The following is a 69,368-nucleotide window of genomic DNA, read 5'->3' as shown; positions in this document are numbered from 1 at the left end:
TAGGAGCATTGGGGTTCCTGTATAGGCAGCTTGGACAAGCAAGTAGAAGTCACGTTATGCAGATGGGTGGCTACATGACCTTGTTGGAGGTAGTTAGTTATTTTCAAAAATATTGCTATACGAACAATGATTTAGATATCTCTCGCACATTAATTGCATGTACTTATTCATCAAATACGTGAAAAAATTAGATATCTCTCGCACATTATACACAGACAATTTACTTAAAAAATTGAAATGAGAGACAAAGAGTTATAGAGAAAGAGAGACATGTTCAAACTTAAAGAGATTTGCTAGAGAGAGAGAGAGAGAGGATACAGATACATGCATACACATTGATAGACTTTGTACTTTTTATAATTGGGACATTAATTCTGACACGGATACGGACACGTTAAACTTGCAATGTACACATGGATTCTGAATTACTAAATATATGAATTATGTGTACTAAAATGCAGGCATGGATTCAAGAGCATTTTCCTATGTTCTAGCACGCCATAAATGCAAACTACACGGAGGACCTACCACGAGCAGCACACTGAATTTCATAATTATATGTTCAATGTAATGAATAATCAAATTAAACACTGCACAAGGGCAAATGAGTTATTTGACAGTTTTTTATATCATACACCCATTTTATCTTGGGAAATTTTCAAAATAGCACCTGAACTTTGCACCAAATGTCACAGAGACACCTGAACTTAAGTTTATTTCAATTAAACACATGTACTAACAAAATTCCTAAATTTAGACACCTGAACTTAAGTTTATTTCAATTAAACACCTGTACTAACAAAATCCCTAAATTTAGACCCCCGTCGTTATATTTCGTCCTAAAAATTGCTGACATGACATCTCCAACCCGTTTAAGTTGCCCCATTGCACATGTTTCCAACAAGAGACGATGCACCCAAGCGAAACCCATAGGCAAACTTCATTGTCCCCTATTGAAAATAGTGCAATGGGGCAACTTAAACAGGTTGAAGATACCATATATATCAACAATTTTTGGGACGAAATATAACGGCGGGGGTCTAAATTTAGGGATTTTGTTAGTACAGGTGTTTAATTGAAATAAACTTAAATTCATGTGTCTAAATTTAGGAATTTTGTTAATACAGGTGTTTAATTGAAATAAACTTAAGTTCATGTGCCTCTGTGACATTTGGTGCAAAGTTCAGGTGCCACTTTGAAATTTTCCCTTTTATCTTTCATCCAAACCAAATATTATTTTATCCCCCTTCTCTAATACATCATCCAAACCATCTACTTTTTAATACACCCTCTATAAATGTCACATCAATGTGGGTCCCCTTTTCTTAATTAATACCCCTACTATCTTATCCCCCTTCATATATAATACACCCAAAACTCATACCGCATCCAATTGGGCCCTTGAATTCTTATTAATTGCACACTAAACTCTTTCCACTCGGAGTGGGAAACGCTTTTTTTTTGAAACACAAAATATATTTACTCCCTCCGTCCACATTCTTTTGTTCATTCTGGGAGTATGTGCAATCTATAATGTTTTAGGTTATTTTGAAAACATCATTTAAAAGAGCTCATTGAGATCTATCAAACAAGATCCATATTGCATATAATCCATATTACCAATTAAAAGTTATAATTAGTTTTTTAGCCGGTTAGGATAGGACGAGGAATAATAGAATGTTGATGGAGGGAGTAATAATCTCTGAAATTGTTACAAAGATTAATAGGAGTAAGAAATTATGGCATCAAATTCCTAACTCGAGACCCAAATGATCTACGACGCTAAGAATAATTCTATAGAAATCCGAGACTCATTCTCCAAGTTTGGCAAGAAACCATACACGGAAAACCCATTGGGACAAAGTCCGCACCCAGAGTGGGAAACGTTGTATGCAGCTGGTGCACTAGAGCGTGTAGTACGGCACGTGAACCATTGATCTCGTCAATCAATAGTTGCGATGTATTTTTGAATTTTGACCGGTAAAAAATACTCTATTATTTACTGATCAAAAGTAACTGTTGATTGACGAGATCGACGGTCGTTAGTAGCTTTACAGGTGCACTACAGTATCCCGATCCTTTCACACTCTCAAAAAATTATGGCAGAAACACATACGAAGAGGGGGAAAGCTTTCACTCCAGCTTTAGATAAAGCGATTTGCAATGCGTACATATGCACTAGCCAAGATCCGGTTATTGGTAACTCACAATCACAATCTCTATTTTTGGAGTTGTATTCTAGATAAATACATTGCCAACATGGGTGATAGTTCTCGAACTGTTAGTTCTATACATTCTCGTTGGAGAGATATCCAAAAAATTTGCGCCAAATATTTGGAATAATTACCAGCCAAAAATATCTTTTAGTTGAAAGTTTAAATCAAAGTGACCAAATACATGCTGATAGGTTAAGAATTCTATTTTGATGCCACATAATTCTAGAGGTGGTAATCTCAATCCATATTTTGTAACCCGCCCAAATCCGCCCACTTATAATCCAACCCGCCCATATTATATAATGGGTTGATATGGGTTCAACCCATATCAATCCATATTTATATAGATTTAGGTTTGTTGAAAATTGGTTCAATATGGGTTGAACTTAAAAGACCCAAAATGGCTTGTTTTAGATTTTGTCAATGGTACGACTTGGGGTTGCAAACAAACCGAGCCGTTCGCGAGCGACTCGTTAGTGGCTCATTCAAGCTTGGCTCGGAAGTTAAACGAACAAGCTCGAGCAGATTTTTTCAGCTCGTTTTGTAAACGAGCTGAGCTCAAGCTAGGATAAGCTCGGCTCGAGTCGGCTCGCGAGCTGGGATATATACACTTAAGTTTAGGATTTTTATTGTTATTTCATAATTTGTTCTTTTCGTTTTCAGTCAACCAAGGGAGACGACAGCACACGCACACCAGCATACCACCCCTCCATACCTCCATAGGAAAATGAAAAATATATACCTTCACAATCAGAATATTTTTGGTTGTATTAGGCAGGGCCGGCCCCGGGGTACGCCCTGCAAGCCTGTCGGCTTGGGCAACCCAAAAAAAAAAATTCCATGTATGTATATATATATATATATATATATATATATATTTGGACCCAAACATAATGTAAAGGATTGTGTTGGTTTATTGGCTGGTAGGGAATGCTTAAGTTTCCTCTGTTGTGCCTGCGCATAGGTTCAAGTCTAGTCCGCGTCCAGCAATGCTGTTTCATTTTTCCTCCTTTTAAATTTCACTCTCTCTCTCCCCTCCCCTTTTCGTTCACTGCACCCACCCTTCTCTCTATTTTTTTTAAAAAATATTTATCCTTTTAAATTTCACTCTCTCTCCCTCTCTCTCCTCCCCTTTTCGTTCACTGCACCCACTCTTCTCTCTATTTTTTTTAAAAATATTTATGATTGGTTCAGAAGAGAAAGGCCATTTGTTGTTGGTGTACATTTTTTAGGAGATACTTCTTCTACATCAACAATTAGGGTGTATTCCACTTACTAAAATAAGTATTTATTTTTAAATTAAAGGTGATTTATTGTGAGAGAATGACCTATCTCATAAACAGAAAATAAGTACTTAAAAAATAAGAACCTTAACGGAACGTGACAAACTCCTCCAAAAAAAAAAGCAAAAACAACTACTCGCATTCGCATACTCACATAGTGATGCATGCAAATATGAAAAATATACATGTATATGTATATACTATATACACAGAACTCAACAATTTAAAAAACTTCAATGAAAAAATTAACCATTTTTAAAGTTGGGTTTGTATTTTTTCAAGTTGGTTCATAATATTTCTTTTTTCAATTTATCATTAAATATAGAACAATGACCAAAATAAGACAATAAAAAAATGAAAGTTAAAATAAATAGAAAACCATTATTTATTTCTTTGAATCGAATCATGCTAAATCATAAAGTACCATAACCCGAATTCCATTCTAATTTTAATTTTTTGATAGAATTCAAACTAAAAGCACATTGTGACTTTGATTTTTTTGCCTCGTATTTTTTTTAAAATTTTTTATGACTGAATAATAAGCGGGCAACCAAGCTTGAAGTCGGGTTTGAGCAACCCAAACGTCGGGGCCGGCACTAGTATTAGGGCTATGCGAGGATATATATACATATTTTTCGTTGGTCCATTGAGGCTCGTGAACAAGCTCGAGTTCGAATCAAGCCAAGGCCCGCTCGGCTCGAGCTTAACTCGTTAAGTTTTCACTGAGCTTGAGCTCGTGTTCGTTAAAAACTTAATAAACAAGTTTGAACATAGTAAAACTCGGCTCAGCTCGGTTCGTTTGCAGCCCTAGGTACGAGTAAGGCGGCATGTAATTATTTCCTTTCTATATCGCTATTGTTTCCTTTATACATTTCAATGGATTGTTGCAAGAGAATAAGTTCTTTACACCGCCGGTGTAAACATTTGTTTCCTTCAAATTAATTGCATCGCGACAAGTGTCAAAACAGTGGTCCCAATTAATAAAATATGGCGACGTGAAGCAATGCAATTGATTTGGAGGAAACAAATGTTACACCGGTGGTGTAAATAATTTATTCTCTTGTTGCAAATCAGGAAATAAATCCACTAAACTCTAGCGATAACCCATAAAAAAACTTCACAGGTTTTAAAAGGTGTAATTTTTTTTTTATCCAAACTCATAATTTTTTAAAAAAGACAAAAAATAAATCAAAGAGCGGTCTTTTTTACATTTTTTTGTCTTTTTCAAAAAAATTTAAGTTTCGATCATTTTTTTTTACTTTTTTAGTTTCTCTCGTCTATAAGAATCAATAAGTCATAAAAGTTTGATGCAAAATTAACAAATACGAAAAAATTTAAATGAAGACAAAAAAAAAATCACTAACTACTTTTTAATCCAAAAGCACCCTCAATCTAGTCCCATTCTTGCATTTCACTAAAACTGATAGTAATTCATTTTGTATGTTGTGGAGGGGCCCAAGGTAATACAACTGAAGTTCTGATCTATATCATTGCTGTTTGTTTTTTTTCTTTTTTGATCGGCCCATTGTTATTTGTAATCCGTATTGCTCTTTGAAGCATCTACAAAGTGGACTCATATTCAACCCATACCGGGGGAAGATAAAGGAGAAGGAAAAGAGGGAAGGGGAGAGAAAAGGAGGAAGGGAAAAATAAATTTAAATAAAAAAGAGGGTCGGGTTGGGCGGGTTTGGGTTTGGCTTGACCAATATTCGACCCAACCCGTTTCAAACCGTTTACTATTTGACCCATATTTGACCCGTGACCCATTTCAACTCGCTCAAACCCGCCTATTTGCCACCTCTACATAATTCCTTACTCCTATTAATTTTTGTAACAATTTAAGAGTTTTTTTTTTTTTGTGTTTCAAAAAAAAAAAAAGGTTAAGAATTCTATTTTACTTTGTTAATTAATTATATGCGCTACATTTTGCATATATTTTTATTTAATTTATATATTGCTATCCAACGGGTTGAACAGGCACATAGACTATACTATCAAGCACATGGAGAAGGCTTTGCATTTGAACGTTGTTGGGCCATATTGCAAAGATCCCAAGATAATACAGTATCAAGTGGCTCTCGATATCCAACAGTTGCTACTAGTTCAACTGGCAACTACGAAAACCAACATTGTTGGGCCATTGCCATTTTTTTGGCCGAATGACACTAATTTATGGAAAGACGGCGAGCCGTTAGTTAGTTATTAACGTATTAATTTCTCATCAACCTCCCACTAATGAATATTGACAAAAGAAAAATACAAACTATATAATAACCGATTTCAGTTTTTGAATCTCAGAAGGGTGTTGGCTCCACAACACTGTGTAGTATGTGTGGAATCAATACCCTTGTAAGAGTGGGACACCGTATGTGTGGAGCCAACACCTTTGCGACTTTGTGAGTGTGGGTGTATATGGGTGTGGTTCTAACATTCTTGAGCCAAATAAACTATATTTACTGCAATTTCTTCGGTACAAAACATGGCTAAATGTCATTTAGGGCTATTAAATGAACCAAACAGCTCGAGCTTGCCTTGAGCTCAACTCGACTTTTGGCTTGTTCAAATTCGTTTATTAGAAATATAAGCTAAGCTCAACCATGTTTTTTCATTTATTTATGAATTCAAGCAAGCTCTAGCATATAGGTGTTTGGCTCGATAGGCTTGTGAACAAAGGATTATTCTGTAAATACGAAAAATATTGGAGTAGATGAATAAATATATTCTTAAAATATGAGATATGAATCTGCATTTCATATAGATATTTCACTAGTTTTACAATATTATTGCATCTTATCATTATTTATTTATTGATTGTGAATCATAGAACTTAATCTTATTCTTTAGTGATAGTTAGGAGACGATTAAGAGTTTCTTCTTCTTCTTTATTTTGCTTAAGATGATTTTAAGACAAGGTTGACTTTAAGGGTATTTAATTAATTTGATGAATGGTAGTTAGTAACTAAATTTTATGTTTATAAATATTTTGGGTCTAGATTAATGATGCTAGTTCTTCTTTATGGCTTTAAATTATTTCATTTCATTTTACAACTTAATGAGCTTAAGCTTAAACTCAAGCTTGAAAAGCTTGAAACTTCACCAAATTAAGCTCACTCGAGATTGACTTGTATATTTTATAAGCCAAACCAAGACAAGAGACAAGACAAGCTTATCACGAACACAAATTTCAAGCTCGAGCCAAGCTTGAACAATGTTGTGCTTGGCGTGTTTGGCTCGATTAGCAACACTAATGTCATCCTTTCTACCTTTCTAAAATTAATAAACAAAGCCCCTCAAAATGGAAAATTCTGTTTGCACCCCAAATTTTTTTTTCTCAATACTTAACCTTCGTATGCTAATTTACCATTTTCTCCTTTATTTTCTTTGTACCCACGTCAGCCCCCTTTCATCCTTTCTTCTCCAAGCCCGTCTCCTACTCCACCATCTCTTACATTCCTCCTCCTCAACCTATTCATTTTCCACCACAACTAGCTCACTTCCCATCTTCTTCGACAATTATTAATTCTTTCTCCTTAAGGGCCCGATTGGATGCAGCCATATTTGCCCTCCACAACTTATTCGCCTAGATAAGGAGCTAATTAATAGTTTTCACCTCCTTTGGCAACCATTTCTTCCCCCTCCATAGCTCATCTCCCCTAATTATTTCTCTCCTCTTATCCGGCTAAGGGGGCATAAACAAGGCCGGCCCAAGGGTTTTTAGTGCCCAAGGCCAATAAAAAAAATGTGCCATTAAAGAGTTAATACTTAACAATTTTTACAGCAACAATCACAATACAAGAAAGCCAAACGAATATAAAGTTCTACTAATCAATACATACGAACACAAAATACAAAGTTTCCAAATATGCAAATACATATTATCTCAAGAATGCATGAGTGTCACTTGAATATTACTCGTCTTGCATTTCTAGAAGCAAAACTATCAATTAAATTTGTATAATCCACCTCTTTCACCAAGTCATTTTCAATTTAACAACATAAGTACAAATCCAAGCACCACCAGCCAGGGCTCTGCATAAGAAGAGAATAAGACTCCGCAATGTGTAGAATACTAGTAGTATATATTGGCCCTGCATTTCAATTTTCAATAAGCTTAAACATAAATCAAGTGGAGAATAAAAAAAGCCCTAATATCCCTATCACTACAGAAAGTCTGAGCTTCCTGGCCAAAAATTCCGATCGGAATCCCGACGCCCCGCCGGGAACATTCCGGCCACCGGAAGGCCGATCCGATCCGTCCAAAAATTTTAAAAAAAAAAATTGAGTGGGCCTGTGCGAGAATAAATAGCATCAAACATGTGTAGATGACCGATCCAAACAATCCATTTTTGTGTTTGGATCGGCCAAAAATGGAGTGTTTGGATTGGCCAAAAATGGAATGCTTGGATCGGCCATCTACACATGTCGGATGCCGTTTATTTCCACACAAGCCCACTCGGTTTTTTTTTTTAGAATTTTTGGACGGCTCGGATCGGCCGTCCGGTGGCCGGAGTGTGCTTGGCGGGACGTCGGGATTTCTCCGATCGGGAACTGTAGCGCCACTCCTATCACTACTCAATTGAACTTAGAAATAAAAAAAAGCCTATAAAATTATTAATTAAAGAAAAACTCACTTCTCATAAGCAATATTAAATTACGGACTTCAATATTTAAGCAATATAAAATCACCAACAGACCAAATGTTGTCTGTTGAAAGCTCCGAACTTTCGAAGAAATACGATTCGTCGATGGCGAAAGGCCCAAGAATATACCGCTCAAATGCTTAAACTTATGTGGTCCTGCAGCTCCTGTTTAAACTAATAAACTTATGTCAGTTATGTGGTCCTGATTTGGCAGTGTAAATTTTTTCAAAAGCCCTAACATTTTTTAAAAGTTAAAACCCCTAAGGCCCTAATCGAAACCAGTCAACCATGAACCACGCATTCCTCATTTCCTCCTCCAAGGTATTGGGCATTTGGGCCTAGCTTCTTCTCCAACCTCCGGCACCCAGAAATCTCCGGCCTCTGGCACCCACTCTGTGTGCATATTTAAGAGAGAGAGCGAGGGGGGGGGGGAGACTGCCAGACTGGGAGAGCCAGAGAGGTACCTGTTCGTATCATTCGTCGCCGAAGCCGGTGTTCGATTCTACGGTTTGGGTTCTCCACTTCTCCTTGTGATTCAAGGGGATGCCGAATCGTTCTTGTTCTTCTTTTCTTCGTTTTGTTTTTTGTTTTTGTTTGGGCAAAACGTTAAATGTGAGAGGTGAGAAAAGCTGAGAAGTGTTTTAATTAAATGGACCGTTTGGATCACTTATTTGCAAAAATGCCACCGTGTGTTTTTTGGGCCCCGTTGGATTTGTGTGGGCAACTGGGCCGCTGGTGGTTTGAATTTAGAATGGCCCTTTTTTTCTTTCTTTTGAGCCCAAAAACTCAAGCCCAAATAGCAAAATTAGTAGAGCCCAAAAAGACTTCTACTCAAGCCCAAATAGCAAAATTAGTAAAGTGCCTCTAAAATTTAGCCTTTTTGAGATGCTTAAGGCCCAGGTCTCTTGGGCCTTAGGGTTGGGTCAGATGGGCAGGTTTTGAGGTGGGGAAGTTTAATTTGGGACAATCCACCTTGTTTTTGACGATTCTGCCGCTCCTCATCCACCCTCTTCATCTCCCTCATCATCATCACACACACACACAGTCACACACATGCACACGAAATCTGAAAAAATCGAAAATAAAGAGAGAGAGAGAGAGAAGAGAAGAGAGATACTAGAGGAAGATGAGTACCCTAATGACGGCAACGAGCCGTCGACGATCGTGAAACCCAGTTATTTCAGAGGCGTCGTCGTTCGGCCATGAGGGCGTGTTTGATTGCAGATTTCATTTTGGAGGGATTCGTAATGAGGTGGGATTAGGATTGGGATTAAGAATGAGGTGGGATTATTAATGAGGGGATCATTCATTCATATTTGTTTTGCACCGGATTAGGATTGGGATTGGGATTGAGAATGAAGTGAGATTGTAAATAACATGTTTATTTTTGCTAGGATTAGGATTGAGATTGGGATTGAGATGGATTTTTGAACTAGTCTTGCTCAATCTCATGGGGATAGAATTAGTAGTAACACCCCCCCATGATTTTGCTAATACCCCCATTTTGGGGGATTAACAATCCTATGGGATAACTAATCCCCATCCACAAATGCCAACCAAACAAAGAATTAACAATCCTATCACCTTCTCAATCCCAATCCCTCCCTCCAAGAGGGTTATCAAACACGCCTTGAGTGTTCAAAGCTCTCCCTTGAAAAGAGAGGAGTAATTTTTAAGGGGTTTCTATGAATTTGAGCCTGTTTTAGAGTTTTGCTTGTGTGGTACACACAAGTTGCACCGAATTTCTATGTGCTCCACTCAACATAATAAAACACAATAAAAAATAATTTTTATTTTTTAATCGGTATTACTATTATTAGCTCATTGGGCTGATGATAAACACATTAGAAGATAAGAAAAATATATATTTCTGTGTACTTTTTATACCCTTTAATATACATTCACACACTCATTATTGTCAGCCCATTAGACTGATTTTAGAATTTTCTTTTTTTAATTATTACATTAATCAAATTGTTAGTATACTTTGTTATTAGTATAACTTTATTGTGAAAAAGTAATTAAATTTGTTTAAAGATAAAATGAATTATTTTATCCAAAAAATAGGCACATAATGTAACATTTTTAAATTTCATAATTTTTTAAAAATAACAAAAATATAATGAAGCACTTAAAAAAAATGAACTATTAATATTTTAAATAAGTGGGTGTCATATTTATAAAAAATAAGCATGGATATAAAAAACACACAATAAAAAACGAAATTTTAATATTTAATATTAGTAAAACTAATAATTATGGCTTAAATGCGAAAAAATAATTATATTTGCATTTACATATATAATATAATACATTATTAAGTTTGAGATTGAATAAAGGCAAATTCGTTATTCAACACCTTTTTACATTATCTATCATTCCTTATCCTTCCATGTTATTGTTCATCTAAACTAAATACTATTTAATCTCCCTCCATAAAAGTCACATCAATGTGAATCTGCCCTCTATACTCATAACTAAACGGAAATTCTAGGACCACACCCACTTGCACTGTGTGGGGCCCATACACTTGTGTGTGTGGGTGTGCAAGTGGGTGTGAAGGTAGCACAACTCCTAACTAAATTCTCTCCATAAATAATTCCCTAAAAATTCTACCCACATCCAATTGGACTTGCAACCTTTGCCGGTCTATTTCCCATCTCATCGTAGCTAGGTGAGAACCCCCATTAAAATGTCCCACATCGGTGGAAAAGGAGAAATGAAATTCGTAAATACGGAAACATGATTGGTTACCAGTCAACCTTTCAAGCCAAAATTGTGCAAATAATTTGCTAAACAAGAGGAGCCTTTATTAGGCAATCCACAGTGGTATAATCAAAAGTAAATTATTTTTAAAGTTAACAATGTTAGTGCAAAAGATGGGCTCATAATGGTATAATCAAACTTAGCAACATCCTTAGAAATAATCAAATTTTAGGCTTTGGATAACCAAAACTAGCAAACTTTTTCAATAATCAAAATTTGTGGACTCCACGCCACATAAGTTAATTAGTTCCAAAACTTGTATACACTCGTATTTCAATTGATATTTTTTTCTTCTCTTCTTCACATACTCTATATCTTCTTCACTTCACCCACAAACTATTTCTTTCTTTCCCTCAAATAGTGAATCTTATATTTCTCGATCATCTATAATTCAACCAATCATCGCCAGATTAAAGTATTTCACTTTTCTTTTCCATTTTTATTTTTTTTCCCAAAAAAAAAATTCATAATAGGAAGGCAGAAAGACACTGATTTTTCTCCAAAATTAAAAGAGGGAATCGATCAATATATTTTTGCCAAAAAAAAAACGTAAATGAAAGGAAATGAATGGCAGGAAATAGAGAGGGAAAGAGAGGGAAATTGTAATGGACCCTTATTTTGGTTATGAACTAGAAGTGACCATTGTGAAGCTCAACATTGTTAAATTTAGCAACTTTTTAAGTGAATAATCAAAAATTGATGTCTCACTTTTGGCTATCATTTTTTAATTATACCATTGTGGATGGCCTTAGCATTGGATGCTCCAGTAAAGACAATATTTGGAACTTTGCTATAGTCACTGATCAAATCTATACCGATCTTATTTTATTTTTTAAAAAATGAATGCTTGCTACAGTGGCCGATCAAACCTATACTGATTAAAAAACTTGAATGTTTTGCTACAGTGATCGATCAAACCTATATACCGATTAAAAAAATGAATGCTTTGCTGCTGTCACCGATCAAACTCACACCGATATTAATTAAGAAAAAAAAGAGTGGGCTCGTAAAAAATCAGTTTCATCAAGTATAGATGCTTGATCTAATTTTCTCAATTTTTATTGATTACAGGATTTGGGTTCCAAACAGATGATCTGAGCTATTCAATAATTTAAAAAAAAAAAACCATGTAGGCCCGTGAAAAATTTGTTTAATTCGGTATGTGTAGGTATTCGATTCAATTTTTCATTTTTTATTCGGATTACAAGACTATTGAACAATTCGGATCATTTGTGCGGGATCTAGAATGGGCCCCGCGAACCCGGAGGGTGTGCTAGGGACAACATGCATGTTGGGTTGATCCAAAATGGATCAGATTGTATGTTGGCCAAACAAATCTCAGCTGCCCATTATTATTTGACTGAGATGCAAATCTGAGCTATTTATTGCTAAACATGAACGACCCAGATTTCCCCATACGCATATTGTCCCCTTAAAGCACCCCAATTCGGGCCCCGCACGTCCGTCGGTGGCGGCGAATCTGGGTTTGGCCTGTGGTTATGGGTTTTCCGGTATATCAATTATTCTAGTACCACGACCAAATACACATTCAAATACAACCCCCCACACACAAATGTGTGGTTTTCATATACACTGCACACACTCTAGTATGCGTGGGGTCTGTATGTGTGGGTGTGTATATTTGGGTTTGGTGGTAGAACTACTCTTCGGTGTATTTATAAACTCGTACCCATTTGTACGACGATTTTTTTGGTAACCCAAAGAACCAACGTCTACGCTGTACGTCTGAGGAGACGGAGTCAGAGGGCGAGAGAGAGAGAGAGAGAGAGAGAGAGAGAGGAGTAGGCAGAAGGGATGAAGTTCGCCGTGAAGGCATGGAGCAAGGGAAGAGCAAGGGCAGGTGTTATACAGTTTGTTGTTGGCAGCAGCAGCAGAAGCAACTCGCCCTTACACCCAACGGAAATAGAAATAGAGACACCGGCTCTCCTCCTCTCCACTCGCAAAGGGTTACCATTTTTCATCTCCCCTGACCTCCTTCCCTCCCTCCCTTCTCCTGATTCCCACCTCCTCCAGTTTAGCCCCCTTCACTTGTAAGTATCTTTTAACTCCTCCTCTCTCTCTCTCTCTCTCTCTCTCTCTCTCTCTACTGTTTTAGTTTACCTGGAGAGTTATTTAGCTCTTGCCAAGTGGTGGGGTTTGCTCCAGCTTTAATTTAGTGGACTCTCGGATTGGTCTAGGTGCGCATAAGCTGAACTAGATACATGGGTGATGAAAAAAATAAAGTGCACACCAGATGTTTGTTGTTTGACTTGTTTTCGAAAAAATGGTTTTAGAACACAGATATTTGGCTTGTTCAAAACCATGGATGAGATATTTTTTCCCACGTTATGGTGCTCCTACTTCTGCGTTTGCATTGTGTTAAAGCATCCAATTCAAAATCAATTGGCAATGAGTGGAGTGACCATCCGTGTTGGTGGTTAAAATTAATCGAAGTGGGACGAGCTCTAACGTTGCCCCCAACGTGTGAGGTGAGGGAAACAAAGGATCCTATAACATTGGGATCACAATAAAACAAGGTGGACTTATGGCACAAACAAATCAATCAAGAGAGTCTTGTCCAAATGCCTCTTAAAGCCTAGCTCAGATATCATGCTCAGGCGTCCAACTCAAAACCAATTGGCAATGAGTGGAGAGGACGTCGAGGCTCATATACTAGTGTTGGAGATTATACTCACATTGCAAGTAATTATATGAGTACTTATCCCATTCCAGTGGAGAGAATCATTTGTTGATACAGAATCTTACCATTTTTGTTCCGCGATAGGAAATTGAAGTTGGTCATCATCCTGTATACTAGCAGATTTATAAACCTTCATAAATGCGTTTTTTTCCTCTCTTTCTTGGTCATTTTATGTAAACTAATCATCCTAAACTGTCATAATTGGCTAGATCATGATTGTGTCATTATTTGACCTGCAGCTTAGAGGGCATTACCCCAGAAACAATTTCAGCTATCGGAGGGCTGCACGAGATGGTTGGTTTGCATGAATATGGATTTGCAGCTGTTCCAAGGGATTCTATTGTATGTATTCCTCATTGTGATGGCACAAACAAGTTGGGAGCATCTTTTGAAACGCCCTTTGGTCGCATATTGGTAATTAATTATTCTGATTTTTTCGTGATTCTTTAATTTTTCTTTCTTTGTTCCTTTTTTTTTTTTTTTTGTGGTTAGAAATAATTTTCTTGGTTTTTTTTTTTTTGAAATGCCTGCAGATAAAACCTTCAGAGTACATGAAATTTATTTCTTCTATGAAGCCAAATTCATGGACCACTTTAGCTGATGAAGTGCCTGCATGGGTTTCTGAGAAGAGGAACAAAACCTCAGTAGACCGAACTGTAAGGTGGCTTGATGATTGCATTGCATTAAGCTCGGTAAACTCTCCCGATTAAACTAGTTTCATTTTTTAAAATATATGTTGTAGCAAAATGCATTCACTGTGTCTGAATGAGGTAAACCATTTAATGATATGGAAATGTGCTACAGCAACATGTTCAAAAATAATTATAAAACATGATATGGCAGTGTGACTTAAAGAGGCCAACTATGAAACGTGATAGACGTAAAGAGGCCAAATGTCAGATGATTTATGAACTATGTTCTTATGCAGTAAAACCTGTTAGTTGTCTTGATTAGTTAACATGGTCCGTGTACTAATTACTCCAATATGTAGAAAGGTGGGAATATTTTTGGTGCCATTGTCGGAGGCTCTAGTGTGGAAGAACGGCGGCGAAGTGCTCAGGAAGTAGCTAAGCGAAATGTATCAGGTGATTCCACCCTAAGAAAATTCTTCTTTATTTGTCTAAGCAAAAGAATTATATTCCCAGTTCATACCTAATAAAATTCTTCTTTACCCTGAGGATTGTAACAACTCATTTCTATGGGATAAATGATGTTGTTATCCCTCCATGTGATTCCACACACACTCACCAATCCCCCCCCCCACCGCTGCTGAAGCTTCACTATCCATATTTGCTCTTGTAAACTGTTTTTATGCTTGCCCCTTAAATGGAGCAGTGACACTCACTAACCATTTCAGGTGAATGAAGTAGAGGTTTGGTCCTCTACTGGTCTGACAGGTTTTAGGAGTTGCATTTATACACCCATTCGTTTGCAATACATTTGATTTATCCCCCTCAAAAATTGTATTAGTGCCCCTAGTATTTAGAATTTATCAAATTAATCACTCTTCTAGGTCTAAGATACTAGGAAAGTTTCTCCTTAATTTGCTTAATTTTCGCTCTAAAGAATAACTCTCTGTGTCTTACTTCGTTATCAGTGGTCAGTCTTGGGTTGTTCAAGAAATTTAGGACTTCTAGTCGTAATTTCTTCAAATTAATGTGTTAATTGCATGTGAAAATTAGTGTTTTTCAACCTAGTTAGAAAACTCATTCTAAAGTCTATGAAACTTGGACTGAATATAATATTCTGCTTGATTATGAAGACTATTTTCAAATTTCTGATTAATAAGTGCCACTGTGTTGATTTTCTGGATCTTCCATTGTTGTGATTAGTTACATCATGCTACCTCGTTATGCAGATTTCAAAACGTGTGAATCAGTGTTGTACTACTTCTTTTCGCAACTTCAATTTGGAACTGATAGATCAAACCATGGCTACTAGCTCATCTGTTGTCATTTTATTTTTCTCTTCTGAGTTGAAACCAATAGTCTTTGAAGTTTGAAGCTAAGGAATGTTTCTTGGATATGGCTAATGCTTCTCATTTCATGGGATTAGTAATTCTGGTCTTCAACCGAAATCTTATATTGCATGGAAGGATATGCTTGTCAGATCGAAGTATGTGCCTTTTCATTCGGTGCTAGTAGTGGAAGAGATAAAATTTAAGTTTTATGGTGTTCAATATAGTTATTGGGTAGGTGCTACATTTTTGAAGCGGGAGTAAGATTGCCCATGTTGGAGTGCTTGGGACCTTGACTAACAGAGGAAGGTGAAATGGGAACCCTACTGCGACATGGGAGAAAGATTACCGGTTTTGCTTTTTTTGAAGTTCTCTTCCTTGTCAATATCACTTGTGTATATGAATTGATTTACCAATTACATGTTTCATAAAATTTGTGAATCTCAATCTGAAGGATTTCATCACACATTGCAAAACATAAATTCAGTGTTCAATAATCAAATAGAGCATGAGTGTAAAGGTGTGATGACCAAAATGTTGTTTTATAGTGGTTCAGTAGCTTCAGCTATTTGCCTATTTCCAATGTGTTAGTGGATTATTTTTTTTTGGCTCTACTCCAGTTTGTGAACCAAATGTCTCACTTGGCAACTCCAGAAACATTTGAGGCCCGGAACCCCAACCATCCAACGGGATTTGAAATACCAAGGCTCGAAGAACTCTGGGTCATAGAACCCACCCATTACCTAGCACAAACAGAGGATAGCTCCCATGAGCCTTCAAACAAGTCTGTAGGTGAAACACGTCTATAAGTGTATGAAGACAAAGTGTGTGCCTCAATGCTACACCATAAATCCGTTAGGAGTATATATAGTTGAAGTCGTGGAAGTCTGGCTAGGTCCTTGAGTTGTAGCTGTGCCCTTCAACGGAGGTTTCCTAAAACTCACGATCTCACTCTCACAATGTGAAGAAACCTCATTGAAGGGAGAATCAGGAGTTGAGGAAAGGAGTACGAACACTTCAGATCTCTCACTCATCAGCATTGACCTTTGGAAGGCCTTTCGGGTAATAAGTATTTATAGCTCAAGCACAAAGTGCATGTAACTACGATAAAGTTTGTGAATTCTGACCACGTTGGTAGACCAAAGTTTTCATTGCCGACGAAGCAAGTTGGTCAACCGCAATTCCAAGGCTGGTGTGCCCTTTCATGCACACCACCAATAGTCTAAGGCTCTAAGCTCTCTTGAGCATGCCTCCATGGCCAATCTCCTTGTCCCACAACTCTCCAATGACGAGCGAGTCACTTCCGTGTATGGTTTTGCCAATCTTTTTGCCACAGTTGAAGCTTTCACTCTGTGATTCAAAGTGCCAATTGTGATGCCCTGACCCAAATTAAACAAATTTTACCTTGAAGCAGCTATAATTAGTATGTGAATGTGTAGAGAACTAAAAATAATGTGCAGTTGTCCACCCATACCTATTTTTTAGCCTCACCTTAGACTATGTTGCATACATTAGATAGAAAGTGTTTTTAAATGGATTCTTATACAAATTGGTTGAGTCACTCTAAACACATGTGACTTTGTAAACCCACAATCTGTGTGTGACTTTGTAAAGTTTTATATTGATCCCTGATTGTATAGAAGTATATCTTGTGTGTGCGCAATTAATGCAGTGCATGTGTGTGTCAACTTTCAAGTGTAAAGCCAAGCGATAAGTAAGCAAGCAAATTTGTGAGGCATTTGTCAGATAAAGAAAGGTCAAAAATTGTTGGTTGGAATTGATTGAAGAGAGAGCATTTTTGGAGCCTCTTGTATTCGTATATGTACATGTAGACTGAGTGAGCGCGTGAAATTGATATTACAAGTAAAGAATAGGGTCCAAAGGAGTCAGTTAATTTTTCTTACCTTTTTATTTGACATGAAATGTAAGTACGCATTGTGGTAGTGTCCTAATTGATTGGGACTTAAGGCTCGGTTTCATTTGGGAGTTTGGTTTACTCTATGGGAGTGTTTATATAGTTGTAGTTGGGTTTCTAGAGAGAGAGAAAGAACGTGGGCTTTATTGTGTGGAGGTTACCTTGAGCTAGTTGAGATCATAAAACAGATTTTAATGATTGGCCTCTTTATGACTGCAATTCAGGGTAATCATCGAATGAGATTGGTATGAATTTTGGGTTGCCCTGTTCGGATCGCAAATGAGTGGTCTTGGACTCTTGCTTGCTAAATAGTTTTAATAAATGGTCCCATGGCATGGGGTGTCTAAACGTAAAGTGAGGTACACTTCATCTGCCATCTTACAAATTACCTCTTTTGTGTGAGTAAATAAAGATTAGCATTGACAATCCCGGGTAAGTGAACTAATAATCAATTTTCTTGTTAATTACACTTATGATACGATTTATTTATGGGAAATTTATAGAAATGGTCCTCCTAGTTTCACCCGAGTCTCATTTTTATCCTTCAAGTATCAATTGCAACTCTTTTGACCTTTAAGTTTGGTTTTCGTACCAAGTTGGTCCAATTGATAACGTTTGTCAGCCAGCCAGCCAAACTGGACGGAAAAAATCAGATTGAGGGCAGACGTTATCAATTAGACCAACTTGGTACAAACTGCAACGTCCAAACTGCCATCAATCTGATTTTTTCCATCCAGTTTGGCTAACAGAAATTATCAATTGGATCAATTTGGTACGAAAACCAAACTTGAAGGTCAAAAGAGTTGTAATTGATACTTGGAGGACGAAAATAAGACTTGGATGAAACTAGGATGACCATTTATATAAATTTCCCTTCATTTATCACGATTAGCACTTGTTAATTGGTTAATTTCTAGAGAGGATTAGAAATGATAGACATATGAACTCATGCGATTTATGCTCAAGATCATGACATCATACAAAACACAATGGTAAAAAGCTTCCAGCAGAGCTAGTTAATGTTTTCCTATTTCATGCTCTACTGCAAACAGCCCAATGCATCAACTCAAGTATAACACGCTTAAGGACGTAATGCATATCGGCATATGGGGTAGGACTTGGTTTATTACACGTTCAGTCAGCTACAGGTTCTCAAAATATGCACAGTGTTCAATGCAGGTTACTGGATTGGTGGGTTTGGGCTTGGTGAGAGCATGGACGATCGCTCTCCTCTCCTTAATGCTGTTACGGTATAGCTGTCTTTTATCCATCCATTCTTGTGGTTGTGTTGAATTATTTTTGGACGGGGAAGTAAGCATTGTATTGCATACCCTTTGTCCTTGCTGTGCAATACAACGCCTTTTCACAAAAGTTTGAGAAGCTGTGCAAATCGTTGAATAATTTGATGTTCAGGTAACATAGAAGCATACATTCTTTAAGACGAGAAAAGAATTGCTACAATTGACAGGCAGAGCTGAGTATAAAAGCTCTACATAGAAGACAATGTTCAGAAACTTAATTTTCAAGTAGATTGAAGGTTAGGACCATATCCTGCTGACTCCAGTTGTTATACTCCCTCCGTCCCATTTTGATAGTCCCATTTGGGGATCTAACTTTCTAAGGTAGCATAATGATTACATCAAAAAGTATTTAACTTTCCAATTATGCCCTATCAAATAGCGATTTGATAGGCGTAGGTAGTAGTACTTCAATTTAAACATAAGGGTGCTAATCGAATTTTAACAAGTTTCGATGGTTAATTTTGGAAAGTGGACATTTATTTTGGGACATCCCAAGATGGAATATGGGACTATCAAAATGGGACGGAGGGAATATGTGGGTTCGGAATCAGATGTTCGTGATGTTTAATATTGAAGCCATGCATCTACCATCCACATATGAATCAGGGAGTGATAAGCTAAATGCTCGGCGTGGGTAAAGGGCGCTAATTCAAATGATTTATTGAAAATCCTAAAGACTAGTATAGGAGTTCATTTTAAGTTTTCCAACATACAGAAGAATCTGTTTCGTAAAGATTGGTCATTCTTTGATGAAGATTAGTAGTTGCGTAGTAGATTATTTGCGATGAAAAATACTTGAGCAGTCACTGAATGCTCATTGGCGCTGTCAAAATCACGTAAATTTAACTTAGATAATTATTCTTATCCTTGGGTATGTTATCTTATTTGATCTTGCTAATTAGTGTTCTCTCCTAAAACTCGGAATACATACAATATTCTTATGTTTTGTGTAGAGTTTCTATAATGTTATTGTGGAATGGAAATAAATTATGTTTAAAAACAAAAATGCTTGTTGCAGGATTGTTTACCGGAGCAAAAGCCACGGCAGATTTGTGGCCTTGGACTTCCAGGTATCAGGCTTACTTTTGTTAGTCTTTGAGGTTGTGATGGGATTTGTTATTGCTGAAGGCTTGATTTCCTGGTGACAATCTTCAAATGCTTGGAAAATTTTTGTTGTTGGGCTAGCGTCTCACGGACCAACTCGTGCAAATGTTTGATGTTTGATGTCTGATTTAGTATTTTTGGTTGGTTCTAGTGGTAATAATTTTCTTACTGTAAATCTCTGTGCATGAACCAGCTAAATTGTACATGGTTCTAGTCTTCTAATAGATGTTCATCCTTAGATATTATATTGTCTAATCATGTAAAATTGGTTTTCTTTTGTTGCTAAATTCAATTGTTCTTTTTTTTTTTTTTTTGCTCTAGTGGAGGTCTTGCAGGGAATCGACTCTGGAGTCGACCTCTTTGACGCCTCGTACACAGCTTAACTCAGCACGATGGTATCACGAGTTTTTCTTTCTTTCTTCTTTCTTGCTAAAGTTCAGATACTTTGGGATTTCCTTGTAGGTATATTTACAATCTTACAACCGGAGGCTTTGCACTTACGTTTCCATTGGAAAGAATTGTGCAAAATGTTTCAGACTCTCAGCTAAGCAACAAGGGAAGTGATGGAACAAAGATTAATCTGAACGACGCGGTTTACAGGTAGATATCCTCTCATAGTTTTGAAATCTGATTGGAACCTGAACTGAAATTTACTTTCATGTGGAGACGGGAAGAAGGCATTCTAGATATTACTTTGTCAATCATCAGTGATACCTAAATTTCAAAGGCTTCTGATGTCTTACGAATTGATAAGAATCAACTCATTCAAACTTGAGGTTGGTGGGAAGGAATTGATAGAAGTTCATAAGAAAACAAAATTCGATGAGGCTTCAGTATTGGACTTAAAACGGCATATAGGAACACAAGAGTTTGACGCAGTATATTTTACTACTAGTAGTTCAATTTATGGATGTCCAGTTGTGTGTAGGGGGTTGTGACTTGTGAGGTGTCTTAGACTATATAGGTGGTTAGGCTCTTTGGTCGGTAGATTTATCCTGAACACAGAATTGTTGAGGCTCTTTTTGTCCCTTTTGAGAGTTCCTCTCTCTCTCTCTCTCTCTCTCTCTCTCTCTCTCTCCTGTCAATCTATCTTGTGATATTGGTTGCACCAAAGTCTCTTACCCTCAATCTCACAAACTCTTCCTGAAGTTTCTCTCTCTCTCTCTCTCTCTCTCTCTCTCTCTCTCTCTCTCTCTCTCTCTCTCTCTCTCCTATATTCAAATTCCTAGTAGTTGAACTGCAAAGGTGTATTTATAATATTTTTCGTGTGCAAGCATCGGGTACCACTTTGGGAGTCTAAGTAAGTGAATCCGAAAATAAACTACCTTCTATGCGTTCCAGGGTCGATCATCAGCCTGAGCAATATTTTTATCCACTGAAACAAGCTTTATTTGCATTCTCCGCTCAAGCATCAGAACTGCTCTGCTCAAACAACCGTGTCTCTGGACTTGGTTTGGTCAAGCTCAAGCCTACTTATGTGGTTGCTCAAGCAACGTACTAGAAAGCTATTCCTTTTTGATATTGATTGCACCAGAGTCTCTTACCCTCAATCTCACAAACTCTTCCTAAAGTTATTTTTCTCTCTCCTATATTCAAATTCCTAGTATTTGAACTGCAAAGGTGTATTTATAATCTTTTTCGTGTGCAGGCATCGGGTTACCACTTTGGGAGTCTAAGCGAAACCGAAAATAAAACTAAATTCTCGCGTCTTAAGCTTTCATAGGTCCTCAGGACTTCTCAAAGAAAAACTCACCCTATTCCTATCTAAGAAAGCAACTCCTGACTTGAGGAAGGAAGGACTCTACCACTCGGTCAGCGGAGAACCAGAATGATACCTGCATATCCTCTGATTAGGAGAAACATGAGTTTATCTATCCGGATAGGCCCTTACCTATGATGGGCCGCTTAGTGCCATAAATGGTTCTATTTTCCTTGGGTTAGCCCTATCAATAGACTTGAGGAGATCGCTTTGGCTGATTATCCTTGCTCCAGCCTCCTCGCTCAAGTAGCTCACTCAGAACTCAAAGTCTTGAAAGAGAAAGGAGCTCCAGTTCTTCCCGATGGCCCACTCTTCCAACTCCTTATATTGAACAGAGCGAACGAAGGACAAGGAAATAGATTGGAAAGAAAAGAAAAGGGAGTACGAGGCCAAGTCAAAGTGCTGGACATCTCCCGGACATAAAAGAAAGTAGTTCACAATTCCAAAAGAGGATGGCAGCTATCACATACGGTAGGAGACTTTCGACTGTAGGACCCCCTATCCGAGACCGACAGACTTGGGTTATTAAGCCATTGTGCTCTCTTTGGACGTCTTCTTAGCGTAATCACGAACAGCTTAGCTTTTCCTTCAAGGAAAGGACTTTACTTGATCTGGCTAAGAATTCTTACTGTTCGAGAAGGCTTTCTAAAACCAAGTCCCAAAGTGCTTGCTTTCACCCGGGTCAAGGTCAATCCGATCTCCGTCTGGCAGTAGGTTGCCAAAGAAGTCAGTGAGAGCCCGGAAAGGTGGAGATAAATGTATTTCGTTGTCTGGATGTCATCCTATTCCTGTAACTGGGTTTTAGTAAGTAGAGTAGTAGTTGTTGGATCCTAGCGCGTGAGACGAGAGGAGAGTTGTTTCATGATAAGGAGAGTTGCTTGGTTTCGGCCTTCTTTTCTTGTTTTGTTGCCTCCTCTGCTATGGTCGACGTTATTCATAGCTTGATTGCGTTCATTCGTAGGGACAAAGAAAAGAAAGCGTAATTCAATTCAGAATAACTTCTTGTATACTCCGCGAAGATAAGCAATTCTTCTTCACCCCGTATGATCGCCTTCCTTGGGTGAATTCGAACCTCGTACGCTTGTGTCGGGCTCTGATGTTTTAAGGGAAAGAGATCTCCCTGACCATGCATGCTCTAGTAAGCGATTGAATCCAAAATGGAATGGGCATTGGAATCTTCCTCCTAGCCGCAGAATGGCCGGACAGTGTCTTGTCTAATGCAAGAGATTGCCCTCTATGAACTCGCGAAACTCCACTCCCTCTTGAAGACAGGATCCTTTTCTCTCTCAGCCTGGATGGAAAGATGGAAACTACAAAAGAGCCTGGAACCTCATTAGGCAGACACCTTTCCACAGGGTGGATCATCAGCCTGAGCAATATTTTTAGGAATTGATATTCGCGCTCCCAAAATTACTGATGGTGCTCCACTTTGTTCATGAAGTTACTAGTAACTTCACGTTATAAGTGGAGCGCCATCAGTAATTTTGGGAGCGCGAATATCAATTTCCTATTTTTATCCACTGAAACAAGCTCTATAGGCATTCTCCGCTCAAGCATCAAAACTGCTCTGCTCAAACAACCGTGTCTCTGGACTTGGTTTGGTCAAGCTCAAGCCTACTTATGTGGTTGCTCAATCAACTTACTAGAATTCAAAACTTTCGATCATGCTCTCCACATCTCCTCCTTTGGAATAACAATTGAAAGAAAGCTATTCCTTTGATCTATACGCATTAAGAGCATATGCATATTCTGTTGTCATGTCCTGCCATATCATTTCGGTTTTTGATGCAATCATTGCATTGGCATGTTCGTATTGTGATACCTTCTCCGTGTCTGTATTTGTGTATTTGCTTCTTGGGCAGCTCTTGTGATATCTTTTGTATTCTTCTCTTTGGATTTGCCAACTTGATCACCATACAGTTAAAAATATTCTTTTCATTGGGTCTGTCGGGAACAAACACCAGCGTAGCGCAAGAGAATCACAATGTTATTCTGAGTTGATACAGCAAACCCTTCTCTGACTTCTTATGACTACTTGATTTTGGGAACTCTTAAATTTTCTTTCCTAGCTTAACCTAGTAATTGCATTTGAGTTTGTTTCTTCTTGTCTCTCTCGGATATCTAAATCCTGGTTTTATCTCCTTTGTTTGTTTGTGTTTTTTGACAGGAAAGATAATTCCCCTATCGTCGATGGCTGTAGGTGTTACTCCTGTCAGAATCATACAAAAGCTTACATTAGTCACCTGCTCAACGTTAATGAAATGTTGGCTCTGATTCTGCTAGAAATGTACAAAGTTCTTCAGCACCCCTTTATTGTCATGGTACTTTTTGTAAAATTTCATCTGATATTTACCTTTTATCTTACAGCCACAATACCCACCACTATCTGGGGTTCTTTCGTGCAATTAGAGAAGCGATTAAGGGGGGAAAGTTTGAGGAATTCCGGCACCATTTCATTGAAGATAGTCGCGACCATATTTTTGCAGCAGCTCTTAGTGCATGAGTTGTATTCATTTTTTTCGCGATAGCACCTCGAAGAGGTCAAGCCATGTTGGAGCCCAAGGTAGAAGAAAACGGGAAAGAGTGTATCCTACGGCTTATGTTTACTAATTCATTTGGGCCACCCCAAACTAATTTCCGCTTTGAATCGATGTTATGTGACGATTATTTTTGGAATTTGTTGATGCATTTGGCAGTATGACACGGGGATAATTTTGAATCCGATCCTGTAATGGTTATTGTTTTATGGTTTTGGTAACGAAATCCTGCATTAGTGGATCTCGGATTTGTTGAGAGAACACAAGGTGAAATATTGTACTTTGACATGTATCCTTTTATTGATGTAACAGTAGTTACAATAATAGTTACAGTACAAACAAGTGGATTTATGACAAAAATGTTAAGAATGGACATTTTTAACTCTGCTTTTGGCCATTCAAACTCTACTTTTAGGCTCTGATAAGTGGAGTGAATGTGATTTCCATTTAGCTTGTACTTTATATTATTTTGTTAGTTTTTTTTTTTCTTTTATGTTCCTTCCACGAAGACAAGATCCCTAAAACAAACTAAAATATTGGATTTTATGCCTGAGGAAGGAAAATATTATGGATGCAGGTATCACTGCCAAATGGTTTTATCAATTTTATGTTTTGATTTGTATTTGCAGAGGAAGATACGAAATCAAGATTTTAAATATCTTTTCTATTTTGGTTGGTTAAGGTAGATCTACGATTCTATATCTATCCATCTAGTATCTATTTAGTTCTAGTAAGAAACAGAAGTCTATGCTTTGTTTGTCTAGCCTTTTTTCCTAAAATCCCTCGTTAAAAAATTAATCATGTGTATCTATCTATCGATTGATCGATCTATATATGCTCCGTATAAAAGACTGTCAACGCTTTTGCATTGATGAGCAAATTGAGAAAAACGCTTAGTTAGTTGACTTCTACTGTCCAAAATGTCCTTAGTTTGTTGATTTTAAGGTACAGAGACAACAAATAAGATAAGAGAGAAGAGAAAAGCAAAAGGTCGATACAAGTAGTTGATTTATTTTACTTTTTTTTTTTAAATTTCAAAACTGGGGTACATTGTCAAATACAATTGCCTCGTTTAAATAACAAAGAATTTATTTGATCCTCTTACTAGCTACCAAATCAATCAAGATATTTTTGCGCGAATGATATGCATCAAGCGGACCTTTTATGATGATTTATTTGGATCTTTGGCATTGTTTCAAAGTGACAAATATCATGAAACATGAATAACAAACATGATCTTAAACTTAAAGTCGTCTAGTTTACAAAATGAAAGATAATTTAATATTCACATGCTTATCGATGTCAGATAAATCTTTTCTTTTTTTTTTTTTGTTTTTGTTTCTATAGGTGTTCTTTTAATAGTTTATATGAGATGAACAATTCTGATCATATTTGTAACAATTTTTTATGTCTGGAGGGAAGCTAAGACCTAACCTTGCGGCTCAATTTGAATTGGAGTGTGCATGACACGAACTAATTAAAAATGTGATTTTTAATGACACATGTAACTTAGAATTACATTTTAGAAAATAAATGAATGGTTCTTAGACGTTCATTCTCTATAAAAGGAACATTCCTCAGTTTACGTGGTGTGTTGAATAAAGCTTGTATTCCTTTCTAGAGGTGTTTGGAAGGAACGAAACAAAGGGTAAAAAGACCACACACACACACCAAAAAGAGAGAGGAGGAGAATGGGAGCCGGAATGCTGGTTTCACTAATGGTCGGCATTGCAATATGCCTTGCTCCGGTGACATATGCAGATGAGGGGATTGGTACATTTTACACGCCCCCTTATGTTAATAAGTGCTTGATTTATAATTTTTAGCATGTATGTTGGTAGATATTATATTCTTGAATAGTGAAGTTGAGTTACGAAATCTCTCAATCAACACTCTATAGTCTAACAAATGTGCCTTTCAAGCCTCCGAACCCCTTATTCTAAGTTCTTAAAATTTTTAATTTTTTGTTTTTCAAAAATTGAGAGAGAGAGAGAGAGAGAGAGAGAGAGAGAGAGTTTTACCCGGGGAGTGAGGAAGTGGGTTGAGACCAAATTAGGGAGTGACAATTTGTAAAAGTCATGGATTGGTGTTTTTCTTTGATGGCAAAAAGTTATATATATATATATATATATATATATATATATATATATATATATATATATATAGAGTTCTTTTCAGGTCCGGACGCCTTACGGTCTGGACCGTCCGGACCTCGCATTTCCCGATCGAATTTTGATGATCCGAGCCGCTCAAAGTGATCAGAATGTGATTTTAAGGGTACCCGCGAGAAATCAGCAAAAAAAATGATCGGGAAGGGTTTGATCCGAACAGTTTTTAATTGAACGGTTCAGTAAAAAACTGCTCGGATCAAGCCCTTCCCGATCATTTTTTTTGCTGATTTCTCCCGCGTACCCTTAAAATCACGTTCTGAACACATTGAACGGCTCGGATCATCGCAGATCGATCGGAAAAGGGAAAATTCGGACCATAAGAAAATCCGGGTGAGTGAACCTGAAAATTAGTGTGTGTCTATATATATATAATTCTTTCCATAAAATATTAAATTTTTGCATGTGCCCATGAAAAAAAACTTGGGCTCTTCTAGCCAAAACCACATGCCACCTTCCCTCTCCACCATTCATGATCAAGACAAGACCTTACATAGCAATTGCACATGCCTCTCAATCAGAGCATTACACTCCCTCACACCCCACCATCATTTCTTGGTTAAAAATCACTTCCTTCATAGCCTATATATCTTTCTCCTCCACCTTAGACACTTGTCTAGCATGCAAAATATCACCTTCTTCCTCACTCTTTTCCTTGATGGGACCTTACCCTGACCTATACAATTGAAAATTTGCAGAGAAAACCCATGCCTACACTTCTCTAAAAGTACATCATTTCAATCACATGCTTCTTACGACCAAAGCCAATACTTGGCATTCATAAGCCATGCAAAAGCCTTCTTCTCCGAGTAAAGCTACAGTTCCCGACCAGGGAATCTCGATTGGAATCCCGACGCCTTGCCGGGCCCACTCTGGCCACCGGACGGCTGATCCGAGCCGTCCAAAAATTCTAAAAAAAAAATCCGAGTGGGCCTAAGCGAGAATCAACGGCATCCGACGTGTTTAGGTGGCCGATCCGAGCACTCCATTTTGTGTATATATATGTATATATACACAAAAAATGGATTGCATTTGGTTGGAAACCTAAGGTCAGGATAAGAAACGTCTTCATATGACCAAGCACTTGGAAGGTCAAGGCTGAGAATCTGTAGATGGTTGCCTTGGTTCCACTTTTCTTTAATTTTCCATTGTAATATTGAATCATACAGGTGCTGCAAAGTGGAATTGGTGTCTTTTTTAGATAAAAAGTTTTGGGTTTTTAGCAGGATTATAGGTTCAGCACATTCGAAATCATCGTTTTAATATCTTCTCAATATTCCTGTTTTTTTCCATAAGATTAACTGAAAAGGTAACAGAAATAAAATTAAATGAAACGGTTGGTGAATTTCCAAGCATTGCACTAATACAAGGGAAGAAAAAAAGGAAAATAGGAGAAATACATCTAGCACATAATATGGCCAAAACAAGAGTAAGTTCCCAAAAAAAAAAAAAAAAGCTATCCTCCACCAAATTCCAATTGTATGAATAAGCAAATCACTATACGTATTTCACAAAAATATAGCAAGCAGAACACGACATCACAATACTAGAGATACATCCCAACGAGGTTGGCACCTATCCTAGCGCCAAGGAGCACAAAAGGTTGATAAGTAATCAACCAAAGCAAAAATAGCAAAACAGAACCCCACACCATAGAACCAAACTTAGTTCCATGACACAGATTAAGGTGATATCGTCCAAAAATTAGAAAAAGAAAAGACATGATCTGATGTTTAGCCACCAAATGTAACAAAAGGATCCAATGGAGCCCAGGTCTAACATGATTTCCCCCAGAAAAATGCTTAGCCCTCCAAATACTGGGAGTTGGTAAGCAAGAAAATTTGATTTTTGCAGCAACCTTTGAGTAACCTTCACAGCCACTACATACTATGAATGGAACCTCCACAATCAGCAAAACGCTATGCTCCCACCATCATCACATGTTGCAAGTATCGAAAAAGTTTCCAAAAATAAGACATGAAGTTACGCTTTTGCGAAATAAAAAAATTTGTGCATACAAATATTTCGCAACATAATTAAAATTTGTGCATACAAATATTTCGCAACATAATTAGCTAAAGAATCAAGAAGGTTAAGCAAATATTGAATTACCATATTCTCATTAAGTCATCTATTGGTCACTATCAGAATATTGTGTTTCCGCTTCTAAGCCTGTGGAAGCGAATTGACAATTAGTAAAAAATAAGAATATGTATGTCAAGTAAATAAGAACATTTAACACAAGGAAAATTATAATTCACTTACCTTTGTGAGTTTTACTCATCGGATTTGAAGGACAAGTTCTCTTATCATGTCCTAACTTATTGCATAAGTGACACTTTCTTTTCTTCTTGTTTAATACCAACTCAATACCACTTTTCAATCTTCCGGAGTGTATAATAGCATCTTTTTTCTTCACATCTTTTTTCCTACCCTTGGGTTTGTGAGATGTTCGAATCCGAAAGCAATACTTGAGAAGGCTCAGTAGAATGTAAATCATCTTTTTCATGACAAACATTGATTGGAGGCACATACGAAGTAACTTTTAGGAGCTTCTTGGATAGATCATTCATAGCTTCGATGTAAATTGTGTATGCCTCATTTGATGGGGCGTCCAAACAAGCCAATTTAGTAGATTCTTGACACATATGGCCAAGCCTTAATGCCTCGGATTCTTCTTTGCCATCATCATGTACCAATCCTTCGGAATCAATTATTCTGAATTTGTTAGCTTTTTGCCTCCATCGTGGAAGAATAAAATGGTCCGGTATTGCATCAATGTCTAGCCGACAAACACTTTCAAAATGTGCGTACACAATATATCAACAAACTCAAAATTTTGGCATTCACACACACCCTCATATGTTTGCAAATCCAATGTCACTGCGAACTTTTGAACTTCATGATCTTTTGACTTCACTATGAAAGATTGAATTCCATTGGTATTTCTCATTCCCACCTCTTCAACTTTGTAATTGAAGACTCCACTCATTTCACCCTTGAACTTGTTGAAGACATTTCTAATAAAAACTTTTGCCGCATGCTTCAACAAAAATTCATTGTCATTCACCATCCGAAACTTATGTTCGGACTCAAAATCTTTATCATTTTCTCTTTTCACAATCCTCTTCAAGGCTTGGTCATACTTGACTACAAACTCTTTAAGATTTGTCGTCGAAGTAACAAAATCATCATAAAATGAATTGACACCCTCACTATGTCCAGTAGTATTCATACCGGCAAAGAATGTGCCACGATTATAAATGGGTACCCATGACTCACGAATATCATACAATTGTTGAAGCCATTCATTGCTCTCTAACCTAATTTTCTCTATCAATTCCATCCATTTTTTTTTTCAAAATCCTTTTTCCTATATGTTGTCCAAATACATTTTTTCACGTCCTTCTTGAATTTTGATTTCTTGAAGTACACTTGTGACAACTTTTCAACAAATTTCTTCTTGATATGCCAAATACAGAGTCAATGACGAGTGTTAGGGAAGCCTTGGGCAATTGCTCCCTTCATTGCCAAATCGTGGTCAATAATGATAGAAGTTGGAGGACGTCTTCCCATAGCTTCAAGCCATGTCTCAAACAACCATACAAACGTCACCTCTGTCTCATCTTGTAAAAGTGCACATCCAAACTGTATCGACTGGATGTGGTGGTTAACTCCCGTAAATGGTGCGAAAGGCATATCATATTTGTTTGTTTGATAGGTTGTGTCAAATGTAACTACATCACGAAAGTAATGGTACGCCATGCGAGATCGCGAGTCCACCCAAAAAAAATTCATTGCCCTCCCATTTTCACAACCTTGGGTATTACTCGATAGTCGATACTTACCCCGTTTTCACAACCTTGGGTATTAACTCGTTGTTCCTTATGTTGTCTTAAGCCTTTATGCTTCACTCATACAATCATTGCCCCTATTTTGGTTTGTTTTGCTTATTTAGTGTCTAATTCCAAAACAATAGTTAATGCTGTCACAACTGACCCACAAGTGTGTTGCTTTTATGGATGTGTATACCTATGAGGAATTTGAGTCTGCTGAACAACTAGGTATGAGGTGACAACGATGGGATCTGTGTAACTGTGCTTTCACCATAACATTGGTTATTGGTAGAGAGTCAACAATACACTTTTCCTCCAATGGTCTTGATACTGATTGAATCTAGAAAAGGAGTATGTTGGAAATCATAATGAAAGAATTATTCTCATTCATTGTAATTTCAACTTTGTTCTATGTTACTACTTGTAAAATGTGTAGCAACAACCTTTCAAGGGTGCCTTGCACGTTACATAAGGCTCACACATAGGGCTCATGAAGTCTAGAGATTCAAGAGCCTCAGAACTACTAGCTCTCATGTGGAGCCAGTATTCAGTTGTTGTCCATGTGATATGTGAACTATTGAACGCAATGGCTCTATTTCCTCTGGAAACCTATCATCTTTATTGGTATAGCAAGCCGTCCAATTTTTCCCCCTCTTCCTGTGAGCAGAAGTCCCCGTGCATTTGTGTAGGCCTTCTCAAAATATTATACCTCATTCCCCTTCGACCTCTTAAGAAATTCTCTCATTTATAGCTGCTATGAACACCTTGTTTGAAATCTGTAACCTCTATAAAAAAAAAAAAAACCATTTTTGAACCTGAGAGGACCAAACATTGTTGCAGCCCCAGAGCTGCTGTGTTAGATATACATTATGTATTATCTTTGAGAAATATCTGTCATGGTCACTCAGTGGGCTGAATGTTGAGTTAAGCTACTTCTATTGGTATCTAGTTGCCTTTCACTTTCGTTTCTTGAAATCATGTTCTCTTCGAATTGTGCGAGATTTTTTTTGGTTTTGAAATTTCGAAACCTGAAATCCAATGAAGGGATTTCCTCAGCAATAAACGGTATAACTCTAAAACGTATGTTATTAACCCCTAAAGTAAACTTTTAGGAATAACATGGTTGTACAATCCCTAATTTATTGCATAAAAATTGTAGAATTAGGCCTAACAATGACTATTAGTTTAGGACCCGCAATCTCACATTCCCAATAATGTTTTGAGATAAATGTGAGATTGCTATTTCTATGAATGTGAATTCTTAGGGGGTTTTCACTTTAGTTTTTTTTTTTACCTTAGTTTCTAGGCATTCGGAACCGAAGGAATTTTATATTGCATTCAAGGTTTTGAACTACCATGAAATAACTGAACCAATCGCCAAGCCAACCACCAAAAACGAAAATTTCATAAATTTAAATGTCATAACTACTAAGCAACAGTAAATAAATGTACAGAACAGGAATTCCGCTGTAATATGTGGTTTCTGATGCAGGTGTCCAGCTAGGATTCCCTTACGTTTAGGGCAATTTTTTTTTCTTTTTTTCTTTTTCTCTTCAACCCGTTGTCGATCCATCATCAAACTTGATGCCCTACGTTGGGTTCAAGTAATCCAAAAGTGGAATGGGCTGTAAATGGGCAGAATGGCAAGGAAGATGGAGAGAGAGAGAGAAAGACTTACTGTGAGTGACAACAGAGGGTGGAGAGCACGCCGAAGATGAGCGAGGGTGGAGAGCACGATGGAGGGCGGCTGGAGGAGATCGCACAGGTTCGGAGGTCGCGACCGACATGGAGAGCGAAAGGGAAAGATCATATAGGAGGAGAAAAGGGAAATGTTTGATTAATGTCTGGGTTTTCAACCTATAGCTCCTTTTAGAAAGGAGCTATAATACTTAGCTCCTTTTAGAAATGAGCTATAATACTTAAAACACGCCTTCACAAAAGGCGTTATAAATCTGACGTGGACTCTTTGCCACGTAGGAGTTGGCCTAAACCCTATAACGCCTTTTCAAAAGGAGCGATGGCTTATTTTTACAAAACATTTGGAAAGATGGGTATTCTTTCAATTTGATTACAAATTTTGGACATTTCGGCCAAAAACTCTTGCTGATGGTAGTACCAGTGCCGGCCGCCGGAAATTCAATATCCACGTTGGAGTTAGGGGCTGGCACGACTCCAATGTCAATCTGGCTTTCCCCAATTTCAGCCATTATAGATCTCGACTTTTGTGAAGCAAGATTTTTTCTTTTCATTTTTAGGTTTAAGTATTGTTTGTTGTGATTTTGTTGCTCACATTGGTTTGTGGAGATATGGAACTGAAGCTTATTGTGTTTCCGCCTGGTGTTTGATATAAGTCCTCAAAGAAAATGTATTGAATTTGGAATAAAAATGTGGAATGACATAGTATTTCTTTTGTTTTACATGTGTGTTCAGGATAAATTATGAGCCAAATTTTCTTCTTTTGACAAAATATTTGATTTTATGTTTGCCTGCAGGTTCTTAAGACTTACCTTTCCTCTGAAGTTTCAAATGAAACAAATCTTTTCAATTAAATTGGAGTAGCAAAATTGATTGCATTTGGCTGGAAACCTAAGGTCAAGATAAGAAAAGTCTTCATATGACCAAGCACTTAGAAGGTCAAGGCTGAGAATCTGTAGATGGTTGCCTTGGTTCCACTTTTCTTTAATTTTCCATTGTAATATTGAATCATACAGGTGCTGCAAAGTGGAATTGGTGTCTTTCTTAGATAAAAAGTTTTGGGTTTTTAGCAGGATTATAGGTTCAGCACATTCGAAATCATCATTTTAATATCTTCTCAATATTCCTGTTTTTTTCCATAAGATTAAATGAAAAGGTAATAGAAATAAAATTAAATGAAACAGTTGGTGAATTTCCAAGCATTGCACTAATACAAGGGAAGAAAAAATGAAAATAAGAGAAATACATCTAGCACATAATATGGCCAAAACAAGAGTAAGGTCCCAAAAAAAGAAACAAAAAGATATCTTCCACCAAATTCCAATTGTATCAATAAGCAAATCACTATATGTATTTCTCAAAAATATAGCAAGCAGAACACGACATCACAATACTAGAGATACATCCCAACGAGGTTGACACCTATCCTAGCGCCAATCATATGCCAATGAGCAAAAAAGATTGATAAGTATTCAACCAAAGCAAAAATAGCAAAACAGAACCCCACACCATAGAACCAAATTTAGTTCTATGACACAGATTAAGGTTCTATCGTCCAAAAATTAGAAAAAGAAAGGACATGATCTGATGTTCAGCCACCAAATGTAACAAAAGGATCCAATGGAGCCCAGGTCTAACATGATTTCCCCTAGAAAAATGCTTAGCCCTCAAAATACTGGGAGTTGGTAAGCAAGAAAATTTGATTTTTGCAGCAACCTTTGAGTAACCTTCACAGCCACTACATACTATGAATGGAACCTCCACAATCAGCAAAACGCTATGCTCCCACCATCATCACATGTTGCAAGTATCGAAAAAGTTCCCAAAAATAAGACACAAAGTTACGCTTTCGCGATTATAAAAAAATTTGTGCATGCAAATATTTCGCAACATAATTAGCTAAAGCATCAAGAAGGTTAAGCAAATATTGAATTACCATCTTCTCATTAAGTCATCTCTTGGTCACTAACAGAATATTGTGTTTCCGCTTCTAAGCCTGGAAGCGAATTGACAATTAGTAAAAAATAAGAATATGTATGTCAAGTAAATAAGAACATTTAATACAAGGAAAATTATAATTCACTTACCTTTGTGAGTTTTACTCATCGGATTTGAAGGACAAGTTCTCTTATCATGTCCTAACTTATTGCATAAGTGACACTTTCTTTTCTTCTTGTTTAATACTAACTCAATACCGCTTTTCAATCTTCCGGAGTATGTAATAGCATCCTTTTTCTTCACATCTTTTTTCCTACCCTTGGGTTTGTGAGATGTTCGGATCCGAAAGCAATACTTGAGAAGGCTCGGTAGAATGTAAATCATCTTTTCCATGACAAACATTGATTGGAGGCACATAAGAAGTAACTTTTAGGAGCTTCTTGGATAGATCATTCATAGCTTCGATGTAAATTGTGTATGCCTCATTTGATGGGGCGTCCAAACAAGCCAATTTAGTAGATTCTTGCCACATATGGCCAAGCCTTAATGCCTCGGATTCTTCTTTGCCATCATCATGTACCAATCCTTCGGAATCAATTATTCTGAATTTGTTAGCTCTTTGCCTCCATCGTGGAAGAATAAAATGGTCCGGTATTGCATCAATGTCTAGCCGACAAACACTTTCAAAATGTGCATACACAATATACCAACAAACTCAAAATTTTGGCATTCACACACACCCTCATATGTTTGCAAATCCAATGTCATTGCGAACTTTTTAACTTCATGATCTTTTGACTTCACTATGAAAGATTGAATTCCATTGGTATTTCTCATTCCCACCTCTTTAACTTTGTAATTGAAGACTCCACTTGTCACACCCCAAAATGGTAAGTGACCGGCCGTGAACCATGAGACTAATCCATGGAACACGCAGCCTAAAAAGAAAATAAATTAAATGCCAAAGCTTTGAATCACTGAGTAAATTTTATTCAAAACAGTATCAGCCAAAAAGGTTCAGACAAAAGCATGGGGCACAAACATCCCACGAACCAAATAATACCAAGTGATCCACCAATAATAAAAAGAATTCAATAACTGACAAATGTTTTAAATGCGGAAGCGATTATTAAAATAAAAGGATGAGACACCCTAAGGAGGTCAACAAAAGAAAATCCCCAATATGCCATCAGAGTCCTCTCCTAACTCCCCAACTTGCTTGAAAAAGAAGTTGGAATAAATCCGTCAGCTAACGAGCTCAGTGAATGGCAAAGCATGTATATTGGAATAAAGTTCTAAAACAGGGATCAAAATAATTTACCATGTCAATATAAATTTGGCATACAGGTGAACAAAACCTCTAACAACAATGGGGAATCACAACCAAAATCAATAGTACCAAATGCCAGTGAATAAATGTCTCAAAATTGGATCCAATATCGAATCTTAGAGTCACCATGAGTAGGCAGCTCGTGGAACTTTTCCCTAAGAACGATCTGGTTAGTAACAACCGTTGAGCATTAGGGTCACCGGCCTAATCTGGTCTCTTCCCTAATGGCCAGAGTCACCCGCACATAGAGGATTAATGTTCCTGGACTTCCAAAATATGTTCCCATAGATATCCACAAAGTTCTCACCAAAAGATTATTCGAACAACAAATGGTTTCACCGATACCGCATGCCAATTTAATATAATCAAATATAAACAATACGTATTTCCAATTTCAATAGTAAATTTTCCAAAACTACAATTAAGGGGCACGGGGAAGTTCGAAAGTACATAACATGCTTAACTACTCACCTGGGTCCAAAAATAGTGCAACTCGAACACGCTAAAAGATGCTAACCTGAACCATAGAACAATACGAAATGACTAACTTATTCAGATATACACTGAGTAGATACAGAATACCAATTCCTATTAAAATAAACCTAACCTAATCCTAATTACTACCACCAGTAACCACCAAAAATCCACCCACGAACTCCAAGAGCAAAACCATGATACCATCTGTTTCTCTTCTAAAAAATCAGTTTGTCTACACCTAAACTATATACACCTCACGAACGCACAACATTAAATCAAAACCTGAGACCATTTTATTCCTTCTTCCACTGTTATTATTAAATCCACAGTCCCACACTTGGGCCAATACTCCACGCCTCTTAATCCCATACCCAAACTCCACCGCTCCATAAGTCAATCTGATTAACAGAAAACGAGTGATACCAAAAGAATGAAACTTAATTAATTAATCTCTCAGCAATCCATTGTTCGATGCCTTCCAAAAGTCCAACTCTACCCCAGCCCATGAACTACGAAGGATGGGAAAAGAACAAGAATAAAGGGGAAAAAGAAACGCTTACCCAATCGATCACCAATCAGCCGAACCCAAAAGTGCTTAGCTCTTTTACTCAGTTCCCTCGACTTCTTCTCTCAAATTTTTTATCTCAGATGTTCTCTCCGAATAAAAACCCTAGTACTCCGTGAAAATATCTCCTAACTTCCTAAAACTGCCCACTACTCCCTATATTATAGCTAATTAGTTAATTAAAATAAGATAGAACGTAACACAGTTTATAAAATTACCATCCGGTACCACTAGTTTACTTAAAATCAATCTCATATTCCAAAGATTACAAAAGTGTCAATAATACCCATAGCGCGCGCAAAATAATTAATTAGAACCCAACCATAACACACATATAATAAATGGCGACAAAATTAATTAAATAAATAAAAATGCCAGGTCGTAACACCACTCATTTCACCCTTGAACTTGTTGAAGACGTTTCTAGTAAAAACTTTTGTCGCATGCTTCAACAAAAATTCATTGTCATTCACCATCCGAAACTTATGTTCGGACTCAAAATCTTTATCATTTTCCCTTTTCACAATCCTCTTCCAGGCTCGGTCATACTTGACTACAAACTCTTTAAGATTTGTCGTCGAAGTAACAAAATCATCATAAAATGAATTGACACCCTCACTATGTCCAGTAGTATTCATATCGGCAAAGAAAGTGCCACGATTATAAATGGTTACCCATGACTCACGAATATCATACAATTGTTGAAGTCATTCACTGCTCTCTAACCCATTTTTCTCCATCAATTCCATCCATTTTTTTTTTCAAAATCCTCTTTCCTATATGTTGTCCAAATACATTTTTTCACCTCCTTCTTGAATTTTGATTTCTTGAAGTACACTTGTGACAACTTTTCAACAAATTTCTTCTTGATATGCCAAATGCAGAGACAATGACGAGTGTTAGGGAAGACTTGGGCAATTGCTCCCTTCATTGCCAAATTGTGGTCTATAATGATAGAAGTTGGAGGACGTCTTCCCATAGCTTCAAGCCATGTCTCAAACAACCATACAAACGTCACCTCTGTCTCATCTTGTAAAAGTGCACATCCAAACTGTATCGATTGCATGTGGTGGTTAACTCCTGTAAATGGTGCGAAAGGCATATCATATTTGTTTGTTCGATAGGTTGTGTCAAATGTAACTACATCACGAAAGTAATGGTACGCCATGCGAGATCGCGAGTCCACCCAAAAAAAATTCATTGCCTCCCATTTTCATCGCATTGAATTGCATAAAAAAATTGTGGATTCTATGCTTGCCTTTTCCTAGAGTAGATGAGGATGGATTGTGCATCCCCGCCATCTAGCTCTCTATGCCTCACATTCCTCAAGTGATTATAGCAGTCTCTATTATCAAAACCAATGTGTTTGCCACCAAAAATAGAAGTAACTTTAGAAACTACCAAATTTTCTCTATGAAAAACTTCGGTCAAATCGTTAACTGCTTTGGGCATGTGTCGATTTGACTTCATTCTCATCCTCTTAGATGGAGTCACTAATGGGTGATTGTGAGCATCGCTGAAAACCGTTACTTTCCATTTGCTACTCCATTTGTCATATTTAATTTGCAAACGAGCCTTGCATCCACATCTAACAGTTGAACAACTGCTAGCTCTTTTTTTCGGTATGACTTTCTCATCCTCCTCTGTCTCATTATTTTCCACCAGGACCTCCATGACACCATTGTTCTCAATCTTTGCAACATATTTTTCTTCTTTTGCGCAAACAAATAGCATACCAATCACTTCATTGGATCGATTTTGTCCTTTGCATGAAGTTTGAGTACGAATCCAAAAACCATTTTGTCTACCATAATCTTCATAATACTTTTGTACTTCTTTAATTGTCTCAAAAGACATCCCGCTTAATGGTGCTTCTAACCCTTTATCTACTTCGAAATCATCTAAGTCAAAAGGTTCTTCCATTGAGCACACACTGCCAATAAAGTATTGCTTTCAATGTTATCCTAATATACTACACCATGTGCTAAAAAACTAAATTATTGCTTTCAAGGTAACCCTAATAAAGTACACCATATGCCAATGAACTACATTATTACTTATCTGCAATGATAGGAACAAAAATAAACAAAGCTCCTTTATCCATCATTGAATTTTTTTTTTACATCAAAGACATCCTCAAGGATGACAAGAACAAGGAACAACATAAATGTGAGTACAGAGTTAAACCAGAAATCGGTAAACTAGCATATATTTTCATTATGAGGCCCAAGTTAGAAATGAAAAAAATTATACACCAAATTGTCAACAAGTAGTGTGCTTTCAGAAACCAACACAACGTCACATATAATTAACCTAGCTAGCGGGCCTAAAAGCCCTTCTTTCTAAGCTAATAAGAAATTTATTCTTAGCTCATTCTCACGGTAGGAAAAAGCAAAAAAGGAAGAAGAGCCTTACTTGCCTTCCAGCCCACCCTGTCTTCCTCTTCACGATTCGAACCAGTATCTTTCAAGAAAAAACTTATCGGCCACCGTATCCTCAAACAAAAATTTATGGGCACCGTATCCTATTTGAAACAAGAAATCACCAAGAATTAAGGCTTGGATTAGGGATTTTCAGAGAGAGAGAGAGAGAGAGAGAGAGAGAGAGAGAGAGAGAGAGAGAGAGAAAGAGAGTTGCCGAAAATCTAGAGCAACCGGAGAGGGCTCTGAACAGTGAGGATTGAAATTTTGGTTATGATAGGTCATGATTAACTTCGGTGGGACCTTTACCTCTTACTATGGTCATAGGTGAGTCAACTAGGTAAATAACTTAGATGTACTCACTTAGGACCCCGGTGCAGGATAACCAAGAGGGAAGTTAATCATGGGACGGTCATGGTTGGAGTTATTGGGAGGACCATTCTCAAAGGAGGAGAATCTTAGATATCACTTAAAGAAACCAAAAACATAAAAGGCTACTTGTTATTGTGATTTTATTAAATGTTGTTCTTTGATGTGTATATTGATGTGCAATGTAGGGGCTAGTGGGATAGAGATTATCTACTGAGTGCCAAAACTCATTTTAGTGCCGTTTGGTTAGCGTTTCATGCCAGGTGCACAGGATCTTGGAAGTGAGCAGTACTTCCCGGAGGAGAATCAAATTGTGGAGACTAAGTAAGTCTGGGACCCATACTAGTATTAGAGTCATGCTTTGTTCCTTTTGTTAAATTAAATTGTCAGACTTGTTATTTTGTCAAACTCAGTACTTTCTATTTTGGGTCTGTAACAAACTACACTTCTATTTTGGGAATGATTGTACTTGACTAATGAAAATGGTTAGTTAAATTAATCTTTTTCTATGAAATCACTAATTAATGCCTTCGAAAATCAAGGCGTTACAAAAATGATATCTAATATCAATTAATTTAACAAAGAATCCCATTGAATTGGAATATGATCATAATGTAAATTTAAATCCTCTATTTGCAGTTTGATCCATAATAATTGAGCACAACAAGTACCAGCCAACTGGCTGGTAAATGGATATCACTCCGTGAAATTTTTTTTGGTACTTATATATCAGCATTAGTTGTGCTACTTTGTATGAGTACAATTTTATCTTTTGTACTTCTGACTAATGCATGAATATTTAAATTAGTCTTCATACATTTATAGTAAATATGATAAATTAATTGTGTCTATCCAAAGGATTAGGAAAAATTTCTTTTATATCCCTTCGACTTTTATTTAAAATTCATTTGGTCCTTCACCTTTCAATTTGGACATAAAAATACTTCGACTTTCAAATTGGTTCCAATGTCAACCTTTAAACAGATGACGTTATCTTTAGCAGTTAAAATTGTTGATTTTAAGGAAAATTCGGATCATTTTGTTGATTTGTTAGCAGTTAGAATGAAGTTTTGAGCTGGGGTTTACTTATATGGTACGCAGGTCCGACATCTTTCAAGTCTCTCTATCAACACTACGCAAGTTCGACCTCCTTAACAAAGGAATGTTAGGATTGTAATATGTGATGAGCACAACGTCAATGTCATCCGTAGCAATGGTACGTCCATCAGTTACATATATATTCACTATTATCTTTGGTAAACTTTGACAATACACCATACCCTGCTTTTATAGGACGAAGGAAGACAAGAATCGATTCATGCAAAACAAATGTCATGCAAAATTATTTCATTTTCTTTCCACTTTTTTGTCATTGCCCATTTTAAAATAGTTATTTAGCTATATAAAAGGGACATCCATTCTCTAAGGTTTGTGTATTGAATAAAATTTGTATATTATTTTATATAAAAGTTTGGAATAAAGGAAAAAGAGAAAAATAAGAATAAATGTCAAAAAGCTAATTTCAAGTCAGAGTGTGCTACATATTTCGTATAACTTCACATGTAACGACCCTGATTTTTTGGTAAATAAAAATTTCGTTAAATATTTGAATTTTATTTGAAATTACTTGGATTTACTTTTAAAATTCCTTTTAAATTTCTATAATCCGTTTTAAATAAATTTTAGTCCTTAAAATTTATATTTCTTGACTAGAAATCCTAAGTGGCAAGTAGGGTTAGTTTTCAACCGATTAGTTGGAAGAACCTAACTACCAATCCATTTAGCTACCTTTTAACCATTACCTATTGGTCGATAAATGTTAGGAAAATCTTTATCCGTTGGATAATAGAGTAAATCTAGTTTCCTACCAAGAATATTTTACTTGATTTGTTAAAGGTACATATATATAGTTATATATTGTTATATACACACATGCCTAAAGTACATGCATATATAATTTAAGTATAGATTACTTTACTTCTTTAACCTTTGGTCCATAACCACTAGGAAAAATATTATCCATTGGATAATAGGGTCAATCTTCCAACAAGTACTAGGATTTACTAAATAATTCATTTCCTAGATTTTCCATGGGATGATATACTTATGTATATGTATATATATATATATATATATATATATATATATATATGTGTGTGTATGTACTATATAATATATTACCCTAAGATATCCTAGGTATATAATCTAATATTTTAATGAAGCATGTGCCTAATAAGACTATTTTAATAGGGAATTTAATCTTATAATTTTTTATTGGATATTGGAAATCTACCTAGATTACATAGGTACATATATATATATATATATATATATATCATATTATATAAAAGCTTAGATTTCCTAAAGTACATAATTTATTAGTTTAATGGAACATGTGCCAAATTGAATTATTTTAATAAGAGATCTTGATTTGGAAATCTAGTTAAAGATCACATAGTACCTTGTACCTTTATTTATATTCTTGGTCATACTTATATATATATATATTATACAAGAGAGAGAGAGAGAGAGAGAGAGAGAGAGAGAGAGAGAGAGAGAGAGAGAGAGAGAGAGAAGAAGAAGAAGAAGATTTGGATTGTACCTTGGCTTGATCTTCCATTGTACTTTGACTAGATTTCAATCTTGGGTTGTATACTTCTTCAAGCAAAATCATTTCACATTGTCCTTATTTGTACATCTACCAATATAAAACCTTGTACCATCCTACTTTCTCTACCAATCTTTCCATAATCCTTGCATGCCTAAGAACTAGGTAGGAGTTGTATAAGCAACCCATAACCTAACCTATCAAGCTTTCAATCAAGCTTGACAAGTGAAAGAAATCAAAGATAGGGGGGAGAGAGAGAGAGAGAGAGAGGAGCCTTGGCCTATAAATAGCAATCCATTCCAAGCTTAAACTCACGCCTTAACTCATTGCTCCAACTTCTCTCTAGAAACCATTTTCGTTTTCCAGACAGCCTACTGCCCTTCGCAAATCCTCATTTTTCTCATGCTTAAATTAGTTCTTAGAACCAACTTCCTTTGGGAAAGTTGTAGAGCACTTTGAGACCTTCAAGTTAGACCCAAGAACCACCCTAATTGGTCAAGAAATGACAAAGATACTGACATCCGAAATTCAGTAAAAATCTCGAAATTTCCAGTTCCAGACAGCATACTGTCTCTTCCTTTATCACCATTTTTCTCCTACCTAAAGTAGTTTCTAGGATCAACTTCCTTCACAAAAGTTGTAGAGCGCTTCTAGAGCTTCGATTTTAACCCAAGAACGATCATATTCGGCCAAAGATTGACCAAGTTACTGCCATCCAAAGTTTGGTTCAAATTTGCGAGTTTCACCACCCGTAGAATTTTCCAACTAGCTTATTCGGCCCCGACTAGTTTCGGATCAAGGTAGATTAATCTCTACTCATTCTCCCTAGTATAACTTTAGTTGTTTTTGCTTATGATACGGCAAGTTAAAGTATTAGAAATAATTAGCAAGTTCGTTTTACTAAAATCTTGAAATGAAATTACGATCTTGTAGAACCCCTTGTCCCCTAACTCTACGTATAAGAACCATATGTTAGAAAGTAGAATATCCTTACTCTTTAGTTCAAAGTATAAAATGGCATATGTCTAGGTAGATAAGGTTATCTATCTTGTGTTTGGATTGCATGATAGGCAACGACTTATTTTCGCTAAAGAAAGTATGAACATAATGAATAATTGATTGTTACTCCATTAAACATATGTTGTTTAGAACTTTCCACAAAGGAAGAAAGTACGGATTTTTGGAATATTATCGCTTAACCGGAAGTATTCGTATTTTGATCTTAAGGATGGTTATGAGCATGCTTACATGAATTGCTTGTATTACTTGTGGTATAATATTGAGTTGGATGATCTTGCTAGTTTAGTTTCAAGATTACAATGAATGATTTATGATTACTTTTGTGAAAAGTCCTACCGCGGAGTCAATGCATGAAACGAGACACGGAAATCGAGAAAGTAGAAACATGACACCTAGGGTGTGGTTAACGAAAAGATGTGTTTTGACTTGGATAAAATATTTTTGAAACGACATAATGGCCGGACGTAGTAGCCATTGTGTGGGTGTGTTTTTCAAAAACCCAATGGGAACCCGGAGCGGCGGAACCATTGTGGGATACTCGAGAATCCGGAGCGGCGGAACCGAGGGTTTTGAATTGTGGATTGGTTATCCGTGGAGAGGAGCCAATGTCAAATTCAATGATTTTATGTGCCAATGGGAACCCGGAGCAGCGGAACCATTATGAGGTTGTGTGCGTTCCCATGAGAACCCGGAGTGGCGGAACCATGGTAAGGATCCTCGGGAACCCGGAGCGGCGGAACCGAGGTATGGCTTGGTTATCCGTGGAGAGGAGCCAATGCAAATTTTGTGTGCCAATGGGAACCCGGAGCGGAGAAACCATTGTGTGGATACTCGGGAACCCGGAGCGGCGGAACCGATGTTGGGTGTGTAAAAATGATTTTGGAAATGATGATTTGGAAAATGGTGACACGGTCCACGACGAGTCGCGCAGGAGAAACTCAAAAAACCATGTACACAAACGATAGTTGATTAGCGAATGTGGATGTGTCATTGTGAATTGTTTTGTTAAATATGCATGTATTATGTGGAAATCGTTAGTATTATGATCTACTGCTTGTAAGTTAAGGGTTAGTGGGTATGGATTATTCTATTGAGCTCTCGTAGCTCATGGTGTTACCTTTGGTGACCCTAACATATTATACTGGTGGCGACGCTGGTATAATGTGTCAAACTTTGTAGATGATCAAAATGAACTGTATACCTTGGAGGCCTTTGGTGCTGAGGAGCTAGCTAGGATGGAGGAGCAGACAGAGCTGTAGTTAGGAACCCTAGTTTCCCTCCATTTTGTAATGAAAGTACTCCTATGGAGGTTGTGATGTAATAATGAGCCAGACTCTATTTTGAAGTTGCAATAAAATTGTCTATTTAACGTACCTAAAATTCGGGGCGTTACAACACATTCTTCATAAGGGCTAGATTCAATAATATTTAATTATGCATGTTTAATGTGTGTGTGTATATTATATATAATATATTATAAATATTTTTCATATATTTGAATCACCTAATTATAATTATATAATAAAATAAAATAAATCCTAAATGCACTAATTAGTTTAATAAAACTAAAATTGATTCTATTTTTACATTTCATATAAAAATGAAATTTAAAAGTGACAAATCGATATTAAAATAATATCAAAACAGTAGTTCTTTTCTATAATAATATCAAATGACATGTTAGTAAATTCAATAATATAAAAATTATAATTTTTTGCATAAATAGTGATTACCTAGCTATTCTAGGCCCTACAGTAATATGTGTGACATTACAAAATTTTAGTGATGATTTCTTCATGAGTTTTTTAGCTATATAAAATAGACATTCCATTACAGATATGTTTAGAATGAATTTAAAAAAATAAAAATGTATTTCAAAACCAAAATGTTCGTTTCGATAGTTATGTGTACATTATTTTTATCCAAGATAATGACATTTCCAGAATCGTCTGTGTTTGACACTGGTACATCTATCGTAGAACATTACCTTCTTAAATGTTGGATTAAAAAATACTTAATTATGCAAGTTTAATATACATATACATTTAACGCATTTGAAATTTATTTCAATCAACTTATAATAATTATTTAAGAATAAAATTTTCAAAACAAAATGATATACATATTTAGCGTACATTACATCTCTTAAATTACTACTTTATTAGACCTATTTTATATTCTAATTATCTTACTTTTAGATATTTTTATGTTCGAAGGTATCAAATAAGGTTGCTTAATTATTTGAAATCTAGAGAGGAAGAATAAATAATAAACTTAGAGCAATTAAGGACAAGTGTTGGTGTAGATCAAGTGGCAAAGTTACATTAGCTAAAGACACAAAGTCCTAGGTTTCAAACTTGGTGAGTCCATCCTACAAGTCACACCCACCGAACTACGATTTTGGCACCTCCCTAGTGACCAACTTGTTACCTAGTCACAAGCAAACCAATCCTCTGTTTGTCTCAAAAAGGATGACAATTTCGATATTCGTGCTAATTTCAATTCATTATATCTTTCAATATGAATATCCAAAAATATGCAATATCTATCTTGTGTGATAGATCTCAACTAGTTTTATTATACAAAGTTTTCATACTCATGAAAAAGATTGTAGATTGAAAGATGTCATGAAAAATATCATGGATATCAAAATTGACATAGCCTTTTAGGGACGGAGGGAGTATTAGTTATGAATGTCTTGAACATTTAAACTAATGCTCAATATTATAAAATAGACAATGAATTAAATGATGCCTAATGAATACAAAGATGTCAATCACAAAGACCTAGAAGTGTATAGAATCAAACGTGAAGTCCGAATATAACATGACTCCCTCAATTGTCAATTGATACTAAGTATTACAATCAGCTTGTCGTATTTAGGCTTTGGTATCTTATAGGTTAAGACTTAGAATTGAGACTAGCACCGCTGGAAAGGATACTTTCAATACATTGGTTTCGATATAAAATTCGCCCTAAACGGAGTCCGAATGACGAAGATATACTTGTCGAAATTACACAATCAGCTGCACAAAGTTGTAGATTCTACAGGTCTACCCCTAATATTCTGAAAGGTATATGAGCCTAGTTTCCAAATCAAGAAACGGTGCCAATAATGATACCCACGCTAAGAGATATGATCATTTTTTCAAGATGTGTCAGTGCTGCCTACAAAAATTTGAACTTGACCACAATTAGGTGTATGAATTTTGTAGCCTATTGTACTTCATAAGATGTTTTGGAAGTTTCACACGATTCATTAGACACACAAATGAACATTCAATAAATATATCAAAAAATTATAAGTTTTCTAAGCATCTTTAATAATTTCAGTAAAAGCAAATGAACATAATTTTTCTGTCCTCCTCCTCCTCATGCTCCTGCTCCTCCTCCTTCTTCTTATTCTACTTCTCTCTTGTAGAGACCCGTAAATTCATTTTATAATTTTATTGTTTTATAAATGGAAAAGTGATGGATTAATGAGAATATTGTAGTTGGGGGTCAAAGTGTAAGGAGTTGACAGTTATGGGTGCTAGTGTAATTTGTGCATGTGTGTGCCGTGTATATGCTTGGGAAATTTTTTTCCCTTTTCACTTTTTTTTTCATCTCTCTCCCAGCTCTCTCTCGGCTCTCTCCCTCTCTCTTGCCCTCTCACCAAATTTCACTCCAATAACCCAAAACCCACTCAACACAACCTTCAAACATTCATCCTCTACGCGTATTGTGGTCCGTATTTCACCGGTTGGAGCTCGGTGGAGTCGTATTGCTCTCGGTTTCGATTTTCGGAAGCTAGGGCTTGAAATTCTTGTGGGTTTCGTTCTTCGGCCTCGAGGTAGGGATTCTACCTCTCAATATATGTAATAGAAGTGCTCTCCTTGCTTGAAATCGTGTCTATTGTTGTTGTTGTTGTTGTGGTTGGATTTCTTGAAATCTGCAGAAAATCTGCTCGAACACCCATTTGTATCGATACTGCTCTTCTCAGTATCGATACAGGAATCTCTGGAACGGCTTAGGTTACTGTCGTATCGATACTGATTAAATCAGTATCGATACAATCGGTCTCTGGAAGTTTTTAAGGCCTGTTGTATAGATACTGAAATTCATAGTATCTATACTTCAATGCCTTAAGGCTAAGTTTTGTTTCTTGTTCCGACTCCATTGTCTTGACCCCCGATCGCTTCTAACTTGTTCCAAACGTCACCAAATCACTCCATAACACTATCGATCATATTCGTTGAGTTCGTTGAGTATCTTTGCAACCCTCGCCCCTTGTTTGGTATAATTGGACGTTGATTTCCATATGGACTTTGATTAAATTGAAATGACACGTTATGTGAGTAAGAGATTTTTGGACACTTATCGACACAACGAGAACATTTGGGGCCCATCGACGGGTGGGTGCTTGGCAGGGGATATCAGGGTCCCATAATTAGCCTGGCAGGAGCTTATGCTCATAATGATCACTCAAGGCCTAACCTTCTCGGTGGGCGCTTGGCAGGGGATATCGGGGTCCCATAATTAGCCCGGCAGGAGCTTCGGCTCATGACACTTAACGTGAAGCGATATTGGACACATGGAGAGTGAAACGGTTAAAGATTGAGGTGTATACCAAATTTCATACTGAGTTTGTCGGATTGTTAAGCCTCGGTTATTGCCTATTGTGTGGTCTGTATCTCGTTCTTCCTTGTGATCATCCTTGCATTTCTCTTGCATATAATGTTAGCGTAGAATTTCCTACTGGGCTAGTGTAGCTCAAGCCTATTATCATTTTCAGGTACTAATACAGGACAATAGCGTGCATGCTTGGAATGCTTGGATGTGATCATTATTTTGAAAGCTATCGATTGAGGAGTTACTTAGGCATCTTTGTAAATCTCTTTGAAGATGTATTTGTAACTTTATAGTAAATCTTTTGACTATGGAATATTGTAACCTTTAACTCTTGAATATTCAGTACTTGCGTTAATTTGGGCCTCGGAGCCGAAGATGTAATATTTTGGGAACGCTACTTCATTTTGGTTATCGTACAAATTATGGCGAGATTTTATTTATGGAAATCATTTATATTTATGTTAAAAATCGAGGGTGTGACATCTCTCTCTCTCTCTCTCTCTCTCTCTCTTACATTTCCAGTTGTGGAAAATAAAGCCCAAAACAAGAACAAAGTGGTCTTTAAATAGCCAAGCAATAGAAAAATATTTTGGAGCACATGCGATCACTCTCCAACACTAAAACTGACTAATCGCTTTAAACATTCTAATACGCAGTCAAGTCATCATACTTTCTATCGTATTGCAATTTAATCCCGATTTAATCCTAATTCACAATGAAATAACTCCTAAATATACTAGTTAAAAAAAATCAAAATAATTCTATTTCTACGTTTCATATAAAACTAAAATTTAAAGATGACACATTGGCGCCAAATAATATCAATACAGCAATCTTTTATAATATTAATTTCAAATGACATGTAACTAATATAATTATATGACGATTATAATTATTCAAGTAGGTGTAAAATTTGCCCCCAACAGAGTTGGGATGACAAATATATGCTCTTCATTAGCTGCACAGAGTTGCAGATCTGCCAATTTCAAAAAAAATTGATTTTGCTTAGAAAAAATTAAGGCACAACCCCTACATATTCTGAATGGTATATAAGTCTAGTTTCCAAATAAAAAATGGTGCTCAAAAACAATACCCACGCTAAGAGATATGACCATTTGTTTCAAATTGTGTCAATGTTGCTTGCACAAATCCAAACCTGACCATTGCTAGGTGTATAAATTTGTAACCTATTGGAATTCATATTATTTTCTGAAAATTTTACACGATACAATAGACACACAAATGAACATTCATTAAAAATATTAAAAATTTACAAGCTTTCTAAGTACCTCTAATAATTTCGCAAAAAATTGATGAACACCTTGATTTTCCCTCCTTCTCTCGCACTCTCTTCTACATTTCTAGCCATAAGAAATAAAGTTTAGAACAAGACCAACATGATATTTAAATGGCAAAGCATTGAAAAATGATTCGTTGCACATGCGATCCCTCTTCAATGCTACAATCGACCACTTGCTTTAAACATTCTAATACGTAATCAAGTTCTCGTAATGTCTAACGTATAACAATTTAACCCAATTTTTCCTAATTCATAAAAAAAGATGAATGAAATATTAAATATCCGAAATGGGTGTTACAATGCATCTTTAATGCATATTTAAATTATAAATATTTTGATGTATTTGAATCACTTAATTAAAATTATATAATAAAACAATTCCTAAATATACTAGTTAATTAAAAAAAATCAAAATAATTCTATTTCTATGTTTCATATGAAACTGAAATTTAAAGGTGACACATCGGCATCAAAATAACATTAATACAACAATCTTCTACAATATTAATATCAATTGACACACACACACTCTCTCTCTCTCTCTCTCTCTCTCTCTCTCTCCTCCCTTAAAACCCTAACTTTATCCCCTACTATACACACACACTCTCTCTAAAACCACGACCTAACTCACTGCACATTCTCTATCTCTCAAACCACACCTAGACCAGCTATTCTCTGTCTCTCTCTTTCTCTCTCATAACACCTAGACCAACTATACACACACACACACACATTCTCTCTCTCTCTGATCAAATAGCTTCCAAGTATGTCTTCTGTCTCCAAAATTCAAATTCAGTTGAGCGGCTATGTATAGTCTCAGCTCGAAAAGACCAATTCAGGTTTTCTCTTCCGCTATAAAGAATAGGCTTTTTTTTTTTGGCAAAAGAATTGGCCATATTATACCTTGAACGGACTCCTTCTCCTTGTCAGGAAGAGATAGAGATAGGGTTTTTCTGGAAGTACAGTACAATGCTTGTCCTCAATGCCTCATGAATGTGTGTATACACACACACACACACGCACACATATACATACATCAACAAATCCTACTTGGCTAGAGTTGAAGGAGTAAACACTAAGTAATCTGTAAGTTGTTTGAGCATTCTTGATTTAGCATTTGAATAGTTTATTCAAAGTGCTTTGTCCATTTCAAGTAAATACTCTTTTAATATTACATGCTTTATTCTTTCCATTGCTTCTTTCAGTAGTGCATCAATTATTTTATCAATCACCCCACTGAATTAGTTATGATTATTATATTGGAAACTATTTGAACAATATAGCAATTGCTACCAATTGCCTATTATAATAGTTAATGCTTTTAATTTGATTATTATATTCATATAAGTCATAGTGCTTTGCTTTTGCTTTTTCAATTCTTTCCTATTCTAGAATTGTACTAGTCAGCTGCAGTTTTTCCACTTTCCCCTTTAAGTACTCTACATCTTTAGTTATATACTCTGTCTCTCATGTTTTTCTATACCGTGTCTGTGCTTCTGTCCCCTCATGGTATTAGTCGCCCCCTCATAAAAGATATTACTATATTCGGGAGCAGATCTATTCTATACTATGTCTTGATACTCATGTTTAAAACTAGGGTATGCGTGCATCTTGATGATCAGACAACTGATTATTTTTAGGGAAATTGACAAGACTTTTGTCTAATTCTAATTTTTTATCAGATTCTTTTAATTTGGTAATATCCTTTTTAATAAGATTCATTTCCTGTTTTAGGTCTTGTAAAGTAACTTCTTTGTGAGTTTTATTTATTCGATCTATAGTATCATTAAGATTTTCAATATAATCGAATTTTCAATTAGTATAATCAAAGAACTTATAGAGTAACCTGTAAGTTGTTTTTATTCCTATTGAATTTTCAATTAGTATTTTAATTTTGCTATCATCGTCTGAGCATTCTGTCAATGGCCACCCAAGTTGTTATCTATTCGTATGTGTAAGTCCTTGTGTGAGGCAGTCGAGAAGGATAGGATTAAAACTAGGGTATACGTGTATATAGGATAGGTCTTAAACATGGTAATCTAGGATTAAAATATTGAAAGAAGAATATCTAGGATTAAGCACAATGAATAGATTATTCAAGTGTAGTTCTTTAGCCAGCCCCTCAATGGCTTTGTTATCTAAATTTTCAGACATAGTCAATCAAGAAGAACATGAGTATCAAGATTTAAACATATACTAGGATATAATTGAAGATAATGGTGACCTTCTTGTCTGGCTAGGTGCTGGATATGACTAACTATTTCTAATGGAAGTGAATCAAGAATAAGAGATAAGAATTTTGGTAAAACTAGGGTTTCGGTGGCTTTCTTTTGAAAAGTTTCAAACACACTCATGCTTTCACCATCATCCAGTGGGGATGACTGCCTTTTCTCTACTTTTACCAGTGGGGTAAAAGAGTTCTTCTTCCTTTTTACTATTTTTGACTGATGTTGTAGAATAATGACTTTTGCTCTTAGCTGGTTATTCTCGTTCACCTGATAAACTCTTTCAAGTCATTAACTGTTTCTGAATTAGCAATTGAAACCAAACAGTTTTAGTAAGTGCCTTGCAAACTTTAATCATTTTATCCTTATTTTAAATGCTTACCTGATTTAGCATTCGATTTGTTGATGCAAAATGGTTGCCCATTTTTAGTAAACTATACAGACATATATGTATATACATATAATACTAACAATATAATACTATCAATAGTAATCATTCATGTTTCCATTTTGATTATTATATTGGAAACCATTTGAACTATATAGCAATTGTTACCAATTGCTTATTATAATATAGAAGAACATGGGAGACATAGTATATAACTAAAGATGTAGAATACTTAAAGGGGAAAGTGAAAAAACTGCAGAGAACTAGTACAATTCTAGAATAGGAAAGAATTGAAAAAGCAAAAGCAAAGCACTATGACTTATATGAATATAATAATCAAATTGGAAGCATTAACTATTATAATAAGCAATTTGTAACAATTGCTATATCGTTCAAATGGTTTCCAATATAACAATCAAAATGGAAACATGAATGATTACTATTGATAGTATTATATTGTTTGTATTATATGTGTGTGTGTGTGTGTGTATATATATATATATATATATATATATATATATATATATATATATATATATATCTGTATAGCTTACTAAAAATGGGCAACCATTTGCATCAACAAATCGAATGCTAAATCAAGTAAGCATTTAAAATAAGGATAAAATGATTAAAGTTTGCAAGGCACTTACTAAAACTGTTTGGTTTCAATTGCTGAATCAGAAACAGTTTATGACTTGAAGGGTTTACAAGTGGACTAGTTGGTAGGGAGTCGAATTTTAGATGGTACAAAGATGTTTTTACATTTAGAGTTATGCTTAGAGATGACTGTACAAAGTCATTTTGGAAAGAAAAATTTATTAAATTAACGGACTCCCTAATTTATTTGCTCATAAAATTAGAGATGTCCTTAGTCAACCAACATGAGTAATTGAATATGATAAGTTAACATACGGTGACATAATTAGCACCATTCAAAAAGAAGGATTAAGAATGTGTATTGATATGAAAATTAGTAGACAAGCTCAGAAAAATAAAAACAAAGCCAAGTATGAGCTAGGAAACTTTTGTGAACAATACGGTTTACCTCTAGTAGCACCATCACGAAGAAAAACATCATAAAAAAGTTGAGAACAAAAGTAAAAATCACAATTACTCTAGGAATAGTAAACCACAATCCTCTAAAGATAAATATTATGAAAAACCTAAAAGTCAAAGGAATAAAAAGAAAAATACGACCAGTGATGTAAAGTATGACAAAAGTAATATTACATGTCATAATTGTGGTAAAAAAAGACATTACAAAAATGAATGAAAAGTCAAAGCAAAAATTAGTCAACTTAATATATTTGATACTGATACACAACAGGTTTTAGAAATTTTAGGACAAAAAATCTAAGTAATTCAGATGATGAAGAAGAAATTATTAAATCTTCATAATACCATTCTCTTAGTGATAGTCCAAGTGACGATCAAATTGAGATTGGATGTACTGATAATTACTGCAAAAAAATAAATGTACTTACCAAAGAATTACCAGAAAAAGAATTATTAATTGATCTAATCAGTAGAATAGATGATTCCGAGTTAAAACAACAATATGCTAAAAAAACTCAAACAACTCCTAATACAACAAGGTAAAAAATCCCAATATAATAAACCAATAATAAGTCTTAATGTTGCTATCGAACGATTTAGTAAAATTCATAAAGAAATTACTTTACAAGATCTACAGCAAGATATGGATCTTATTAAAAAAGAAATCACAAAAATCAAAGACCAGCTTCAAAAACCAAGCAAAACGTCTGTTAAATTTAAAATGGACAACCCATCTTCAGATGAATCCTTAGAGGATAATGAAACCAGTAATCAAGAACAATATTCTAGTCAAGAAAAAGATATTGATCATCCAAATAGTGATCCAGAAAGTAACAGATTAAACATAATAAATCGGATAAATATACAAAAATGGCATGCAAGTGTCAAATTAATAATAGGAAATTATAAATTGAAGTCACTGCTCTTATCGATACAGGAGCAGATCTAAATTGTATCCAAGAAGAAATAATACCAAGTCAATATTATCAAAGAACAATTGAACGATTGAGTTATGCAAATGGTAGTAAAATGTGAATTAGATATAAATTACTTGAAGTTAGTGTTTGTCAAGATAAAGTTTGTTTTAAAACCTCATTTGTTTTAGTCCAAAACTTAACTGACAAAGTAATCATAGGCATACCTTTTATTTACTTGCTTTATCCGTTCATAGCCATTAGTGATAAAATTGCCACTATATTTTTTGGTCAACAAATAAATTTTGAATTTTTATCAACGCTAGAACAACGTGAATTAAGTCAATTAAGAAATTGTTCTATTTACCCTATTAATGATTTATTTGATTGCCTTACAGATGTCTCAAAATCAACAGAAAGTCATCCCCTTTGGGAAAATTATCTTGCCAGTGATTTCTGATGGAGCAAGCATAAAGTTTAGGAAGCTAAGTTACTTAGATAGCATTAATGAAACCTAGCAATGCCTCCTAGATAACCTCTGGAACATGCGTGGGGATAATCGCAGATTTTTAAACAACCTAAATAGTTTAAGCATTTATTTTAATCAACAAAATATTAATGAGCAGGCTAGAGGAGCTCATTTTCCTAGTTCCTTAGGTGGAGTTTCTTTAAACCCATCCCTAGTCAGCAGTAGTTCATATACTAACTTTTCATCTTGTGAGCATAGTGAAACAATGACTTGAAATTTTAGAAATTTATATGATAGGTATCAGTATCAGGTGAACGAGAATAACCAGCTGAGAGCAGAAGTCATTATTTCTACAAAATCAGTAAAAAATAGTAAAAAGGAAAAAGAATTCTTTTACCCCACTAGTAAAAATATAGAAAAGGCAGTCATCCCCACTGGGTGATGGTGAAAGTGTGAGTGTGTTTAAAACCTTTCAAAAGAAAGCCACCAAAACCTTGGTTTTACCAAAATCCTTATCTCTTATTCCTGATTCACTTCCATTAGAAATAGTTAGCCATATCCAGCACCTAGCCACACAAGAAGGTCACCATTTTCAAGAATTCTTATTTGAAACCCTTGTTAAACTATCCAGTCAAACAATCCCAGGATTATCCATCACTTGGGAAACTCATTATCATGAAGACCAAGACAGAGTCACTTGTCCTAAAACTAATCCATTGTGTCCAGAAACACCATTAGAAAGAATGGATTGCCCGTGTCAATTAATCTTTAGCATCCCCTAAGCCTGTATTGACATGCAGTACTTCCAAGATATTTCTCTTACATACAAAGAGAAAGATATCCAAGTCAGTCCAACGGCCCTACTAGACCTTGGACTTCTTAGGCAAATAATTTTCACTTCCCCTAAGCAAACTGACCGAGTCACCAGAAAATTAGCAGTATGTGTCAACAATCTCTTGGCAAAATACGGAGCACTGAGATGCCAAGTTTTGATAAGAAGTAAAATGCCAGAATGGACAATCACAGGAAATGTGATACCGGCGCAACATATCATGAATCTCTCAGCACGTTGGTCATTCAGTAGAATTCATCCACCAATCCAACTTATTGAACATGAATGTCCGTGGCCGTGTTCCAAGTCAATTAGAGCACAAGTCCGACATCACATAGCAGAAGCAATTGCAAGTAATCTGGGTGATAATGATTTTTTTCCTAGAAAGTATTTACAAATTAATTTGTGAGGACTCCATTCAAAAAATCAAATCCACTGAGCACATTCAAGAAGTTCTATTTATTTTTTTATACCAAGTATAAAAAATTAGTCACAGAATATCAAAGTCAACTTACAACCGAAGAAGTCCAAGAGTTCACTAGTGAAGAAGATAATGGGCAAGATTATTGGGATAATCTAACATATGAAGAATTGTACAACATCGACAATATGATGGAAGGCTGAATTCATTGGTCACAAGTCATCATGATAGCAAGCACTACAGAAAGCAAGTTCTTTCTGCCTTTGAAGAACAATAAAATTCTACTTTTGGTCATAATAGCACCGAAAGTGGAGACAGTTAGCATCTTCAAACGATAGCAAAAACTTGCTTTAGTCACATCTCCGCCGAAAGAGAAAAGTCACGGGCTTTAGTCGCATGGCTGAGTCATACAGCATTTGTAAATTTCAGGTCCTTACTCTATAAAAGGAACCGAGAATGATGTAGTAAAGAAGTCAAGTATTGAAGTCGAATTTTAGAGTCAGTTATAGAAGCTCTGCTTCTCTTGTATTCAACCTAGTCAAGAGCTGAGTTTGATTATACTCTAACTTTCCTACCCACTAGTCCACTTGTAACCCTTCAAGTCATGTACTGTTTCTGATTCATCAATTGAAACCAGATGGTTTTAGTAAGTGCTTTCCTACTTTGATTAATATATGCTTTGATTGATTTTAGAATATTTTATTGAATATAAACTATATGTAAATATGCTATATACAGTAATCAGTATGTTTCTCATTACAATTGAATATTAAAAACTTTGATTATTTTAATAAGTAAAATACTTTCTTGATTTAGCATTTGAATAGTTTATTGGAAGTGCTTTGTCCATTTCAAGTAAATACTCTTTTAATATTACATGATTTATGCTTTGTTCTTTCCATGTGCTTCTTTAAGTAGTGCATCAATTAGTTTATCAATCACCCCACCGAATTAGTTATAATCTATCTCCCATGTTCTTCTACACTGTATCTATGCTTTCGCCCCCTCATGGTATCAAAGTAAAATGCGAATTAAATGTGTGTGTGTGTGTCTATATATATATATATATATAGACACACACACACACACATGCATACACATATAGTCAATGTCAAATGGACGCTCATATTGCCTCTTCTTTCGGTTGCAAGACTCAGAGATCTGACGATGAGTTTCTTATTGGCTTTGCTTTGGTGGCATATATTTAACTCCCAAGATTTAGGGGTTTTAAGCCGGAGTCGGTCGTCTTTCTTCTCTTCTATCCCTTCCTTCTTTTTTTTGGATCAGCCTCTAGAATTCCTTCCTTCGGAACAATCCATTACTTTAAGCGTTACTTATCAAAAATAAAATAAAATTGACCCTCATATTTATTTGTTAAAATACCTCGTCATTGGGGGTGTTTCCACCCAGTAAAAACATGGAGAAAATTTTTCGTTGTTGACACGAGCACATGTTGCCGACACTTGACTTCAGTGATGGGTTTGCAACTAATTTAATTGGGTTATGACTTAATTGGCCGGGCTTGGACCAAAACGTGAAAGAATAAATTGAATTGACAGTCTTTACTTGGTGGGCCCATGAGGTACATGGCTGTGGTTCACTATATAAAGGGAAAAAAAGAGGGTTTCAGAGGCGGACCTTTTTTTTGGGGACCGCACAACAGAGAATGGAGGCAGCGATTGGTATCACTTTCGCCAGACGGACGAAACAAAGAAAAAAGGTTGCGGAGATCACTTTTCGAAGGAACAAAAGTAGTAGCTTTGGATGAGGAAATCTCTTAATTTATAGACGTACGTTGTTTTTACTGGAGAGTTTATCTCTTTCAAGTTTTAATTTTGTTCAATTACTCGCATTCCGATAATTCGTTTTAATTTCAGTTTTTTTTATAAAAGTTATTCGTTTGCGTTTTCTTAGTATTAATTTCTTGTTTATTTTTATTTCTCCAGTATGAGAAGCATGATTCAAATTAGGGTTTATTCTGATTAGTGAGTAGTTCTATAGGTAGGGTCGCGGAGTGGTTAGTACACAGTGGCTAGTTCGGGCACTGTTCCTATTTTCAAACAATGAAAAAGACAATTTAAGATTGGTAAAATACTTCCCATAGACGAATCCGGGCATTGTCGGAGCTCATGTGAACGGGAGAATGGGGGTCCAAAACTCATTCTCCGCTGCGCATGGGTAAACGGCGACCATTAAGGTTCGCATCTTGCGGGGTATCTTTTTCAATCTAAAATCAAACATTTTTTTAAGAATACCAAATGGAGCAGGTTAATCCGGACTGGTTACGAGTGCTATGAACCCTACGACCATACCTCCGTTTAATTATTTGAAAAGTACAATCAATTTCTAGATTTTACTTAATCTCAATCAATCGACAAGGGGTGGCTACCTACGAGCTAATTTTAATACTACAACGTGAGTTTTCACAGCACACACTTCACCGTTCTTAGTGGATTCGACTTTGGTCTTACCGGGTATTGTGCTACATCGGTTTCAGCCCTACGCTTGGGCAACCCATTATTTTAGGTCTAGGAATCGGTCAAGCATTTTTGGCGCTGTTGCCGGGGACGGTTACGTGTGTTAAGAATTCGGGTAGTTTTTTTTATTTTGTTTTCTTTTAAGTTTTCTTAGTTGTTTCGAGTCAACATAGGTAGAGGTAAGCAATCCTCCATCGTAGGAAAACAATCACCTCTAAAGCCTAAATACTACCGAGACAATACCAGGCGTCTCGTAGCCATTGAGAGAGTTCCAAGAGTACTATGGAGGACGAGTTTTTTAGCGGCGAGTCATTTGATATCGGTGGTTTGTTCGTTGATTTATAATTTGAGCCACCGATGGCAGAGCAACCGATGTCGATGCATGCGCACATGCATCCTGAGAGGACCGCTCCTCTCGGTCCAATAGTTCTTCAAACTGAGACAGTGGAAGCACGTAATGCTTACACCATAAAGCCTGGCACGCCTAATGCCCTTCCCTTGTTTAATGGAAAGGAGAATGAAGATTCATATGAGCACATTCGTTATTTTGAGGGGTTGGTGCGCACCCTTGCCACCTCTCAGTGGGAGAATGCTTGCCTTAAGCTTTTCCCAGCCTCGCTCAAGGAATATGCGGATAAATGGTTGCGAATGCAGAAGCCACAGTCTCTCACGACGTGGGCTGCTGTCCAAGATCTATTTTACAAGAAATATTTCTCGGAGAGTAAATTGAAGCACCTAACTCGCCAAATTTAGTCGAATAAGCAGAAAGAGGGCGAGTCATTTTTGAGGTGTTGGGAGAGGTTCAAGGACTTGCTTTTATCTTTGCCACACCACGGATTTGCCAAACCCCAATTGGTGTCCTTTTTCTATTTGGGTTTATTTGGGTTTGAATATTGCGACGATCTAACAACTTGAGTACCTCTGTAAGGAGGAGGATTTTCTAGATAAGTCCCCAGACGATGCGTGGGACTTCCTCGACAAGTTGGTCGAGAAATACCGAAGTTGGGAACCTTTCGACCTCGGTGATAGGGCCATGGCTGCGCAGGGATCCAGTGGGTCCGGCATTTTGCCCTCAAGTGTGCGAGAGCACAATGTCCAGTCTCAGCTGGATAAAATGGCTAAGCAGTTAGAGGACTTGAAGTTTAAACATGTCCATCAGGTGAGTGAGGTGAGCGTTGAGGAGGTTTGTGCCTTATGTGAGTGTCCGAGGCATCTAGTTACCACATGCCCCACTTTTCCTATGGTGAAAGAGGCCTACCAAAGCAATCAAGCTGAGGTGAACGCAATTAATCAGCGGTAGGACCCATAGTCAAATACCTACAATCCAGGGTGGGCCCAAAACCCACTTTTGGGCTGGAGGGATCAAAAAGCCCCAGTGCAACCCCAAACACCACCTTCGCAGCAAATCCAACAGTTCCGGCCTCCTCAAGGCCAAATTACCCAATTTCGTTACCCCCCTCAGCAGCAGCAGGGGTTTGGTCCTTCATCTTTTAGACTTAACCATTCCCGCGGGATAAGCAGACTGATGAGATGATGAAGGCTCTCATGCAATCTCAGTTAAGCTTCACTGAGCACACCAAACAGGCAATTGGTGACATTAGGACCCAATTGACCCAGTTAACGGCTGTAGTTGGACAAGTCCAGCAGGAGAAGGGAAAGTTTCCTTCTCAACTTCTAGTTAATGCCGTCGGTACTCATTATGTGGGCGATTCTTCTGGCCCAAGTAATCTGAATCTCAGTCTGGAAGAGGCTAAGGCGATCACCACTCTCAGAAGTGGAAAGGTGATCGATAAGGACTTACCTCCAAAACAAAAATTGGTGCCATCCCCTGTGCCGGTAACTGCACCAGCATTCATCCCAGACTTAGGAAGTGTCCTTGAGGAAGAGAAAGAAGCGGAGCCTCCTAAAGTAGTGGTGCCTGCACCAGTAGCCCCCATGACTCTGTCGCCACCCGTTGCTCTATATCCAAATCACTTGGTGGCAAAGCCTAAGGTCAATGTGAACTTCAAATGCTTGAATTATTCAAGAAAGTTCAGTTTTCTATCTCTTTGATGGAAGCCATTGACGCAATTCCTCAGTTTGCAAAGGTTTTGGAGGATCTGTGCACGTCGAAGCGGAGAACCAAGAGTCAGGACAAAGTGCTTTTGACGGAGCAAGTGAGCTCCATTCTCCAAGCTGAGATCCCCACCAAGTGCAAGGACCCTGGTTGTCCCACCATCCCTGTAGCGATCGCAGGCCAAAAGTTCGATAAGGCTTTGCTGGATTTAGGAGCAAGTGTCAACTTACTCCCCTATTCGGTATACTTGAAGCTAGGCTTAGGCAATTTGAGAGCCACTCCAGTCACACTACAGTTGGCTGACCGGAGTGTGAGAATTCTTAAGGGAGTGGTGGAGGATGTCCTAATTCAAGTGGGCGAGTTTCTTTTTCCAGTTGACTTCATCGTCCTGGATACATGCCCAATACCAGAGGTCTTTGAGAAGACTCCTATCATCCTTGGCCATCCATTTTTAGCCACCTCCAGTGCTATCATGGATTGCAAAACTGGACAAGTCCAATTGTCGTTTGGGGACTTGACAATGGAGGTGAATGTTTACAACGTTGATAGTCGGGTTGAGGATGATGAGGAGGTATATGAGGTGAGTGTAATCGACATACTGGTGCAAGAACATGTCAAAAGTGTATTGTATAAGGATCCTCTAGAGATAGCCTTAACCGCCAAAGAGGCGTCATTCTTAGATTCTCCAGAGGTAGGGAGTTTGATGGAGATGCTTGTAGTGAAGGATGTGTGTGGCGCTGCTTGGAACCCAGTTCTTGAGCCGCTGGGCGCCCCACCTCCTAATGCTCTTCCATCGTTCAGTCTAGCCGCCTAAACTTGAGTTAAAGCCTCTGCCGAACACTCTTATGTATGCCTTCCTTAAAGGCGACGTTACTTTTCCGGTTGTGATCTCCTCATCTCTTGAGGCAAATCAAGAGGCTAAGTTGCTTGCTTTGTTGAGAGAGCACGTGGGCGTAATAGGCTGGACAATAGCAGATTTGCAGGGTATTAGTCCAATGGTGTGTACACACCGCATTTTTCTAGATGAGGGCGTGAAGCCTTCTAGGCAACCTCTGCGTCTTCTGAACCCCAATATGAAGGAGGTGGTTCGGGCTGAGGTGCTTAAGCTTTTAGATGCAGGTATTATTTACCCGATAGCCCATAGTGAGTGGGTGAGTCCCGTACAGGTAGTACCTAAGAAGGCAGGAGTGGTCGTCGTGAGAAACGGTGAGGGCGAGCTAGTGCTGACCAGTATTCAAACTAGGTGGCGAGTTTGCATAGATTACCGGAAGCTCAATGCGAGCACCCGAAAAGACCACTTCCCTCTCCCATTCATTGATCAAATTCTGGAGAGGGTGGCTGGCCGGGCATTCTATTGCTTCCTGGATGGGTACTCTGGCTACAATCAGATTGAGGTAGCCATGGAGGATCAGGAGAAGACCACCTTCACGTGTCCTTATGGCACGTTTGCCTACCGTAGTATGCCTTTTGGCTTGTGCAACGCTCCCGGCACCTTTTCAAGGTGCATGATAGGAATTTTTAGTGACATGGTAGAGAAGATCGTGGAGGTGTTTATGAATGACTTTTCAATTTTCGGGGATTCGTTTGATGGATGCCTCGAGAACTTAGGAAAGGTCTTGCAACGGTGCGAGGAGAAGCAACTTGTGCTTAATTGGGAGAAGTGCCACTTCATGGTGACCCAAGGGATTATGTTGGGACGCATTGTCTCATCCAAGGGTATTGAGGTGGATAAGGTGAAGATTGATTTGATTGCTAATCTTCCTTCTCCCAAGACTGTCAAGGATGTCCGATTTTTCTTAGGTCATCCGATTTTTACGGGCATTTTATTAAGGATTTCAGTGCATCTCCCGACTGTTGTGTCAGTTGTTGTCGAAGGATACACCTTTTGTGTGGTTCGATGCGTGTGAGGAGGAATTCAATACATTAAAGCGGAGTCTCACTACTCCGCCGATTGTTCAGCCTCCGGATTGGAGTTTGCCCTTTGAGTTGATGTGTGACGCTTCCGACTATGCAGTCGGAGCGGTTTTAAGGCAGAGGTGAGGGAAAGATCCCTGTGTCGTTTATTATGCGAGCAAGATGCTGAATGAGGCACAGATGAACTATACCACCACCGAGAAGGAGTTGCTTGCGGTGGTATTTGCCTTAGATAAGTTTCGATCCTACTTGGTAGGGTCGCAGATTGTGGTTTTTTACCAATCATGCGGCTTTGAAGTACTTAATGACCAAGTCGGACGCAAAAGCTCACCTTATCCGGTGGATTCTTTTGTTGCAAGAATTCCACATTGTCATTAAGGATAAAAAAGGGGTTGAGAATGTAGTGGTCGACCATTTGTCTCGTCTAGAGTTTTAGGACCCCACCTCTCATCTCCCCATTTTAGATTCGTTCTCGGATGAGCAGTTATTCGCTGTTAATGCATGCCCAAGGTTTGCAGATATCGCCAATTATTTGGTGACTGGGCAAATTCCACCCCATTGGTTCACAGCTGAGAAGCAGCGATTTTTGCGAGAGTTCCGGCAATATATTTACGATGATCCATATGTGTTCAAGTATTGCGCGGACCAGATTATGTGCCGGTGTGTCCCCAAAGCTGATAAAAGGGGAATTCTTGAGTTTTGTCACACCGAGGCGTGCGGAGGTCATTTCTTCGCAAAGAAGACTGCCGCCAAGGTCAGTGAGTGTGGTTTCTATTGGCCGAGTCTATTTAAGGATGCGTACGTCTTTTGTAAGTCGTGTGACCGGTGTCAGAAATTAGGTAAAATTGGCTCGCGGAATATGATTCCCCTCCAGAATATTTTTGTGATAGAGGTTTTCGATTGTTGGGGCATTGATTTCATGGGCCCGTTTCCGGGGTCATACGGTTATGAGTACATCCTCCTGGTGGTGGATTACGTTTCCAAGTGGGTTGAGGCAATTCCCACTAAGACCAGCGATTCTAAGGTCGTGCTAGAGTTCTTGCGAACTAACATTTTTTCAAGGTTTGGCATGCCATGTGCCATTATCTCTGATCAGGGCATACATTTTTGCAATAGGTCTTTTGGGGCATTAATGAGCAAGTATGGCATCTCTCACAAGGTGTCTAGTGCTTATCACCCTCAAACCAACGGTCAGGCTGAGCTAGCAAATCGCGAGATTAAGGGGATTCTAGAGAAGACTGTGAACCCGAATAGGAAGGATTGGTCACTTCGGTTGACCGATGCCTTGTGGGCCTACCGTATTGCTTACAAGACCGTGTTAGGTGCTTCACCCTACCGGCTCGTTTATGGTAAGGCTTGCCACTTGCCCGTTGAGATGGAGCATAAGGCCTATTAGGCCATTAAGACGTTGAACACACGATTGCCAGAAGTGGGTGCTCATAGGAAGCTCCAATTGTGTGAGCTTGAGGAGATTAGGAATGACGCGTATGAGAGTGCGAATATCTATAAGGCTAAGGTTTAGGTGTATCATGATAGGAATATTCAGCGTAAAACCTTTAGTGTTGGTCAGAAAGTGTTACTGTATAGCTCGCGCCTTCATCTGTTTCCTGGTAAGTTAAGGTCCCGGTGGGACGGTCCCTACGTTGTGAATAAGGTTTATCCGAATGGTTCAGTAGATGTTTGTGACCCTAAGAATAGTAATATTTCCAAGGTTAATGGACAGCGTCTAAAGCAGTTTTTGGAATTTGTGGAAGTTGGTGAACCGGATGAGGTGTTGGTCGATCCTATTTATTCGGATGACCCTGTTGTGTAGCTGTTGGGCTACGTTCCGATGAATAGCTTTTGCGTACCCCTCTCTTCACTAAGAAGTGGACCCGGCTCCTAGTGATAGGGGTACCCATCATTGACTTGGGTTTTGGGAACAATCTTTGTACACTTATTTTTTTATTTCTTGTTAATCAATAAAATCCAAAAAAACAAAAGGAAATTGGAAAAGGAAAAAAATTAGCATAATGGTCTGGTATAGCCACCTGGTCGAAGCTATGTATGTAGTACTTAGGAGGTTGGGTCTGACGGCAGGCGCGTAGTTAGCAGCGAGAATTCTGTCTGAACCATCTGACTTTAATGTCCAAACTCTGTGGAGATTGCTTCACAAACGGAGTGGTGGGTAAGGAATCTGGTAGCCCTAGAGGGAGTGACAGCCTATTAGAGATGGTACCACTTCTCAAGATATCGTTGAATCCTATGCATACTGTCCTTCCAACAAATAGGGAAACACAGGCTTTGGCCATGGAGAAAAGTAGTACCCGTGTCTTTCGAGTGAAGAAAGTGGATGATTTTTTGTCTTTTCTTTTATTTCTTATCTTGTTTATTTCTTTTAGTTATTTTTCTTGTTATCTTGGAGACTAACATTTTGCAGGTTGTTTAATCCAAGTTAGAGGGTCTCCCTCTATCTATAGTTTACTCTATTTAGCCCCTCTTTTTCGAGGTGATATCTATCCTCTCTTTTATATTTATGTCCTATCTTTATTTTTCATGCTTTCAAAGTGGATATTGAATAGTTCAAGTTGGGGGGGAGGAATCACTTTGTTCTTCATTTTGTTAAAAAAAAAAAAATTAAAAAATGGTGGAAATCTTTTGCATGAGATTTGAAGGCTGTTGAGGTTGGTTTGTGATTGATTGAGTTTGAGATATGATAGTCATTCTTTTAATATTATGGTGGCATTGTAGTTCTTTTTACTAGTTTGTCGCGAAGAATGTCATGGCATTTATTTTTAGCATATTTGCACTTCACGTCTATTTAGGCTTTGGTTGCTTGTGAGTTGTAACTTAATTATTCTCGATGGCTAGATTAGTGGAGACTAATGCCCATGTGAGTTTAAAGCCTTATCTTTTCTTGAAGTGGAGTCAAATAAACTCTTATTGTCACAAAAGAGCAAATTCGTTGTTGATCTCATTATTTTTGTTGTCGAGTGTTGGGAATGTTTTGAATTGCCTAATTATCTCTTTTGTTTGGAAAGTTGCGTGGTTGTGTTGCCCATTGGGGAGGATTATAGACCATCTTTGATATTTTGAGCCGGTTCGTTTCTTTCTTTCATACATTTATCTCTTGTGAGCCCATTTGAGCCTTTTGCCTGATACCCTTTTCTTGTTAAACTCCTCCATCTATATTGTGTCTTGAGAAGGCTTAGATAATTGTGTGGAGATATATTTTTCAGAAGAGAGAGAGTAAATGTAGTGAGAATTGAATTTTATTGATTGGTGATCTTTCCCATAGAAAAAGAAAACAAAAAAAAAGAGGAAAAAAAAGCAAAAAGGGAAGACACCAAATTATTATTATGGAAAGGAGAATTAATTGTTCTAAACGTGGGAAAAAAATGTAGGAAAGAAAGATGTGGCAAAGTTGAAAAAGAAAGGGCATGCATCGTTATATTTGCCCTATGTGAGTTGTTGCTAGCCTATTCTCGGACACGTGAATATTTTACCCTAACCTTGAAATACTTTCCCTACCCTAATGTTATCACCGGAATTGAAGTCCTATTTGATCCTATGGGCAATGAGTTGTGGATTGGTAGATAGAGAGAATTTCCAATACTTGGCATTCCGTTCATGAGATCCTGTGTCCACTACATAAAGCTTTCTTTTCGTGTAAACTTGTGCAGGATACTTTACTTTCATTTACATAATTTCTGCCTGCACATATTGAGAGTATCAAATATGCACTTTGTTTCGAGTGATTTCATTTGTTGAGTGCATGACACGGTGAGATTTGAAGTCGAGACTTGATCCGGAGAGAACTTTTGGTTATTTTTCACTTGTGACCGAAACCCATGTTCACACATGCTGAGTATAGGTGCCGTGACGTATTTTTCTGACTTGATAGTATCTAGAACTGCTTATGCCCGTTATCTCTTTATGATGGCTTCATATTCTTTGCTTGAGATTTCATTGAGTTGTCTTACAGGTTTTCGGGTTTCATGTCGAAAGGTTTCACGGTGTTTTGTGGGTGATCACTGCTGAAAATCCTCACGAGACTTCACTCGTCCTACCGAGGCCGCCTGGGGGTTTAAAAGAACTATGAATTTTAATTTGTTTTCTTTAGTTGCATTTTGTTTTCTTTGCTCGGGACTAGCAAAGTGTAAGTTGAGGGTGTGATAGGCGCGTAAATGTTCACATTAACGTCCCTAATTTATCGTTGTTAAGTCCCATTTATATTATTATCCGGAGCTTAATACTTAATTTGTGTATTGTAGGTATTTGGAGGATTTGGTACAAAAAGTACAAAATGAGAATATTAAACGGTGTTTGATACTTTGGCCGCTGAAATTTAATTGGTGCCAAACTAGTCTGGAATTGAAGAGTAAGAGACTTGATGAGGCAATTATACAAAGACAAATCTAATGGGCACGGGCACATGTTGCCGACACATGACTTCAGTGATGGGTTTGCAACTAATTTAATTGGGTTATGACTTAATTGGCCGGGCTTGGACCAAAACGTGAAAGAAGAAATTGAATTGACAGTCTTTACTAGGTGGGCCCATGAGGTACACGGCTGTGGTTCACTATATAAAGGGAAAAAAAAGGGTTTCAGAGGCGGACCTTTTTTTTGGGGACCGCACAACAGAGAACGGAGGCAGCGATTGGTATCACTTTCGCCAGACGGACGAAACAAAGAAAAAAGGTTACGGAGATCACTTTTCAAAGGAACAACAGTAGCAGCTTCGGACGAGGAAATCTCTTAATTTTTAGACGTATGTTGTTTTTACTGGAGAGTTTATCTCCTTCAAGTTTTAATTTTGTTCAATTACTCGCATTCCAATAATTCGTTTTAATTTCAGTTTTTTTTATAAAAGTTATTCGTTTGCGTTTTCTTAGTATTAATTTCTTGTTTATTTTTATTTCTCCAGTATAAAAGAAGCATGATTCAAATTAGGGTTTATTCTTTTTCATGCATAATGATTAGTGAATAGTTCTATAGGTAGGGTCGCGGCGTGGTTAGCACACCGTGGCTAGTTCGGGCACTGTTCCTCTTTTCAAACAATGAAAAAAAAATTTAAGATTGGTAAAATACTTCCCGTAGATGAATCCGGGCATTGTTGGAGCTCATGTGAACGGGGGAATGAGGGTCCAAAACTCATTCTCCGCTGCGCATGGGTAAACGGCGACCATTAAGGTTTGCGTCTTGCGGGGTATCTTTTTCAGTCTTTTAAGAATACCGAATGGAGCAGGTTAATCCGGACTGGTTACGAGTGCTATGAACCCTAAGACCATACCTCCGTTTAATTATTTGAAAAGTACAATCAATTTCTAGATTTTACTTAATCTCAATCAATCAACAAGGGGTGGCTACCTAAGAGCTAATTTTAATACTACAACCCGAGTTTTCACAGCACACACATCACCGTCCTTAGTGGATTCGACTCTAGTCTTACCGGGTATTATGCTACATCGGTCTCAGCCCTACGCTTGGGGCAACCCATTATTTTAGGTCTAGGAATCGGTCAAGCATGGCATAACTAGTTTCGGAGCTTGAAAATCTGAGGACACTGATAAATGACAAAACGAAGCAAATGTGTGATAACCATGTACCTCTATTGCTACAACAGGTAATTATGGCTCTAACTTTAGATATGTGTATCACTGTATGTTCTGTGTCTATTGGATGGTAATTACCATTTAGATTTTGTTGTGATCAATTTGGATATACAGGTTATTTAATGAAATTGACCTGAGTTCGATCCCTTCTTGCACTTGAGTTCTCTGTTTGTTGTATTTCAAGTAAATTGAACATATTGAAACTCATCTCAATATTCTCATGGGATTGGAAATACATATGTATTGTACACATTCCCATATACTAATTATGTATTTTTATTGTTATAACTCTTCATTTTTACTTTTTATGTATACACGACTATTACGTCACACTTGTTTTTCTAGTGATTTCCTTGGGCTAATGAACATTTTACAATCATATAAGTATTGAATGAGTAATGGACGATTGATCATAATCTGTTGGTTGTTTGAGCTGTTTTATTATGTGATTATTAGGTTTCTTGCTATTGGATTTTCTCTGCGAGATTGAAAGCTTGTGGTGTCCATTTGTTGTTTTATTAGCTTATAAATTGAAATTCAACCATGAGAATAGTCTTGGATCTTGTCGTGGAATTTTTCGTGATTTCTATTGCTTGTCTTTTGCCTTGAGGTTTCAAAATGGAGTGTGATTTGTTTTACACGAAATTTTGCGGAGAATGGAGGAGTGGGTTTTACCAGAACGAGTGAACTGGGAGGAGTGTGGCATCTTGAGTTTAGTTAGAAATCTAGGGAATGCGGGTAAGGACAACCATATCTTGAGATATCAAATTTTTTTGAAGGTTTAAGTGACAATCTAAACTCCACCAAGTTTGGCATCTAAGAAATCTCCATCACTCTCCAACCATAGTGTCAAATGCGTATTTTTAAATAACAAGAACCTAGTATTTTGAAAGCTCAAGGGCTAGTCATCTGGATAGGAGATTTGAGGTGTAGTTTGGGTCAATTGAAATTCAATCAGAAAGAGTAGGAATTTTTTGGGCTCATTGCTAGTGAGGTTAAGAGGGATAGTCGAATTTTCCTGGGATTGTGTCAGACTTTGGAGGGCATGGTTCAGATTTTAGATATTAGAATGAACAGAACCAACATATGGACTAAAATAGTCCTGAATTTTGCTCAGATTCGAGCTATTGGGATAAACAGAAGCAATATCAGGAGTAAACTAGTTCTTGATTTGGGTTTTGTTACCAATCTTGAAAATAACAATTTCTTTCAGAGAATTACTAGCACTAGAGTTGGGGGACCTGCTGCATGTTGTCCAGGTCGAGAAGGGTTCGCTTCGGTCTTGCTCCAATAATCAACATAAAGGTTTCTAACAAGTTCTAGCATACACATTTTCATGACCCCAAATACGGGCTAGAAATCGTGACCGGCCAGTGAGTCTATCCCACCACAGGCCTTTATACATGCTGGTTAGAAACTCATACAAAAATATTATCATGCAAGAAAGCGGAAGCAATTTTTACAACAAATACAACCAGAGTTTTTTTTATTTCAATCTGAGATAAATACAGAGTACTTTAGTTACACCACGCAGGAATCAAGATGTCCTTAAATAATACAACGTCAAACTTGAATAAACTTAAAATCAAACCCCACATTTTATTTTACATAATGGAAGTAAAAAGGTCATACAGCAGTACAAATACTAGCAACAAATCTTTAACACCAACCTTAGCAACTTACTCGTAATTACCTGAAAAGGGGTTAGCCAATTCAGTGAGTTTTACGCATACAAGTATATCATGTCTACCATGGAGATTTTGAAATAACAGATTAATGAAAAAAATTAAGATTTAGCTCCCAAAGCAATAGATAAAATAAATGACAGCAATTCGTAAACTCTTTCAATAACTCGAAAGTCAATTCAGTGAGTTTTACGCATACTAGGATAACATTTAACGGTTTCCACCAGTTTAATATAATATGGAGCTACCTTACAAGATTAGAAATGATATCAAGTCCGTGGCACAACTGGCAGTGCATCTCCACCCTTATTACACCAACACGCTAGCTCGCTAAAGTCCCCTAGCGTCTGATGATCGAGTGGTTTTCGTATCAAAAACAATTAATAAAACATAATAATTACTACTAGCTAAAAGATAGCGGTAAGTACTCCGAGTATCGTCCTCAGCGATTATGAAGGCTGAGTTGCAGTTATTTCAATTGATTTCTAAATTAATTCGGAAAAGGATTTGATTGTTGGATTTCGAAAATATTATAAGCTAAATTAAATTAAAGCAATTAAGAAAAAACGAGAGTTTATGAGAGAAAAGATCTAGGGTTTTGAATCCACTCGACCGTTGTAACAATTTTTATACGATGATAAAGGTCTATCATTTGAATCAATCCAAATATCATTAGGGTTCGCAGGCCCTCACGGTATCGCCAAAAGATTTCTATGAATCACCAAACAGCATGGGGTATCGCCGCCTAGCACGAACCGTCTTACTAGTATGATCCGTTTCTATAGTACGGATCGTCTAATAGCACGGCGCGTCTTACG

General features: G+C 37.1%; 2 protein-coding genes and 1 long non-coding RNA gene across 7 annotated transcripts in view; 1 reads left to right on the top strand and 2 right to left on the bottom strand.

The window, feature by feature from the left end:
• Positions 1–12,612: 12,612 nt before the first annotated feature.
• On the top strand, positions 12,613–24,576 carry LOC131316181 (uncharacterized). Its single transcript, XM_058345463.1, has 10 exons — positions 12,613–12,956; positions 13,846–14,020; positions 14,140–14,298; positions 14,598–14,691; positions 18,658–18,728; positions 19,798–19,849; positions 20,205–20,253; positions 20,346–20,483; positions 23,810–23,929; positions 24,010–24,576. Exons 1-10 carry the CDS (start codon positions 12,721–12,723, stop codon positions 24,143–24,145), a joined length of 1,230 nt encoding a protein of 409 aa, XP_058201446.1. The 5' UTR covers positions 12,613–12,720; the 3' UTR covers positions 24,146–24,576.
• A 3,832-nt stretch (positions 24,577–28,408) lies between these two features.
• Positions 28,409–38,630, bottom strand: LOC131316179 (protein FAR-RED ELONGATED HYPOCOTYL 3-like). 5 transcript variants are annotated; one of them, XR_009197028.1, is made up of 2 exons: positions 28,613–30,137; positions 28,409–28,519 (listed from the first exon to the last, which is right to left on the bottom strand). XR_009197028.1 is itself a non-coding variant. In XM_058345462.1 (2 exons), the coding sequence occupies exons 1-2, from the start codon at positions 38,109–38,111 to the stop codon at positions 28,514–28,516; spliced, it is 489 nt and encodes a 162-aa protein (XP_058201445.1). In that variant the 5' UTR covers positions 38,112–38,627; the 3' UTR covers positions 28,466–28,513. The 5 variants fall into 5 exon arrangements, 2 of the variants coding, with proteins under 2 accessions (XP_058201445.1, XP_058201444.1); XM_058345462.1 differs by lacking the exon at positions 28,613–30,137 and adding an exon at positions 37,629–38,627 and having other exon boundaries at positions 28,466–28,519; XR_009197027.1 differs by lacking the exons at positions 28,409–28,519; positions 28,613–30,137 and adding exons at positions 33,815–33,874; positions 37,207–38,630.
• A 29,691-nt stretch (positions 38,631–68,321) lies between these two features.
• LOC131316178 (uncharacterized) overlaps positions 68,322–69,368 on the bottom strand; it is a 3,157-nt gene continuing 2,110 nt past the window's right edge. Inside the window, exon 2 of the long non-coding RNA XR_009197026.1 lies at positions 68,322–68,558. This is a non-coding gene — a long non-coding RNA (uncharacterized LOC131316178). The remainder of the gene's footprint in view (positions 68,559–69,368) is intronic.

This window comes from Rhododendron vialii, chromosome 2a (genome assembly GCF_030253575.1).
Source record: "Rhododendron vialii isolate Sample 1 chromosome 2a, ASM3025357v1".
Lineage (NCBI taxonomy): Eukaryota > Viridiplantae > Streptophyta > Magnoliopsida > Ericales > Ericaceae > Rhododendron > Rhododendron vialii.
Note: the sequence above shows the minus strand (reverse complement) of the source record. Positions and strands in the feature narration are given on the sequence as shown.

Bases quoted from the DNA above. Each gene is read 5' to 3' on its own strand.
- LOC131316181 (XM_058345463.1), top strand. From the start codon at position 12,721: ATGAAGTTCGCCGTGAAGGCATGGAGCAAGGGAAGAGCAAGGGCAGGT. The intron at 20,254-20,345 runs GTACACAGCTTA...ATTTCCTTGTAG, and splicing joins GTCGACCTCTTTGACGCCTC to GTATATTTACAATCTTACAA. The intron at 20,484-23,809 runs GTAGATATCCTC...GTTTTTTGACAG, and splicing joins CTGAACGACGCGGTTTACAG to GAAAGATAATTCCCCTATCG.
- LOC131316179 (XM_058345462.1), bottom strand. From the start codon at position 38,111: ATGGAAGAACCTTTTGACTTAGATGATTTCGAAGTAGATAAAGGGTTA.